We start from the raw sequence: 63,956 nt of genomic DNA on the forward strand, positions 1-63,956 counted from the left end.
CATATTGACAACTGCAGTTCTGTGAGCTGATGATATACAGGAGCAGCTCTACGATGTTTAAGTTACAGGTTTTGGTGAGCGTTCAACGAGACGACGTCACTACCGAGACTGTTGGCTGTGTAGTCTTTATAATGACGTATTTTCACAGTCTGATATTTCATTAGTTTGTCAAACTGAGACTGTATCGACTTGGAAAAATATCTTTTAAATTGACAAACATAAGTGTGATTCAGCAGCATGGTGGTGCAGTGGTTGGTGCTGTTCCCCAACAACAAGAAGGACCTGGGTTTGACACCTGGCTGGGGCAGGGCCTTTCTGTGCAAAGTTTGCATGTTTTCCTGTGTCTGTCTGCGTGGGTTTTCTCCGGGTACTCCAGCTTCCTCCCACAATCCAAAGACATGCTAAAAAAAAGTTAGGTTAATCGGTTACTCTAAATTGTCCGTAGGTGTGAGCGTGAATGGCTTTTTGTCCCTACATGTCAGCCCTGTGATGAACTGGGGACTTATCCACAGTGTACCCCGCCGTCACCCAATGTCAGCTGGGACAGGCTCCAGCCCCCCCGTGACCCTGAAAAGGATAAGTGGTTTCAGATGATGGATGGATGGATGTGGATTCATGACACAATTCAAGCTGGAAAAATGATTTGCGTCTCTCCTTTCAATACCATACAAAGTTTTTCTGAAATAAGTCCCATGGGGTAAACCAGAAGAGGTATGACTTCTGCTCTCTATTTGAGTGTTTTGAAACCCAATACTTAAGATTTAAAAGCTAGTTAGTTTTTTTTTCGGAAAAGCAAATCCAACTGTCACAAGCACACAATGAATCTTGGGATATGGTAAACCAGGGAAAGGAAGGCCGGATTCCTCGGCCGTGTTTGAAGGATACTTCGAAATAGGACTGGCTGGTCGCACGCTGCTGTGATGCATTCGGTCTTCAAATGCAGCTTTTGAAGGATGTGGCCTCCAAACTGAGATTTTGACAGGTGGCCACTTCTTATTCTTACATATTGCACCTTTAAAGCTAACCATTTCAAACATTTGTCAGTTTTCGTACAGTGTTTTAAGAGTAACATTCAAGCATCTTTCAAGGTACCTGAACCAAAAATGTTCAAACTCTCTAATCACATCTAAACTGTTATTATAAATGCAATTGCAAAAATTAAAGCAGCTGTTCATATTAACTTTGATTGTACAATTTCTTCATCGAAAAGTTCATTGACCTTTTGACAGACTGCACTATCACCGCCACGTCAACTCAGATTTTAGTTTCAGAAGCTCTCCATCTGAGTCAGACCATCTGAAAATAGTGCACTCGGGTGAGTGTTTCTCAGAATTCGTCATCACAATTTAAACATTCAGACTGAACAAAGTGAAGACTTTATAAGGTCAGCAACTGCAGGCAGAAGCAGAGAAGTGATAACAGGCAGCCTGTGGGTCACAACTGCCAACACGGATGAACTGTCTATTAATACTGCACTGTGGTCATCAGTCGAAGAATAAAGTTTCAAAAGATAGAGTGACTCAGCCCAGAAAGGAACACGACACATCACCCGCTGGATTAAATGTCATCTGTGATAAGTATCCGCACACAGAGTTCAGACTGAGGCTCTGATGATTGAGAGGCCTTTGACCCATCATCTCTGACTATTTTAAAACTTCTGAAGTGTTGAAAACTGAGGCCAGACCAAATGCACATTTGTTCACCTCATCATCCTCCCAATGTGCCATCAGTGTACAGTATGTGGCATGCACATACTGAGCTTATCAATTCAAAATGGCCACTGACAGAGTCTGCTTGACATCCATAATAGATTAAGCAGGATATGTTGACGACTATTTTTAGATAATAGTAGGAATGAGTGGAAGGTTTGTGTGTTATTCAAAACAGTGTTTGCATGTTTTTTTTTAAACAGAGAATCAAATATGCAAATGTATGTATTTTGCATTAAGTTCTATGAATGTGGCCCTTGTCGACTTGCAGGTGTTTCCAGGGAAAACGCTTCTTGCACCTATGAAATTGTGGTTTTCGATCGCAGAATCAGAGAAAAAGACTATCGAGGAGTTGGTGCAGTAAAATTAAAGTGCGACAATACTTGGCCTTGATGACACAAGTCCACAAAAACCCTGACAGTATGCACTGCACTCAGTGATCTCTGGGAAATGTAGTGCAGAAGCACCACAACAGTGAGTGCATGGTGCAGGGTTTTTACAGGTTTAAGACACTTAAATTATATGCTTTTAAAATTGTTTCAAGATCATTTTCAACCACATTTTAGACAAATCTTTTTTCTAATTCAAGCATTGCAGTTAAAGGTATGCAGTAGATATGTGTGGCTCATGCAGAAGTAGGTTTTATGTAGGAATACGGGTTACTCTTGACTCATTATGACAAAAAGAAACTAAAAGAGATAAATTAAATTAGATAAAAAGTTTTAGGCAATCGCAACCTCACAAATTCAAATACTTTAACAACTTTTAAGGCCTAATAGATGTTATTAGAATTGAATTTAAGGTATTTCAAGGACCTGCTGACACACTGCAAAGAGGGAAACAGTACTGCACTATAAACAGGATTTACATGCATATTTACAGAACACTTTTAGACTTGTTTTGCACAGAGCCACGTTTGCTGACAGAGGACAGAGTTCAGCAGACACCCTCTCTTCTTTTCTGCACATGTATATAGACATGTTCTGTTTATTCAAATAGCAGAGCAAAGCCTGTAGGCCAGGGTTTAATTAAAGACTTTCTGCAGCTCAAAAGGACAACAGGTCTCTAATTCTTTGCCAGTGAAGCAGCCCCAGAAACTTTGAGCACTTGTGCTGTGTTTTGCCGGTGAAGACGTGCAAGCACACACGCAACTTTTTAAATCGAACGAGTTGTTTCCCTTTTACACAGTGCTACCTCAAAACTGCAAAGACTCGGCCTATCTTCTCATCTCAGGGTCTTAATTCTGAGTATTCACAGCCTCTAACGAGTAACACTGCAGCTGAGTACTCCTGTTAAAGATAAACTTGTGCGTCAGCTGACTTCCCAGAAACTGTTGCTTTTTTTAAAATAAAGGGGCGGGCTGTTGCTACGGGGAAGTGCAGAGGCTCACAACCAATGCTTGAACTGTGAGCAGGCCGTTCCTCTGAGCTCAAGTTACAGAGTCAAACTGCAGCAGGCCAGGGAGAGAATCTGGTGCAAAGACTTAACTTTGAGCAATGAAACATGACGAAATGACGTTTTTATCTAATTCTGAAACTAATTTCAAACTTTTGTAAACTCTGTGACAAGACAGACTTCCTTGTTGGAGCAACCAGAAAGCCCACATCCTCAAAAGGTCTACAGTAAACCATGAATGCCTAACACTCAGAAACTCTAAATATGTTACCTAAGCCAAGCTAAGCATAGGTTTGTCCTTAATCACACTTTGTTATTTCTGGGTTGGGCTGAGAACTAAACTGGATCTAATCAATACGCCCTACAGTAATGAAGGTTAAGTATGTACTCAGACAATAATTTCAAAACCGCTCCTTAAAAACTATCCCATGGTAGGAATGTGTTCGCCTCCTGAAGGGTTTCCGAATCTTTCCACTTCACATCTGCACTAAAACTAAAACACTGTTGCATCAGACAAGTTTGTTCGACAAACATGACACAACTGCACTTTAAAGGCAAAACTATTGCAGCTGTAAAAAGTTGCAAATGTGCAATAAACCTGAGAGCAGCAACGTTCAACTGAGCGGTTTTGTTTTCTTGCAACAGCAGTGTTTCTGACAGCTTCCTCACCAAGTCGTTTCAAATGCTGTGAAAGATAACTGACCATCCAACCACAGTGGACATAACCACAATGAGAATGTGAAAAATCTAGTGTGATAAAAGCCTTGTTGATGGTGTCAACTCAAACTCTTTCATTTTCAATTTAATGCACATTAGTCTGGCCTGAGAATGAAGATGATGTTAAGCGGTGTACAAATTGACAGGAGTTTTTTTTTAAAGCATACTTCTGCCACTTAAGGTTTCTGCATGTTTAAATTGTGACATAGATCCACTAAAGAGCTGCAAAATTAATTGAAATATTATCCAAATATGGCAAACTGCAATGTCCTCATCTCAGAAGCGGCAATTTCTGTGAGAAAATTCTAAAATAAGTGACAAAACAGTCCACAAATCTTGTTCTCCAGATGTAATAAAGCATGTTTGGACATTTTTGCAATGAAAATGAGACCTGTGATGAAAAAAATGATCATTATGGTAATTTTCAATCATATCGCAATATGTTTTTACCATGTGGTACAGCCCTACTCCACTATTATTTGAGTATCTTCACATACTGGACCATGAAAAGCCCACCCTGTCATCTAAAAACAAGCCAATATTAAACACACTTCTCCATTCAGATGGATGTAGTCAGTGCAAACATTAAGGCTTTAATACTCTAAAGGATAATAAGGAAAATAATGCACTCACACGCACTTAAATAATATATTGCTCCAATGAGCAAGTTACCAAGATCAAGGTTCTTCAAAGAGCAACTGCGCTTTGCATATTCAGCCCCAAGATATTGCAGCACTGTCTGTTTTCTGCACCACCACCCCCAATCCACTTGTGTATGGTGCAAACCGCTCTGTAAAGTTGCCTCAGCCTCAATTCCCCATTGTGCAGCAAGCCTGTTCTTCACAATGAACTGTGCAGGGGTAACCAGGGTGGAGGCTAACATCATTAGCCGCAGGAGAGGACATGAGGAGGTCTGCTGTGGATCATCACCATGGAGAGGGCCCTACTCCATTTCCTCATAAGACCTGGATGAGTGTTGTGTTTGTCCTGTAACCCGAGACAACGGGAGGATCTGAACAAACAAGGGCGAGCCTCACATCATCACCAAGGATTCCCCCGTTTGAGGCTTGATGTAGTCTACACTAACATTTGAGCTTTTAGATGACAATAAGTGCCAAAATATTGTTGCTCTCGAAACCTCCCTGACTATAACCATATCAGAGGTGTAAGTGGGTGAAAGAGAAATTTGCCTTAATTTCATGTCAACCCCCCCTCCCCCCAAAAAAACTGTCTGATTAGAGACACTGTTAACATTTGAGTACCCAATCAAATATGTCATACTTGCTTATGTATGATGATTTGATGAAGTCACCAGTTTCTAGGCAGCCAAAAGGCCCTCCAACTCAGGAAGTAGACAATGTTATGCAATTTTGAGGATGTTGTGAACTGTTTTTTACCCCAGTTTCACAATCTAGCTTTTGCTGCTGCATTCAGTTGTTGTGCACAAGCTCTTTGCAGATAAGCTACGACTGCAACTTGCTAAACTGCGGATGCAGCTGAGCGCTAAGTGTGATGGAGGCGCTGCCACGGCCTCGCCAAATTTCGAGGAAACGGCAGCCGTAGCCGTCTTGGGTTGTGGTGCGAATAAACATCAAAAGGTCGACAAGTGCGGAGGAGGTAAACTTAGTTTAGAGCGAGGCGATTTATGTCAGCACAACAGAATCAGGAGGAGTGTAGATGTGACCTCTTTCTGCTGCTTTTGCAAAATTCCCTTAACAGAGAGACCATATCAGAAGGTCAAACCATGTGAATTATATCACCTTTTTTATTATTCAGAAGCTTACACTGGAATTTAACCATTTTTCAATGTTTGCTTCCTCTTTCAGTCCAAACATCATTCCTCGGCTACTGTCACCTTTGGTGCAGTCAATCACAACAATCTGCACACACAGTACTCTTTCATTTCTTCCATCACACTCATAACTTTCCAGGCTCTTGCACAGCTACAGTCCAGCATGTGGTTGCTCTTGTCTCCAAGTGCAGATCCAACATTTTCAAATGACAGGAAGTCGAGCTACACTCATGCAAATCCACCCCCTCCTCCTCCTCTGAAGTTGAGGTGTCCATACAAAATATCCATGGATTATGAATGAGCTCCATGGAAATGGGCTTCACGACTGCATGACATGTAAAAAACCAAACAAAAAACAATGCAGTTTTCCCTTCCTGCTTTGACCTGGGGCATGCTTACAAAAAACCACTACCACCAGGGAACTGTGATATTATTATGCAGAAAAAACATTATCAAGGTAAAAATCAGGTCAAAGAGTTTATTTTGCATAGATATTTTACATTTATTAGAAAAATAAATTTATTTGAAAATTAAATAAAACAAAATTTTGACGGTTGATTGCTGTTGGTAATGTTTGTCCATGTAGTCAACAGCAAATTATGACGTATTTGCTGCTGGGGGTGGATGTGAGCCCAGGAAAGAGGGCAGGAGCCAACATGTGTGTCCTTTGTCTTAAGTCCACGAATGAAAAAATAAAGTCCCTTGATGTCCAATAAATTCACCTGATCAACAGGGCAAGCGTTGCTCCAATACCAGCAACTCCAGCAACTGCCATGAGTGTGTTCCTCACTGTGGACTCTGGGTCTGCTACTCTGAAGAACTCGACAAAGCCATCCTGGAAAACAAAAGATATAAAAAGAAAAATCATTAGATGGACATCTGAGGATAAAAGCACAGGGGCAAAGGCGTATGCGCACTGAACACGTAGGCCTGAATTGCACAATGAGGGCAGTTATGCAACCATTTTTTCCCCAACATCCTGTCATTCAATCGTGAGTCACAATAACTCACCCAGGAGTTGTTCTTGACCAGCCAATCCCTCTGGTTCGTCAGCAGGTAGGTAGAGATCTCCTGTCCCACCTGCTCCACACAGTCCACCCTGCCTTTCTCCTTCAGGGTCTGAGACACCACCGCCCCGAAGGCGAGCAGGCTTGCGACTCGGCCCCAGTTTGTGGTCCCGTCTGCAAAAAGGCTCCTGGCTACTGAGCTGACAAAACTTGCATCCCCTCTGTCATCCAGTGACAGTTTGTTGATCATACCTTTAAACAAAAAAAATACATAAATGAAAAGGTTAGAGATTCATCCTGTTTAAGGGCAGATTTCTGTGAGGCTATCAACTCAATTTACAACATACTTTCATTGATATAAGTAATTCATGGATGACCTAGACTTCATTTAAATACAAGTGTTGTTTCCATGTGGAGTAAAAAAAAAGGTTCCTACTGGTCAGAACAGCAAACATTGTATGTTTTATAAGCACTTAAAGGAGTTAAATATATAAAAATACAGCCTGCAGCTGCAGCAGGTAAAGCCTCTGAGCAGCTGTCTTTGTACAGGAGGCACACGCTCGTCACTACCTACCATTGTATGCGTATCTGTGTTTTTCCAAAAGGTCTCCCACGACTCTTTTCATTGTCGATAGTTCTTTGCTTTCCTTCCACCGATGTTTAGCAAGTCCAGTAAAGTCTTTCAGGAACGACATAATCAGTTGCCTTGTGTCGTTGTCCAGCACCTCGTCCCCTGCTGGACAACTGGAGACGTCCGCCTCGCTGTCCGAGTGCAGCTCCGGAGTACACGGTAAAGAGCCTTCTTCGATGTCGTCGTCGCTGCTCTCCCGGATGATTTTCGTTGCGCTGTACACCATCGTCGTGTTCACTCCCAGGTTTTTTGGCCGTTTCGGAGTATCGTTAGACCCGACATTCCCATTTTGAGAGTCTAACGAAGAGCTCACGGCGATCTCCGGGGAGGAATCTCCTGAGCCGTAGTGCATCGGTCCCTCTACGCCTCCATTTTGAAAGAAGCTCATGACTCCCGTCGTCATCGCAGCCCTTTTCACTTGAAACATATTAATTTGGATTCTTGGTTTTTTTTTTTAAAGTACGCTTACTTGTCTCTGCCTTAAAGAAAAAGAAATAATTTGATATCGGATTGATGCTAGCCTATTTAAAACAAAAAGCTAGCCCTGTCCGCCACGTTCACTCAGGCTCCATTGCACGGTTGCAGTGAAACGGAAGTGAAGCTCAGAGGCGGTTTTAATTGTGGGAAGGACCGCCCCCTTTGCCTCTACGCTCCGTACGTATGTTTGCGTAAGACGTCCTACGTCATTGGGACGTAACCCACTTCCCCAAACAAACACACCCATTTCTTTAAAAATGTGTTTGTTTGTTTGTTTAGGTTATTTTTCAGAATAAAAAAAAGAAGAAGTGATGACTCTGAAGCTGAAAACATGAAGGAAGGGGGTCTCAGAGTGGAACTGATTCAGGGGTTGTATTTTTCCATGACATAAAAAAAAAATGGAGCTGTGGAGGTTTTTTATTGAAATACTCCAAACATGAATCATAATTACAACATCAACAAACATAATAATGGCAATAAACATAGGCTATAATAACATCAATGATAAAATAGTTTGACACTTAATCCATATATATATATATATATATATATATATATATATATTTAAACTTTTAAGTACTGTTAAGACTAATAGATTTCACCCTTTTACAGCACTTTTAAATAAAGTGCAGTTCTTTTATGCATAAGTTTGATTCGTCTACATTTGGTTAAATAACTCCCAACTTTAATCTCACTCTGACACTGATCCTAGACTAATAAAGAAAAGACAACCCGGGCTGTATACTGCAGGGACATGCAATTTATTTGCTGCAGTTAATTAAAATGAGGACATATAAGAGACATATACAGCCACCCTGTCTTTTTACATAAGTAAACATAACCTTTATCTTATCAAATGAGGATATATTCACATATTTCCTCAAGTTTAAGAACAACAGGGTTTTTGTCATCACGGTCTGAGAGACATTTTTAACATGTGGTTCCTCAATTCATAAGTAAAATTTTCCATCTTTTATGTTGTGACTGTGGGAAAAAGCCAGAACTTTCTGTTCTCAACAGAGGGCCACACGGTAGAAATGAAAGATGTTGCTTCCCCCTAGTGGTCATTGTGAGGATTACTCCCATTAAGAACCTCTGTTGTTACCTTACACTTAAATTTGGGACATTTTCTTGTGTGTGGGGGGGTCTCAGCATGTTATCACCAATAAATAAATCAGTAGTTAACATGCGACTCAAGTTATTCGGTCGAGTCTCATGCAAGTCCTGAGGCATTGTTCTAGGGCAAGTCAAAACAAGTCCCAGTCACACCTAGAGTATCGTTCTTTAGAGAGAGCAGACAAGGTATTAGTACCTGTTGCATAATGATATTATTGGCCAATTTATCTAACCCATTTAAAAAGAATGATAATGAATTGAATTCGTATTATAATTATGGATATTCAGCGAATCAGCTAAATAAATACAATCAAACAACTTGATAGAAGTTAATTTCTTGATTCCTCCCAATCCTCCCTTTTAAACAGCGAAATACTGACGGCCAGACTAGGACATCAAACTTTTATGAATAGATTTAGACTCTAAAGCCTCGTACGTGAACAGATTTCTTGTTCCTGTCCACTATTTAAACAACCATCCATGGTAACAATTCAGATAATCAAATATAACCTGAATACAGACCAGTTGAGTAATTTGAGTCATCATCTATCTCAAGTAAAGTCATGAGTCTTTAACTTTCCAGTCCAAGTTGATTCTCAAGTCATTTCTTTTCTTAGTATCAGGTCATCAAAACAGTCCAAGTCCACATCTCTGACCAGTGGTACAAGTACACAGAGATCTGACATCAATTAAAAACAACAAGGAAATCTTATTAATGTAAAAGTTTATTTCAAATACTGACAAAAATCCTCTCACCTACTCCCACACAACTGAAACATTCCAAGTACTCCTGTACTTTCTGAAGTCTTAAAATCATTCCTGTGTTCTCCAGTCATCCTCTTTATCATGTAAACCCTTTATTTTTTTCTTGGAAGCAAGGGTGCCTCTGATTTCCCTGCAGTTATCTTGGGCCAGGATGAAATATACTAATTATGCAATCAATAAGAGAACACAAGAAAAAAACAAAAAACAAAAACAAAACAAAAAACAGAAACAATTACTTGCAAAACAACAAGAAAACAGATAAGGTAAAAGCAGCACAAAAGTACTTCAGAGCACACAGCCTGTCGTTTCTTTATACATTCTGGCACGTGTTTATCATAGCTGAACGAGAGACACCCTGTGTGTTGGGTTTGAAACATACCCTGCTATTCCCTCTCGCTGAACCGCTCCGTGCAAAGCCAAACATCAAGTAGCATTCGAGAACTCCTGTCCACTGTTGTTTTTCGTAGAACATGTCGTAGCTTATTCACCCATTTCTTTTTTAGCAATCTTTACTTCTTAAATCAGGAAACTGTCTGCTTTTAAACACAATATGATGCTAAATGGTCAGTTCATGTCAATCAAAGTGACATGAAGCAGTCCGGACTTTTCTTTTCGAGCTCTGGCCGACCAAAAGTTGGATCAAATTTAAAAATGCATCATGAAATTTAGTGGTAGAATTTACCATGAGGCTTACCACAGTCTCGACTGAATGGACTTTGCCACAGGAGCTTTAGGACTCTGAAACAGAGATACTTGGGCAGAAGAGAGTCGGACCGGTAGAATCAAGAGGACAGGTGTTCTTTACAGGGTATCATCTCTTAGATTTGTCTTTGACTGAATCAGCAGCATTTACACATATTTTCATATGATACAGATTCACATAGCCTCTGCAATTCACTAAGATAGAGCAGAAGTAGTGTTAAACAGAAAAGGAGAGAGGAACCATTGAATCAGAAAATAGCTCAGGCTATGAAAGAGTGAAAAGCAGGTGGGAAACAACACAAAAATCCCTTCCTGTTGAAGTCTATTTACAATGGCTGGAACAGAGAAAAGCAGTGCATTCATACAACACCAGAACAAGCACATACGTACAGGTCAGTTCTCTTTCGCCCACTGCAAATTTGACACATTTCGAAGTCTCAATGAGAAACAAGTGAGGTTGAGAATGTGATGCTGCATGCACCCTATCACCTAGCCTACATGGTGGAGTGTGCGCCTGTGATGGTTCCCTGAAGCAGTATTATACAAGGAGGCTGATTCTCAGTGAGCGCTGGCATCCAGTTCAGATTCAGAGTCTGCGGACCTTTCACCTCTTTCAGAACCACATTAACAGGTGGGACTCGAGCGCAGAGCACAGGCTCACCCTTTGCTCGACACACGTTATAAAATCCCTCTCTGCTTTGCCAAGTGTTGGAGTGAGCGTATCCTGCAGGCACGCAGTGTCCCACTTTAGGCCTGCGATGATGATCTTTTGAGCTGGGCTGACACCTGTGGTTATCAGGTTGCCTGCTGTTTACCCTCTGACACCCCTGAGATCAAAGATCAGTCTGTGTAGTGTGTCAGTTTGGGAAGCAAAAAACGTTGTTTTACGGGACGCTGGTAGTAGAAGTAGGACTACACCCCAGCTAAGGTTATAGGGAAGTAATGCAGAAGTACTCTCTTACTAAAGTTAGTGTTTCACAATGTGAAATGCAAGAGGGCGAGATGTGAAGGGAACCACTACATCTGACTGTGATACATATTCTAAAAAGTATTGAGAAAACAATGTCCCACAAAAATGAGAAATCAATATCCTTTCTTGCTTTAACAAGCAGCTAGAACAAGAATAATTGCTTTGGTTGGTGCCAAATCTGAAAACAGTTTTCACTGCACATGTGCCGTTGCGAGACACAACTATGAAGGCTATGACTGTGGTTACTTTTGTCTTTTCAACTGGACTTTTGCAATCAGATATAGAAATTGTGTCAACATACACGTTGTGACGTGTGACAGTGAAATGTACACTCTTATCTATGTCTGGATCTGTGTTTTAAAGATGTCTGGATGGTTGGTGGTCAAATCACTTTTCATACCTGCATGAGATCCAAACAATCTGAGCCAGACCGGCTGGGACTGCCTCATCACATCACAATGTGAGCCGGATGATTAGATGGTAACAGTCACATTTGAAAGACGAGCGTAGCCACGGTCTCTGAGCCTGATAGCTGCAGTGTGAAATTTGGCTCAGTCGGAAAAAGCACAGAATTTCCAAGCCAGAAATCCCAGGATGTAATCCCGAGTGAGTCGATTTAGCACTACCATTTCTCTCAGGCATGTTAGCTGCTCTGCTCCTCAAAGCGCCAAGCTTATCACGAATTACGTGCTTGTTTGAGTATTATTTACAGAAGCATACACTCCATGCAGGGTGCTTCAATCCCCCCACAAATCTTTTAGGCTCATAGTAAACACACGTCTTGATGCAACTCAACAGCAACCAAACTAAGACTGAACTCAGAGATTGGCAGGCTTCCCAGCCATTAAAAATAATACAAGGATATACTCAGCTGGCTGTTGCCCTGTGCCCGTAGCTGGAGCGTGTGTACATGGATTGTCAGGACAGCAAACAGGAAAGGAGGGAGGGAAGTGTGACTGTGGACGTCTCAGGGCTTCGTGTGTTTGTTTTGATACTTCCTATCACTAAGCAGATGCCCCACTCCTGTTAAAAAAACATGTTAAATTTATTTTTCTGTTACATGTTACAATCATGCAGCATATTTAGAGAGAACAGGAGCAAAGGGAGTCAAGAATTAAAGCAACATGAGCAGAGAGAGGGGGAAAAAAGGCGATGCTTCAAATCCCTGTTTGGCTGAGCTGCAGCGGATGACCTCAGGTTTTGTTCGACGAAAAAGAGACCAAAGGATGAGATGAAAGGGAGCCTCCATTCACGTCCCCCATTTCCCAATATGATGTCAGTGAATGCTAAAGAACTCTTAAGCTAGGCAGCTGCGCCTCTCAGATTTGGTATGCAAGCAAAATTATTCACATACATCTTCCTACCCCTCCCGCAGAAGCCGGTCACCATCATAGATAGGGAACATAAAAATCAAAGAACGCGCTGCGATCATGGTTCCTAACTCCCTCACACACATTATTTTGGTGTCATTTAGGATGCAAAAAAAGAACAAAGCATACTATACAGACTACAAAGTGCATTAACTCACCCCATCCAACCCCTGCCCGATGACACACACCTACTGTGATGCATCTTGGAACACCGAAAACCAAGACATAAAGGAGGCGGTAGAGCAGAGTGCGCAGAGGGGGCAGAGCTGTGCGTGGTGGGAAGGCAGAGAAGGCTGCGACCTCGCGGGGCCGCCTAAACCTCGACCCCTCCCACCCCGCCCCACCCACATACAAGCAAATGGAGATTTAACTTATACAACTCTGCCCGACATGTTAAAGCCAGTGGTGCCTGGGGATGAAAAGGGAAGAGAGGGGAGGGGGGGGTGGACATATTGGGGACACGGGCGAGGAGGAGGGTCGTTTGCCGGGAGCCCCAGGGGGGTGAGGGCGTTTCCAGGATGGTGGAGGCTAGCCAGCTAGCTTGCTCGTCACCAAGGAGGACTTCCTCTGGGGCAGGTCCTGCGGCGTGGGAATGTGGTCGCCAGTCACCAGGTTCTTGTCGGGCCCCGCCACAGGAAGCTGCTTGTTCTTCATCTTGGCCTTGGCCATGTTGTAGTCGCCCGAGTCAAAGTACTTTTGCTGTGTGAGAAAAGAGATAAGAGATGTAAATGACATCTTTAGAAATCAATTTGGGATGTCGGGGGCTCGGGAGACTTGGATTAAACTGGATGAGCTGTATGGAGCCATTTTGTTTTATGTTGTTTTTTGCTTACTGCAATGCTCTTTTGCTGTGAAGCTCCAGAAATGTTTTGAGGACATCACCAGACTATCCATAGGCATGAGGTGTGAACTGAAACTTCATTATCAGGTGAAGTTATCCTTTAAAACAATACTCACATGCCCATCTATACATTGAAAGAGTTATTTGTCCCTGCAACTGTTCCTCCTGTCCACACTGGAGAACCTTTCCTCATGCAACCCCAGTAGGCCTGTCACGATAATCAATAAATCAATTAATCATACGATAAATTAAAATGAGCTCGATAATTTTGCCGGCATCGATAATTTATATTATATGTATGTTGTTCTTTTCTGATTTTTCTTGTAAAGCACTTGTAATCTTTAGCTGTATAACTGCTGTATAAATAAATAAAATAAATGAATATATAAATGAGAAGACAAGAAATGTGTATGTGTATGTGTATATGTATATATATATATACATATACATATATCTTGGCCTTTTTATGAACCGACTCTTTTAACACCTAAAGATGAAACACTGAAATTATTTAACTTTTGAACGAAATGATCAAGCAGAGCAATGTGCAGCTTCAATTGCCTAAATAAATAAATAAATGAATAAAAGGAAAACTCAGATCTCAGATGCTCTAACTTTTTGATATCATCAGTCTCTGATGATGTTCATTCTGGGAGTTATCTTATGATTAAGCATCGCAATTCACTTTTTAGCTTTCCTCTCCGCTGGCCTCAGCTACTCCTACTCCTCGTCAGTGATTTCCCAGAATGACTTTCAACGGTCTCCAGAGGTGGAGGTTCTCTGTAACATATACATTACGTGTAGGTGGAGAGAGTTTTTCCAGACGAGCAGAAGTGAGCGAGAGAACGATGCCTTTGTGTGCTCTGCTCTGCTGTTCAAATTACAAATAAAAATAATCTGTCGAACAGGCTGTTGTATTTCACAAGCCACCGATGTGGCTGCTGCTTTCTCGTCTCCTTCAGAGGGTTCAGTTGGTGGAGAAATCATTTTTATCCCTACTTCAATGGATTTAACCCAGTAGGATTGTTGAATGGACGACAAAATGGCAGCTCTAGATAGGAACCCTTGCTCTTTAGTTGTGAAGGACATAAAGTGTTTACTAGTCATGTTAAAGAAGACAAACATTTTGTACAAGAAAACTCCATCTCAGCCAAGTTACAAGCATCTCAATATAATGTCTCACTGAGGTCAGTTATCTGCAAGATTAAGAAAATATGGAACAAATTACAATAAAATAAGAAAACTTGTAATAGTGCTTTAGGTTTTTCAAAGTCATTTTTCAGTGACTGCGATGTGTTGAAGCTTCACTGTACAAAAACCAGCAGGCCCAGATCAAAACGGGGGTTAGGAGAAAACTCAATGCATTATGGTCCTTATCTTTATATCACGCATGAGTTGCCAATGTTAGCTTATAAAGCACTGCTAGTAGTCAGGGAGTGAAGCAGTGTTCCTTTTTTATTCAATGACTTGATTGATAGCGTGAAGTTGTGAATAAATTGCAAGCGTAAATGCTTTTTTCTATCTCCATCGGATAAATGGCAAAAAGCATTGTGATAATACCAGGGTTGCCAGAGTAACGTAAGACAAATCGCTACAGATGAAGATGGCATATTGGAAATGTCCGGTTGCATCTGTTCACGCCATCGACGACCAGTGATGACTTTTGATGGTCTTGAAAGATTGTCTCATTTCATAGGGGGAGATTTCAATCTCAACCCCTTGTAACTGAGCGGCAAGGGGGCACTCAAAAACATAAAAATAGAAATTGGAAATGGGATTGAGCAACTAAATGCAGCATGTTAAACAGGATTCTCCTCACTGTTCTCATTTCTGACCATGTCGTGGTCAAACCGCAGTCACCTACCCCTTTCTGTAGTCTCTTCATCAGGAAGTCTGAGCCGCCGGGCTTCTGGGCCAGGCCTGGGTATTTGGCCTTCAGCTTGGCCTCCTCTGCTTTCACCGGGTTCGCATTCTTCTCCTGGGAGTCCTGTGGAGACAAGAACAAACGCACATAAACACTCCACCTTCGCAGAAAACAGGGCCTCTTCAAAAAGGTCATCTGATACATCTTCAGGAAAGTCGAAGCTCAACTTGAACAGCTGCTTCTGTGACAGGCACTCATTTATGGGCATCATACACTTTCAAAAATGCTGCTGCGACTACAATCACACCTACATTCCTGCAGTAAAGTCTCCTGTGGTAAACAGGGCCACTTCACCCTTCAGAAATACTAGAACTGCACTTGACAATCTCTGCCGTGAATAGGGCTAGACACTCTGACAATGACTAGTGGGAACTGGGGATACTTTATGATGGGGATGAGTCACGGCATGAATGTTCTTCTATTACAGCCTCTCATATCACCATCATGCCAGAGAGGAAATAACTTAAGAAGAGGACAAAGCTTGTTACAAACAGAGAGCTAAAAAAGATGCCTGAAATCATTTTTTAGAGGCTTATATTGATGACAACTGAAGGCGTCTTTGGGACTCATCTGTTAAAGCTAAAACTAGTCGATAAAGAATGAACTCTGACCATCACAAGTCCATATAAGTCCTCTTACGCATATCTACTTATGTTAAACTATTACTATAAGGTAATAAAGCAATCCACATTAGAGAACTTTGAGCACAATATATGCTCAGTTAAATTCTGAAACCTCCTTTTAAGCATGATAAGCTACATCGCCTTACATGTCGTCTTTTCCAGTTAATGTGGACATAATAAACCTTGTTTGCTGCTTCTTGTTTGGGTCATGCTTCTGCTTCTATAAATAACAATGTTTACAGTAAATATCGTGATTCTCTGCTTTCTGTTAATGTGAATTCATTGGTTATGCATTTATGTAGGTTGAGGTCAAGAAACAATAACGTAACAACACTTTCTGGCTCTTACATCACTGGGAGGGGACCACAGGAGCTTTAGGTTGCAACTTGTGTAGACAATGCAAGTGTTTGTGCTGCTGTCACTGACTAACACCAGCCAAACTGGTCAGATACCAGTCGTTCAAGTCCCTGACATTAAGGCCGGTAATTTGGGTCACAAAGGCACACCTTGTTTGTGTACATAGAGGGAATCCAGTGTTCTGACTGCATGTTCACTATTTCAGGAAACAATAGGAGCGAAGTGCACATAGGACTTAAAGCGGACAAACTCCAAAAGGCAATTTAAGCTCTCCCTGCACATACACTACCTGGTGCAGACCTACTTCCACAATGCAGACAAGATAGGGCACTCAGCCTTGCAAGCTTGCTGGGGCAGGGATAAAATGTGACTCAGGACACAGAAGCCGATGAACAGATTCCCTCAGGAGGGGAGGGAGGGGAGGGGGGGTAGCGTGTCGCACCAAGTGTGCTGATTCACTTGGGTCCATGACGAGAAATTTATGAGCTACTATATTCGGCACCAATGCAGGAAAACTGCAGAACCCAACAGCACATTCGTTGTGCACCCTCTGGATTAGTTTTGTAGTGTTCTGCGCAGGACTGTAAAAATTCCCCTTGGGTCGCTTCAAAGTTTGTCTGAACATTTCGTCAACACTATTTGACCTTTGATATACTGTATCTGCCTGTTCTGGTGTCTTGTTGAAGCTGTATCAGACTTCAATGGATGAAAGATTATTCCATTGGACCATCATATCAGATTGAAAACTCATGCATACTTTTATACACAAATCTCATGATACAGTTGGTATCTTTACAGACGTTGTTACATTGAGGAAAAATAAAAGTAGAGTTATATGTGTTTTGGCAGTGCTTCGATTTTGGGTCAGTAAGTTTGAGGAGACTAATGTGTTCCTTATTTTATACAGTTTGAGTGATTTAAATGTGGCAGTAACTACATTAGTAATGTCTTTCTGTCTAAACCACTGAATGTCAACTGAATGTCTTAAAGAAAGAGCTCACCCAAAAAATGAATTATCTACTCAGCACCATGTCAGTGGAAAGTTGGGTGAAGTTTCATAGTCCACAAAACATTTCTGGAGCTTCACAGCAAAACAATGCACAGCATTTGCCTGAATAACTGAAATAGTTGGGGACGTGTTATAAAACATTAAAAAAACAACCACAAATAAGACAACATGGTGCCAATACAGCTCTAGATCCAATAATTGATTTGAAAAGACACTATGTTACATCCTCGACGTGCGGTCAAGCTTGTGTACCCACTTCAGACGGGGTGCGAGCTAAGGCTTGTAGCTTGGCAGCTGCAAATAACGTCTGGACGTCCAGAAGTGTTTTATGGGCTACAAAACTTCACCCGATTTTCCATTGGCATGTGAGTGAGTGGGTAATGATTGGGTATTCATTGTTTTGGGGTGAATTTGTCCTTTTAGTTATGTGCACACATCAAAATGTCAGCATAAAAACCAACAGGTTTAAGAAGAACATTAAGTTCTTATTTGTTCTGCAGCCAATCAGGTGCATGTAAGTGCTGTACATTATGTCAGTAACTATCCTTTATCAGCAATCATTACATTGCTTGTATTGTGGATGTATTTCTATAGAAACCAATTATAATTTAGATGTCTGAATTATCAAAACAACCTAACTGCCAAATCTCCCCAAGCTCCATTTTGCCTTTGACTCCCTGTGCACCCCAGCATGATGGCAATCAAACATCATGGCATGTTTTGTGCATAAATGATAGATTTTGTAGTTTATATTCTATCAAACATCAACAAAGTGAACAGCAGAAAACACACCGCAGGCCTTTAGAGTTGAGAGAAACAAACCACACTGGATGCATATTCTGACCCATACTGATGTCAGCAGATGTGAGATACAGCAGTGATCCAAGTGTTGAGCTACGTGCACATCACTGCCGTTGTTGTGGCAATGTGTGGAAATGCGGAAGCACTGTCACACTGCAGTTGTTGTCACTGTCAGGCAGAAGACCATCAGGAATATCTCAAACGGTGTCCCAAACATGTGTCCCAGTCAATGCATGTCGTTTGACCGGTTCACAGTCTGATGAGTGAAATCGTAAAGTTACGTCTGTATTTGGGGACTGTCAGTCCTCCACTGCATGTTTTTTTGGGACCCTCCAGGACAGACCAATGAGGCCCGAGCTGCTGTGGACTCACCAGCCAATGACACAAGGCAAAGGGACAAAACAAAGTGACACACTGGCAAGGTGCTCTGTAAGGTGGGGACAGCTACGTTAACGCTTTTCTCAGCCCACTGCAGGGCTTATCCATAACTCTACATGTCTTCCAGGAGTCCTCCCCTGCCTTGGTGCAGCGCTGAGCGTACACACTTCACTTGTGCTAGCTGAGGTTAGCCACTTCTAGCTAGCAGTGCTCCGTGGTTAGCCAACAACATCAACACAGCAGTGAGAAACCCACCTGTTTTTCGTCCTCGTAGTCCACCTGAGTGTCCGAGTCCAGGTTTTCTGACGACATCGTGTGAGTGTGATGGACAGGCGAGTGTCACTTTTACCGGACAGTTCAGAGAGATGAATATACGAGGTACCGTTTGATGTACCTGTACTGAATCCAATCCTCCTTTTCTGGACACGACTGCTCCCCAACAAAAATGGCGTAACGAGATGTGACATCACCAGCGGGAGGGTTTGCCTACTTGTGATGGACATATACAGTAACCAATAGACGAGCAGTACAGCTCCGCATGCAGCCAATGGGATGACAGCAACGACGCCGCTCCGTGTGATTGACAGCCCGTCGTCCAATCATTTTACAAAATGGAGACTGGGGGCGATGCGGGGGCCGCACTGCATCAACACAAAGCACCTGAACAGCACAAAAGATATATTGTGGATGCAACATGTTGGTGTTTAATTTAATACAGTCTGTGTCAAACTAATGAATGAATACGCCAGAATTAACTCACAGAGAGGATCGGCAGCCATCTTTGTCTTCATTACTTTCCTTAGCAGGAGAAGCTCCCTGCTCTGTGATTGGCTACTTGTTGACATTGCCCGTCAATCTAACAATTAGCGGGAACGGTGGTTTTACGTTAGCGCCTAGCTTGCGTCCAGATCTTAAAAAAACTAATTGTACTGTATTGTCGTTGTCGGTCAAATATAATTTTACTGTTCCCATGTAAGTACAAGCTTATTATCAAGACTAGGTTAGTAACAATACACAGAGACAGCTCAGTTTTAGCAGGTGGCTGCCAAAATGTAACATGCTAATCGTTTAGCTAACATGTCAGCATGCTAGTTGCAGTGTATGTTAATGTGTTTGGTGCTAAGCTAGCTAAAGCAACCTTGTAGGCCACTTCACATAATTTCTCTCTTTTCTTTGCAGCCTTTATTTTGTGATTGTTCACCATGGCATGTGTACAACAAGTGAGAACTTCACAGGTAATGCAGCATACACAGTTAACTTTAGCGTATAGCTGGTTAGCTTCAAGGCAAGTGCAGAGTCATACATGTTTTATTCAATCTATGCTGTGTCACGTTTTCTCCCTATTTGTAGCAGTAATGTTACTTATTGTGTACATTCACTTATGTACCAAAACCCTGCACTTTTAACCATTTCAAATGTAATCTACTTTTACACATCTACTTCACTTAGCTACATTCATTTTGAGTACTTGAATTAGTTACTGTGCAGATACAGATTACATACAAATTCAGGTAGGATACAAAAACTACAATGATCATATATTCATCATGAAATAAAGTTGAGACTCCTTGGTTTAAAGTGAATGGGCAGCTTGTCCAGCTAGCGTGTTTAACAGGTGATTAACGCTAACTAACACTGACATATTTAATTTCTTCCAAATACTATTTTATAAATCTATAGACAACCCAGATTTTGTGAATGAATGATACATACTAATATTTAGACCATTGAACATCAACATCTCATTATTAATATCATGCTTACATGTTTAATTCATTTTAGACATCATACAGACAGTATTACATCGCTAGGCAGATTATCACTGAAAATCTTTTTTGTTATAAAATATGTTGAAGGCTCACGTGTTCAGATGCAGCTGTTGGCTGATTTGTAGTGTCTGTGTTGACTGTGAGCAGTAGGCAGTAATCAGCCTGTGATTAATTTGTTTCACTCGTGTAGGATGTTCAGATATTGCCTAACCAGGTTCAGACAGAACAGCAGTCGCTGGTTGTTATAAAGAAGCTTCTTGCCATCGCCGTGTCGGGCATCACATACCTCCGGGGCCTTTTCCCAGAGAAAGCCTACGGAGACAAATATGTCGAAGGTTAGATGACACATGGAAAATCACCTGGCTGCACGCTGCGGTGGCGATCAAGGTCTGTTTACCATTTGGAAATATTTACTAAGAAGTTTCTTCCTCCCTCGTTTTCTTCCCACAGATCAGAAAGTGATGATCCTTAGAGAAGAGCGCAGCTGTCCCGGTGCAAGTCAGATTGTTCAGTGGTAAATAATAATAACACTCGGGCAGTTATCAGAACAGTTGGCGATGTACTGTGTGTGAGAACACATTGGAGGATGTGTGTCAGTGATATAACATGTGTTCCAGGTTGCAGGGCTGCTTTGATGCCGTCCAGAAGAAATATGTAAGTCATATTCAACCTTTTCCATCACTCTGAAGATTTTTTCATACATGTCTTTATGACGTGGGTTAGACAACATACATTTACATAACCAGCAAATTTCACATTTTCTCCTGATATCCAAAGTAACTAACGCGGTCAAAATTATTTTTTTCCCCACCAGCTGCGGACAGTTATTCTGTCTGTGAGTATTTTGTGATTTCTTTGACTTCTTTTGCCTGGTCCTTTTTTTGTTTAGTTGTAATAAACAAATTGGGGTGAGGAGCCTGCCTGGGAAAGCAAGCAAATACTAGGCAATGTAATCAAACTCACCTTTTGAGCTCATGTTGTGCACAATTTAGTCTTTTCTATAAAACCTAAAAGAAATATTCCCTGGTGCTGTTTTTCAGATCTACACTGACCCAGAGAACCCCCAGGTAGTGCGCAGTTTGTCTTCTTGCCAGTGTTGATGTTTTAAAAAGCTACTGTACAGATAACTAGCTGTTTATATGTGGATTGCATATCTTATACAGCACCTGTCTTGTCTTTCTTTCAGAAAGTGACTGAGTTTTACCAGTTTAGGATCCAGTACTCTGCAGCAGGAGCGCAGATGGACTTTGAAAGGTGGGAAGTTTTTTTAACGCAACAGTCATGATAAGACATTAAATAAACCTCACATCAATAAAGAAAACAAAAGGAAAATACATGCACAGTATGAGCAATCTTTGAGTTGGCTTTATACCCACACACCAGGAAGTAACTTGATTTTCTTTCTCATTGTGACTATGTCGGAGCATGAATAAACACCTTTGATGCTTTTAATTCCTAAAATTCGTGAGAAGCTTCACAGTTGAAGCATGGCATGTTTGACTGAGTATGTTTGGAAACTTCACTGTAACTTTAATTTAAAATAAAGTTTCTTTTGAATGATACTTTGCCATAAACTTTATATTTGAATGACAGTAGAGTTATATTTCGAATATTTCATTCAGCAACTGCAAAACTGTGCTACAACAGCATTTCACAAGTGGAGTGTTAAAAGTCAGAGTAGTTTTCAGTCTCTACAGTCATAAACAGGCCTCTCTACCTGAACACCTGTAAAGTGTCTTCACATTGTAATCCACCGTGGTTGGTTCACCTCAGGAATACCAAAAACCTTAAGTGACTGAACGATTTACAGTACATTTAAGCTCCTTTGGGCTGATGTTTTGTGTTCATTTCTCATCAGCATCAACAACAACAAGTTGTCGATGGCTTGTGGCAACACCAAGAAGGCCAGCATTTTGTTGGTGAGGAAGCTCTACACTCTGATGCAGAACCTGGGTCCTCTGCCTGACAGCGTCTGCCTCAACATGAAGCTGGCTTACTATGACGATGGTAACACAACACAACACAACAACATGATTATAATTTTCTACAAATGCAACATAAATTAAATTGAGCAAAAGCTTTTAAAGCTTTGTATAACATTCCAGTGACTACACTTCAACTGAATTTCATGAGCTGGCATGCCTGAATTCTCTTCCATGTGCTGCAGCTTTGTTCAAAGCATTTTAAATATTCAGCTGACGCTCCAACGTGACTCGAGTGTGTAACAAAATGTTCAGCGTCTTGCTCAAGGGCAGTTAGTCAGAGCAGGTGGCGAAACCAGTTTCAAAGAGGCAAAAACATTGCACAATACAGACACAAACATCAGACACAAACTTTTAAAACATTTGTATTTGCATAAAGTGCAAATAAATTATTTGCAACCGTATGACAATTCTGAAAGTGTAAGAAAGAGAGACCATCACATGCAGATTACGAGAAAGTAATTGTGAGATAGTGTATGTGTGCAAAGTGAATAGTGCATGGATGAAATAAATCAGGCATATTGAGGCGACTGACATTTATGAGTCAGTACAAAAGACGACTGTCGGGCCTTGGCGGAGGTATGCACTCTACTGAATGCCATTCTGGTTACAGTGTGTTTTCAACTGTGGTTACAAATATTTGCTCGAATAAGAGATTGTGTGTATAGGTTGGGATTTTTCCACCTTTAGAATTTGTAGACATGCTCTCTTTTTTGTTTGTCTCTGTCTCACTGTTTGTTTCACGGTCCGTCTGTCTGTTTGTCTGTTTTCCAGCCACTCCTCAGGGCTACCAGCCGCCAGGCTTCAAGGAGTCTGACACCGACACCATGGTGTTTGAGAAGGAGCCGGTCAAACTCACCATGGGCGAAGTGGTTACTCCCTTCCACACTCTGAAGTTGGACATGGCCACCGAGAGACAGAGACTGGAGCAGGTGAAGGAAAAGAAGCATGAGACAGACGGACAGAAATAAAATGTTAAAAACCTCACTTGAAATTGTAAAACCTATTATGTGAGCTCTTATAAACAAGCTATACATGTTGCTAAATGTCTGCAGGTGGAGGAAAAAGTTCATGTGACGGACAAGTGGTTTCTGCATATGAAGGAGGAGGGCGTCCTCTCACAGGTCAGCACTAGGACTGCAACTAACTGTTATTATGTTATCAATTAATTTGCTGATTACCTTCATGATTAATCATTTAGTCTATAAAATGTAAAATAAATGTGAAAAATGCTCATCGCAATTTCCCAGAGCCCAAAGTGACGACTGTAATTAATTAAATAATTATGAAAAAAACCCAAAAAAAAACGATGACCAAAATAGGTTTGGTAACTGAAGATGTAATCCCTCTAAACACCCAAATAAGAAAATATTATCTTGTGCATTTAATAGAAAATAAATGTATTAAACATTTTTCCACCAGGTTATTTTTGCTTTTAGGAAACTGCTCTAAATGAACATCTTTGACGTCAGAGCTACATGTTCATGTAGAGGTGTGATGTAAGTCTGTGTGCAATGTGCTGAACAGCTTTCATTATTGACAACTGAATTGTGAAATGCCTAAATATTGCACACGCAAGCAAAGCTACAGGTCAGACGTGCACGTCAGTGTGTGTTATCAGAAGCAGTCATTGTTGTGGTCAGTATGTTGACCCTGTGTGATCAGATAACATGTCTTAATCTTTAGAGTCATGTGATTGAAGACGTGGAGAAGTCTGACAATGAGAACACAGACTTGGATAACACTGGTAAAATCCTCCTCCCATTTCACTTCAGCTGTGTACATAATAACTTTATCAGGGATGAGTTTAACTTTGTTTGTGTTCTGTAATGTCTCCAGAAGAACTGCAGGTGTTTAAAAAACATTTTTAACTTTTTCCCTTCATAAACATGTTAAACATCACTATAAACTGGAAGAATAATCTTAGAGTGAAAAAAGTATAAGGGTTTCATTATGACTGTTCACTGAAGGCTTCGCTTTGGGTTAAATACTTAAATTGAGCTTTGATGAACTTACGAAGATCTTCATTATCCATAGAGAATAATTCAGATTATTGAACTAGACATAAATAAGACTATATGAACTTCACCATCTTTTTTAATTTATGAACTAAAGAGATCCAGCTGAGCTGCAATGAGAAGCTTGAGAGTTGTGAGGAAGCCACAGAGGTAAGTGTGACATTTACTACACCGACCTCGACTCACTGTGAGTTCATATGACACTGAACACTGAAGTTCAAGCTTCTGCTGCAGAAATTTAAACACTAAAATATACAGATCCTATTTGCTTGATTCACCATCGTTTGCCTGTCATGTGGAAATACATGATGAGGAATCAAAACATTAATGAAAGAGAAAAAACCTTTTCTTAATCAGCAACACGTAAATGTGTAAGTGAAATAATATCAAGGTATAAAAAGAGGGGGAAGGAAGGAAAGATAATACTTTTGTTAAGCCGGTTTCTGGCTCTCATTTTGCATCTCGGGGATTAATCCATTCATTTCATGAGCATTTTGAGGAAAGTGTTTACCAATTAATTTACTGGGTTTAAGGTTTTCATAGCTGGTTTAACTATTAATGTAAAGAGAAATGTCTTTAACACAAGACGTGTTAAAAGTCATTTTGAGAATTCAAAACATTTATCATCCGTCTGAAAAAGCAGAAAGACTCTTTCTGTGTAAACACGAAGCAAAGGACCTCTTTGAGTGCACTTAATGGTCGGTGGCGTTACGGACCATCTGTCTCCTCTCAGATGGACACTCTTGTGAAGAAGACCTCCGACATGGAGGTGGGCCTGAAGAGGACCAGGAGTGGACGGATCATTAAATCCACTACAGTCAGTCAGCCACTCATAACTCAACAGCCCCCAGCTCTGTTCTTACACTGTTATAGCTAGACGACCTGAGACACTGACACAGAACGTATCTCTGTGACTGAGATTAGACAGAATTTTCACATAATGCAAGTAAGAAAAGTTAAATGTTTATGAGGCAGCCAGCCTGACATCTTAACTATTTTTTTACTGAGGTTATTTTAAATCATTTGTGATGTTTATATTGACCTACAGCTGGTCTATTTGAGTATTGTGTGTGTTAATGTAGCCACTCTGGTCAACGTTAGAACAGATAAGTAAATATCATACATTATATATCATTAAATATATTTTGCTTCATAAAACAATCCACTTATGAATGTGATATTTGTTGTCGAAAACTGTTACAGAAGTTTTTCCACTTTAAGTAGGAAATTATTTATTTGATTTGATGAAAAATTAGGATAAAATGTTATGAAATCATCGAATAGATAAACATTATCAAAGATCTAATACGACTGCTTTGGTGTGTGTGTGTGTGTGTGGATAGGAGACAAACCTGATTGTGAACAACAAGAAGCCGACAGCTATGAAGGACAAAACGGTGAGAAATTTGGGTGTTTATGAACTCTGATCTGAATTTAATTTAATCAAAACAATTTAATATAAAGCTGTAAAGGCTGCTAGCAAATAATAAAGCACTTCTAACTCTCTGAAGTGAGACGTACAAGCTGCAGCCCAAAGAGCCGGTTCTCTTCATTTAGCTCAACGTGTAGCGTTTTTAGTTTTTGAAGAAGAAAAAAAAAAGACATCAGTTTTGATAAAGGCTCATAAAACAGCTGTACTTTCACATGAAAAGCTTTTCTACAGACGGTTTTGGGATGATGATTTAGATGGAAACTGCGTAGGAAGCCTGTTTGTTTCACAGATGAGTCAGCACTGATCACTTCGTGGTTTTCTCGGTGTGGGATGTTATCTGTCAGCGGACGCATGATATTCTGTGGTTGTGAACTGCATTGCTTCTTCTGCTGTTTTTTAAGGTTTCTCAGTATGACATCCCCAACAGCCAGGAAACGCCGTCCACCTCCGCGCCCAAGAAGAAGCGCAAATTCAGCGAGCCCAAAGAGCGCTTCTGACTGCACCCCCCCCACTGCTATCACAGCAGCACGGCTGTATTGATTTCCACTGATGTTTTTAAAGATCCGATTTTGATTACAGCATGTTACGTAACTGTTTTTTAAGGAAATTCACCTATTATAGGTATTATTGTTTGCTGTACAGTTTTGAACAGTATTTGACAGTGTTTGAACAGTATTTCGCTCCACAGTGTTTGAATGCAACACATCTGAATGTGGACATCTTAGAAGACTGAGGAGCAAATGTATTAATTGACACAGTATTGAAGTTGAATGATTATGTTCGTTTTACTGTTGCCATTCTGAGTTATTTGTTAACAACTTAAATAAAATGCAAAATTGAATCCAGTGTCACCTGGTGTTGCAGTTTATGTCGCTCTTATGTTTAAGAACAACACACGGTTTGTTTGCTGAGTTAGTGCCGTCTCTGACGTAAAAGGTAGAAGGAAAGGATTACCTCATTTCTTTTTTAATTTGTATTTGCACTTTTTATGGCAGATCAGTACTTGTAAAACTGGCTGTGTTGCTACCAGTATCATTGTATGTATGCAGAGGGTTTGGTTTTATTTTCCTCGTGACAAGCTGCTTCCAGGTGACGTATTGACAAGTGACGTAACTCAATCAGCACTGAGGTCAAACAACCCCGTCGTCAATTCACTGATGTCCTAACGGATGAGAGAGAAGAAGAAATTTCACTTGTGTTAATTGTGTGTCTGTCAGGGTCTGACTGTGTGCCCCTGTACACACCTACCAATGGCGTAGGTATAAAAAGAGCAGTATGCAGAGACTGCAGTCATGTGTGAGGATACTGCGGTGCATGCCAGGATTTTATGAGTCATATTTTTTATTAGCTGTAAGAACCTTGTATAAATGCACCGCACTGTAAGTGCAGAAGAGAAGAGACGTTAAAAGAACAACACAGTTGAAACTCCTACCAGCATCTGCACACAGTAGGTGTTACACTGCTGCAGGAGTGTGTCAAGCTGTTTTAACATTTAATAGCTACACTGGATTTATACATATTTACATATTGAATATATCTGTAATTTGATTCTTACTAGTCAAAAAGAACATTTCAGATATTTTTTTAATATCCATAATGAGCATCCTGGATATCTTGACTACAATTCTCATCAGGAAAAAGTCTCATTTCAGATATCTACAATTGTTCTATTCATAATTTTAATTTCACATAATTCACACAATTTCACACAAAATGAAAACAATTCCAGATATCCATAATTTGATTTTCAATATCCAAAAGTACATTGTGACCAGTAAAAAATGTCACTACAGACATCCTAAACTGGCATGATGACCAGTAAAAATGCAGTTTCAGATATGTACATAAAGAATAATGACCAGAAAGAATGCAATCGCAGATATCCACAAATGTATTGTGGAAATCTGTCAATGGATACCCCAAAAAGATAGTTCTAACTTGTAATAATTGGATTATAGATATCTGAAATTGAACTTTTTCATTATAAAAATGTTACTGAAGCTAAAAAAATCTACTTGTGGAGATCTGAAATTACAAGGTGACATGATTTCTCAGAGGAAGAATAGATCCCAACATGTTCTTTTTGACGATGGGAGAATCGAATTACAGATAAATTCAATATACCAGCACCAGAAATACTACTCGGTTAAAGTTATTATTAGTTTTATAAATGTGCACATTTAAATTACATATTGAAGCAACTTGTCATGTCTTCCAAGTCAAATGTTGCATTTTGAAAAACAAGCAACCGCTACTGATGTTAACAGCAGCGGTTTTCCATCCAATATGCAATATTTTTCAAACAGTGTTTTCTTAATGTTTTCTTACTTTTAGACCAGTCGACTCGTCAAAGTTTAAACTCCTGTTTAAATGTCAGGAACATAAGTCTTTTGGAGCATCCTTCGTCTTCATATGCAGTAATTGTATTGTGACATGTGTTATGTTATGTTACAGTTACATGCTGTGTACAGCATATGTGTGATTCAGATTTATGAAATTTCATCTTTTTTTAAATATGGTCTCGCGGTCGTGTGCAAAAATGCATCTCTGGAGGCTCTGTAGTCGTAACACTCAGCAGCTGCTTCTATCAGCAGTGAGACGCTCAGACGTGGAGCTTTCTTTTCGGTTTGTTGAAAGGAAATACAGTCGTCTTCTACAGCTGAAAGATTTAACAGTTTCAGCTTCCTGTCAGTAACTTCTTTCCTCACCTCTGGTAGAGACAATTCAACTTCCCCTGCCTCACGAAAAACAAACCTCAGTCTTTGAATAGACCCAGAAAATGCCACCATTTGCATGTGAGGTGCCTTAAATGAAGCTGTTAAGTGAAAGTGGATTATATCTGTACACAGTGACCTTTGGGCCCAGATAAGGGCCCATCAGCAGCCTCCCGCCCGGCAAGCTGTGTGTTTTTAATCTCCTATTGTTTTTCCCAGAGAGAGGGACATTTGCTGATAGACTGCCTTAACCCACTGCGGATCAATACTGCAGGAAGCCTTTGTGATGCATATCCAAGCAGCCCCCACCTCTCTGTGTCTGCAGCAGGCCAGAGGGGGCAGAGAAAGAGAGACTCCATCAAATCAGCCTTCACTTCCTAACACAGGCATTGTCTTAGCCACTACATTTATTTCATTGTCTGTGCGTTTTTTATGGGTATTTTCTGATAACAGAGAAGCGTAAAGCAGAATGGACTGGGAAATCCGTGGTGGACAATACCCACACACCAGCACATCGACGCGCTTTATGAGCTGTGAAATGAATCAGGGTTACCTAACCTCACAGCCCGACTCCAGTGGCATTTTTCAACACTTTTTATTATTTTGACAGCAGGGGGTTCTCTGGGTATTGATAAGTGATGAAATGCAATGAGGGTAACGGCACCTTTGCAGGTCTAGTCATGTCCTGTAGATAACCAGTATCTGTGCTATAGTCATTACAACAGCACTATATCACAGAAATGAACCGATAAATAGCACCCAAAAGGCAAAATGCATCCAGTGGCATGGAAAATATAAAAGAAACGTACACTGGAATATATTGAGAGAAATTGTTTCTTCTTGCACCCAAAGTGGTCTCTGTCTCGGAGATTCAGCCCTTTAAGGCATGAAGACTTGGATATGGACCCCTTTCAATCATATTTGAGTTGAAAATGAAAATGTTTTAGACCAGTATTCCCGTCAAGCACGTTCCAAATATCCAACGATGGAGAGGGGGGAAAGGAATCTAAATTGCAATTTTATTTCGCGTCCACCCTCAATCCTTCACTCGGATCCTGGGACTCTACATCATTTCTGTACACACACGTCTCCCAGAAATGAATTCTGAAATTAAATTCAGGGACACACGTCCAGCGGCCAGTGTTAACAGATCAATCAGCTGGCCAAACAGCAGGAGGGGCCCGCCGGACGCCTCTGCGGACCAATCAGAAATCTGGGTTCGGCCTGTCTGAGTCGATAGCTTAGGTCCAGGGCCGCCTGGGTACGGTCAAGGCAAGACACACTGACAGACTGATGGACAGACAGCCGCAGTCCATCCCAGGGCTCCGTATAGATTAAAGCCAGCTTCTGTGAGCCTATAGTCGCTGTGCGGTGATTGTGCCTGCAGGGCCTATAGGCCCCAAGGGGGGGCTGGGCTTTACACCAGGAGGGGGAGGAGCGAGGGATGAAGTGGACATCCAGCCCAGGGACCGTGACCCCTTTGACCTTGCCAGAAGGGCAGCAAATGTTTCCGAGCTGATTAGCGCTTCCCCAGCAGAGTACCCCGCTCACTGTTAACCCTTTGGAATCAGTTAGTGGGCAGAGGTGTTGGAGGAAATCCAGAAAAAGATGTCATTCAAATGTTCTCTGGGAAGAAAATACAGCAAAAATAAGCATTGATTGAATTCAGATTTTTAATAAATGCCCCATAGGATCAAACATTCTTATACTGTCCATACACCTACATAACATAACATAACATAACATAACATAACATAACATAACATAACATAGTAACACACAGTATGCTACCAGAGGTCAACAAAGCACTTACTGTATTTAAGTTTGAGGTTACTTTTTCCGAGGGGGGAAATATTGTTCATTTTATTCCACTACTATTGGCTACTTATCGGTATCAGCTTCATATTATCGGCTCTATTTATCAGTCAGAATTTCACTAATAGAAACAGAGACTAGACGTTTTTACAGTTTCAGAGAAAGACGACATGATTGCAGTTTTCGATGCACAAGAGTTCAGAGAGAAGGAAAAAAAGTCAACAAGTTTGAACACAACAAATCATATTAAAGCTATAGAATACTAAATCATCAACACTTAGCCGAACAAAAACGTGAACTTATTGGTTATCTTCTTAGTATCAGACTTGAGAAGTAGGTAATTATTGGTTATCGGTACCGGCCAAAAGGAATCCATATATTGTCCATAATATATTGTCTTATCAGTTCATAACATATGTCTTAGATTAAACTACCCAAATGTATAAAATTAGTTTTGTCTCAGCATCAAAATGCTACTTTACCATTAAGGCATCAATATACTATAATAATATGAAACTCATAAATGTCCATTCTGCATGAGTACTACTTTAACTTTTGATGCTGATTTACATTTTGCTTATAAGGTAAGGCAGGTTTATTTGTACGCCACTTTTCGACCACCAGAAAATCAAAATGCTGCTCATAAGACATTTAAAACAAGATATAAAAGAAAAAACAGACCAAAAAAACACATGATACGTTTAGATTCAAATGACCTTAGAGCCGGAGCAAACTTCATAATATTTTTTTTGCTTTTACCTGCAGTGAAGTATTTACAAACTGTGGTATTGTGATTACTTCTTCCTCCAATGTATGTTTACATGGAAATTTAGACCCCGACTCTGACAGCAGTGGATGAATTTAACAAGCAGGAATGAAATATCCCAAACAACCACAAGGGGGCGATAAGTAGCCATGGAAGGAGCAGCAGGAGCGAGGCCCTCACAGATAACTCCTGCTGCCTTGTGTCATGACAGAATAGCATCTCCTTGCTCATGCATGCCTTAATCAGCTCGTACAGTTGGCCTCCACACTGTACACAATTTAAAAAGCATGCGATCCTACTAAACAGCCAACACGAGGCTATTCAACTTGTCTTTTGAGAGACACTGCAGTGGAGTCAACAGTATTGATCCGAATAAGGAATGATAAAAAAGGAGGGGAGGCTGAGAGCAGGTGTTAGTGGGGCAGCAGATTCAGGGATTTAGTCGCTCACCGGGTATGTATGGTCAGCGCTGGCGAGTGGCGAAGGGGACCAATACCTACTCGAAACAGATGCTCAAAGCAATGGGATGTGCCCCCATTGTGATCAGAGTGGACAGCTGAATTGTTTACCACCAAAGGGCCCTTTTCTTCAGCGGCAGGCCCGCGCACAATGGGGCCCCCACCGCACTGACACACTGAGGATTTCTGCGGGGGGGAGAGCAGCGGAGGGTGGGAGGGGAGTGCGTGTGCATCGAGGGACAGGGGGTTTATAGGGTGAGCCTCTGTCCGTACCCCCTTTTTTCTTTCTCTGTGCTCAGATGGACCTCCCTGCGCCCCCCCATCTCCTCCACAAAGCCCCCCTAAAGCTACCGGAGGGCAGGGGTTTAAATGTCACGCTTGGCCATCAGAGCGCCCAGCCCCCGGCTCGTGTCTCCTGGGGGAAGCACGCCAAGAGACAGGGAGAGGGAGAGAGCAAAGCTAAGGGGAGGGAGACACTTGCCCTTGCCCCATTGTCCATTACGATAGGCATGAGCTGCTAACTGACTCCAAATCAAGTGTATCCTCTCGCCACGCGCCCTAGCCTTGTCCTGCTCTTGCTCAAACACAAAGGCCCTCTGTGTTTTTGTTTTTTCAAGCATCCATAGGTGAATAGCAGCTTTGGTCATGGTATGTTTGAGAGAACAGCTTAAAGGAGGCTGCAGAGTCTAAATTCAGCTGGCCACCGGGCTGAATGATAAACACAGTTTGTCATCCTGAGACGCTTGAGATCCGTCCACATTGCACTCGGGTGAGCTCTTACATGACAAAAATCAATGCTAACTTTTCGCGTTCAGTCACATAAGAGGGACTTCAAAACGTTAAAGCGGATAGAGGAGGGGGATGAGGTGTGGGGTGACAAAGTGTCAAGCTGAAATACAAGTACAGGACGAAATATACGAGCTGCCGGCCAACTTTATCCCAGCCCAAGGTCCTGGCCCGTACTTAACCCACCTACAAGATTGAGTGTTTTATGTATCTATTTGTTCTAAATAGTGGCACACTTGACCTTGAGTCGAGATGTGTGTGCTTGCAGCCTGGCCCGGGAATCATCCCTCCTGTCAGGGACGGGAGGGAGTGACCTTGAACCGCCGAGGCGCAGGCGTAGCTGAGTGCACAAACTCATTTAACTCCTGGGTTTGTTATCGACATGCTGTAATCGTTAACATTATGGATGATGAATAACTACTGACTGCCATATACCTGCGCAATACGTCGCCGTGCCATGCAGACTCGGGCAAGCTGGGGGCCAGCGATGGCAGACACGGCGTGCTGATGGTCAGGTGACTGGAGGGCCACATCACTTAGACTTGTTTTTCCACCCAATCATAGCAACAACTCATCAAGAGTGCCAGCAAAGCACACTGAGGTGCTTAAGGACATAGATCACTCCTGTGCTTTACGCTTTTTTTTTTTTTTTTAGCACACATACCTCTAGGTGTACTCAGGAACACTTAACCTCCAGCATCAGCTGTTCAGATATCTGCAGCGTTTTTTTTTTTTCCCTCTCACTCTGTATTGATCGTTGTAAATGGGTGAATTTACTGTAGTTTCTAAAAAACACAGAAAATGGACAAAGAAATTATTATGGTCAACACTGCCAGAGCTTGAGGCATGAATTCTAAATTTTTAGGTTTTTAACAGTAAAGCAAGAGAATTAGTGGTTAAGTATTCATGAGGTAATTTGTGAGAGAGGCACAGAATAAGGACTAAAATGTGAGGATATTTCTCCAGTGCTCCGATTCTCTGTTCAAGTACAGTGAGGGCTACGTTAGGAATAATTTATCTCATCAGTTCCCTTTATTTGACTTGTTTCTTTATGAGCTGGAGTAATAACATAACGGCTTTGAGAGCAAAAAGTCCCAGTAACCAAACTCCCAAACTACATCAGGGACTGTAAGAAAGTCTCGTTGTTCATTCTTGTTTGGCATTCCCACTGCATCTGAGGAACCATGACGATTAGGTAAATGAGTCCCATACCATATTGAGATACAATTCTTGAGATAGGTCTGAACTAGGGCTGCGCAATTAAATCGAAATATAATCAAACTATCGCTGCAATTCTTTTAATAAAGGTAAAATGAGGAACAAACCAGGATTATAATGAAAATGAAAATTGGGATGCAAAAATGATCATTCCTGCTAGTTGCAAAGCATTCACAACATCTTTCAAAATAATCGCAATATGATTTATTTATTTTTTTACCATATCTTGCAGCCCTAGGGGACTTATCAATAAGTAAGCAGTTGAACTAGAAGACTTTGCTCCTACCACTGTCTCAACAACAAACAATACTACATCCTGATGCTTCACATTCCAGTTACAAAAGTTTGAATTAAACTTGAAAAAAAAAAAATATTTTCAGTATGCCAGAAAAGGAATGAGCAAATGATCAATTTTTACTTTAGGGTCTTTAACCTTAATTACTAAAGGGATGTGACAAATAATCAATTATGCCATATGTCATGATGTGCTCTCCTGTGATATGGTATCGATACTCAGGCATGGGCGTTGTTAAATGTTCTCCTGCGATTCTAAGACGGAGGTTTTTCCTTCTTTTACTAACTTACGATGGCAACTTTGTTGTTGTTTTACACTGATGTACCTTAAACTTGCCTTTAAATCCTTAAGATACAACCTAGACATGTAATAATAATTGTTTTCATTACCTGGTTTAAAAACCACATCTACTCCTTCTACCTCAATGGAAAACCCAGAATTTCTTAATATATGCAAATATTTGAATGATCTAGAAGTTTAACTGCAGGATCATGCATCATATTTCTGTAAGTTTGATGCTAGAGTTTAGCTTTTGAACTAGTTGTGATGTCAGAAACTCCTCTTGCACACATACATCTTAAACTCAGACTCAAGGTCAGCACAGAGACACTTTCTCCCTTCAGCAGATGAATATGGGAATAACCTTGTAGTGTCAAACTCTGCACATACATCAATCTGTTCAACGAAGGTCAAATGTCCAAGTGAAACAATACGCAAAGACATTTTTGAGCAGATGGGGACTTAAAGTACTTCTCTGTCACATTAACTATCAAGCAATAAAGGTAAAGTTAGAGAAAAGCATTGTCAGTTATAAATTAATAATCATTTAAAATTCCAAATCTGTGTGGATGTGGCTTCATTTGACATCAGATATTGTGAAATTCCCATTGCTGCATGTAGACACTTAACTGTACCTTTTCGTAACTGAACTCCGTCCACTTTAAACCGATGAGAAGAGCGCAAAAAAAATGAAAAAATACTGACATTTCTTATGTCAAATAACCGATATTGCTCTAACTTCACAATGTTAAGTTGTGTCATTGAAGAAGCACATCTTTTAGAATGAGAAGCAGATATTGAAAATACATTATTAGTTTTATCACCAAAACTTTGGGCACCACTTAATCAGAATGAATGTAAAAGAAAAAAGAAAACATCAAAACTCACTAAATTACTTTTCACATGTTTAATGGTTGTAGCTACTCCTCAGTGGACTTATTTAGAAAGTTCTGTCATTTTAGTTTTTGGGTGTATTTATAATCAGCTTTTTCAACTTTTGCTACACAGATATGGTAAAAATATTTGTCTAAAATTATATGAAATTTTGGGGGGAGAACCGCCAAATTCCTGCAACTAAGTCTTCCACAAACCTTGGGAAAATGCTGCTTTAAACGTATTGTTTATCTTACAATGTGTCCTATTATTGCTCAAGTCATTGCCATTAAGTTCACGCTTTTTTAAAGAAATGTCTCAATAATAATCAATAAAAACAGTGCAACTGAAAGCTTTTTATCAGGCGGTAATAAATATGATAGACGATGATAGATTTGTGTGTTTTTGAGGCACAAACTTTCCTCTTTATTTATTCGATAGTTGATGAGTTGTTGATGATAGTCTTGCAATTTATTATATACGACAGAATGACCTGTGTGAAAATTGGCAAAATCTTAATACATTATCATATTGTGTGAATAATGCGCTTTCTAGCCATAAGAATTACTGCTGGTGCTTTTTTTGGCGCACATAGGATACAAGAGATGCATCACGTACATAAAATACAGTAACATTTTATAATCAACTTTACCAATATTAAATTAAAAAAGTACTACATGATGCAATACCTTAGGCGAATGAATAAAACTGTATTGAAATCTGAAAAAAGACTCGAAAAATACTAGAAATACGAAACACAAAACCAGGTCACTGCAGTCTGGAAGCCTTTCACAAGTTGGCCAGAAGTTTGCAACCCATTGAATGTACATTTCATATACAGTAACTCAGAGTTTCCACACCAGGTCTTCAGTTTGACCACATACACAATCTGCCGGAGGGGAGAAAAAGTTTGGTAGATTTTCCTCTCTCTCTCAGACGGCCTTGGGAGTTTGACTTCTGCCCTGCCAGTGTTTTCCTCCTCTCCGGGCTTTGAGGGCTTTTCATCTCACCAAGGTGCAAGGGCAGCCACTTCTCTCCTCTCCCAGCCCCTTCTTCCTATCCAGCATGCACATACACATGCCGGATTTCCATTTTAGCTATAGCGTGAGATTAGCAGCTCCACCACCCCAAGGCTGGCTTAAGACAGAAGGGCAGACATCCAGCAGTGTTGGTGGGATGCATGCGGGGGAGACGATCCCCAAAGACTTGTTTGAGGCCGCTGCGGATTCTGTGGATGAATCCTCAAAACGCTCATGTGGTTGTTTAGGATGAGCTGTGTTGTGAAGTGTCAATTTGTTGTCAACTTGATGGCCCCACAAAGGGCGAGCTCTGCACTATATGGAAGACAGACATATTTAAAAGCGTCTATTCTACCTACAGATTTTTGTTGGAGAAAGCCAGCGACATCTTTGGTGTGATAAAGTGAAACATCTTAAACCCATGGCTGTTTTCTGCTCCGCACTACATAATATATATTTCTATTTTCAGAAAAGATTAGATTACATGTCTGTAAACGTCCTTCTTGTATTTGTCCTTCCAAGAATAGAAATCTATTATTGCGGCCCCCAACATCTTTAACCTCTCCTCATTCTTGATCAACTGGAGCAGAACTTGCATCACATCCTCCTCATCAGAAATCAAATCCTGCTTACAACCGAAAAAAAAAAAAAAAAAATCCATGACCTGCTTTCAGTGATTTCTAGTGTTGGTTTTATTTGGCCATATTTTGACCTATCGGATACTATTTAGGTGAATTCAGTATTATTTGTCATGCTTAAAGTGCTGAAATTAGATTAAAAAAATCATCAGCAGCATATTTTTTTAGAATCTGTGTCCACTTTACTCTGGTTAATCCACAGAACATGCTGTCAAAAGCCTTAAAACAGACCATTTCTTCTGTGGCATTTGCTTTAAGCAACCAAACACAATTTATTTTGCGTGTACTGATCCGTTGATCAGAATCTTCAAAGGCAATATCTCAGAACTTAAGCAAATAAAGCCGAAACCAAATGTGTATAAACTGACACTTAAAGTCACTTTTGGGTTATAGCTATGTCTCTGAAAATTAATGCGCATTTCTACTTCAATTACCAACCAAAACATCATATTATTTTGAAAAGGCTCTTGGCAGAGTTAAGCAGGATTACATGTAGGCCTGCATTAGCCAAACCACAATGGTAGGACAGCAGGCTATTTGACCACAAACATCCAACAAGCCCGTCAGCCAGATCCGGCATCCTGTGGCGTTAGCGCCCGTTACAACTGACCCGTAACATGTGGCCCAACTACAACTAAATTGTGGCTGAATTATTGATACAGTGGCGTTGGCCGCTTTGCAAGTGGGGGCATGAAAGGGAGCCAACATGGGAATGGTCTGCTAATTTTATATGGAAGCCTCAGGGCACATTCCTCCCAGTGAAGACCAAACATATTGACATATGTGTGTAGGGGGAGAGACTGTATATAATATCAGCCTGGTGTTGAAGGAGAAAAATGGACAATTTGACTCCACATATAGACTAGACCTCAGTCAACATGTGTTGTGTGTTTCCCATTTTTCTGTAAATATGGTCATACAATCTGAGGTTGTGGACGTTGAGATGATGCATGTATGGAGAGCTTGGCAGGTTGGAGTAAATATGTATGCAATATCCTTCTCACTTTTTGCCCTCCTGCTTTTAAGATTGCTCCCCTAGAATCATTACAGCTAAACTGTCTGTTTCACATTCATTTGTCAGTGTAATATCAATACTGTTCGGAGAAATGGTGAGATGAATTGTGATGTATGGGATCAAGTCGTTTAGAAGGGTATACCAGGGGGGGGTGGGGGCTGTTTGTAGCTAAGCCAAGGTTGTTGACCATCAGTGAGCTGGCTGGCTAATTTCTCCAGAAGTGTCCAAAAGCCTTTGTGTCCTCAGTGCACTTTTATTTCCACCTCTCTTGGAATTGTGATGACCGTGCCTCGGGGCGACAGAGACACCTTGAGGAGCGCCCACCTTTAAATCCGCTGCTCCATGACTTCAACCATGACCCCTCGCTGGAGGGATCCCTCAGGCGAGATTTAAACGAGCTCCCCCAGGTCCGCTGCGGCTCCTCTATTCACCGTCACGTTTTTAAAGACATGAATTGGCCCTCTCTGATGGTTGATTGTAAAATTTATTTGAATTAAAGAGAGAAGATTTGGATAAATTGATATAAAAAAACATACATATGTGGGTAAATGTGCCGTGACATGTATAAGTAAACACCGTGCCCGAGAGAGAAGAAAAGGGCTGGTTTTATAGTGACTGTGACAGAAAGACAGAAGGAATGCTGTGGGCCCTTGCGACATCCCTTTTCAGTTTCTTTCTTTCTTTACCCTGCTCTCTCTTTTTTTCCTTTTTTTCTTTTGAGGCTTATCCATAAAATAGAAGGAAATCCCAATGCTCAAAATACTAAAACACCTTTGCTGTATTTACATTCATCAGACTCCTGCCGTTTTTTCTTTTAATTTAATCTTTTTTCAAATCTTCTTCTTTCACGTTTAATACTATCGCTTACATTTTTACAATTCTTTTCTCTCTCCCTCTCTTTTGCTATTATGGAGGACGAATGGCGAGAAAAGCATACAATATACAGGCTATTGATCCACGCCCATCACTGCAGAAAAAAAGTCAGTTCAGGGGGTGGGGGAACGGAGGGGGACTGGACACAGCGATCGATAACCTACTCTATCAGCCGTTTCCATGGCAACCGGCCGAGCAAGGACAGAGGGCTGCCATGCATTTTGCACCTGTCTATTTCATATACCTATTGTGATAATGAAAGTGTCAGGGAAACGAATGCAAAGGTGACGTGGGGCTCCAGCCCAGCGTCAACTTCCACAATTAAAGGAATTACATAAAGGTTAATAGCTCGGTGGAAAAGAGAGGTGAAAAATGGGAGCGAGGGCGGGGGTTTCTGAGGGGATTTCGGTGACCTCCTATTCTCCCTGATGTGGATTGAAGGACGCTCGGAGGCAAACTAGGTTGCAGCAAGTCGGGTGTAAATCCGGATGTGTGGGTTCCGGGTTATTTTCAGAAAAACATGCACAGATGACAGTTTGAAATCGGCAGTTGTTTCCTGACGGTGGAGACGGGGCCTCTTTTGTGGTTGACCCCAATTTGGAGGTCGAGCAAGCATGATCAATGTGCTGGCCATTAGCTCACCATGAGCAACTGTAGGCACAAAAGCAGAGAAATATAGCAGGGTAGATACAGAAAAGGGGCGAGGAACGGAGAAAGGGAAGCGGCGCCGTTAGTCGAGGTTAGCCGAAGCTTCCTTCAGATCAAAACCCAGCAGGCTGTGCCAGACAGACTGTCAGGAGAACTTGACACCCAGACAATCACAGAGTCTCCGTCTGTCTGACCGAGGTGGGCATTGAACTTCCAACACTCTTTGAACCGGAGGCTCATTGGCTCCAGAGCCTTGGCGCTGAGCTGGGTCGCCCCTAAGTGAAGGGGATGGATATCATGATCTGGGGCCCGTGTTGATCATGTGCCGTATTGATCGCCAATCGAAACTACTGCTGAAAACGCAGGATTGAGAGGGAGAGAGGCAGAGAGAGAGTGGGAGGGAAGGCAATCAGCTGTGGCTTCTCGCTACGGTCAGTGGCCCTGTATCAGGCTGCTGTGGTCGCCAACACTGCTGCAGAGGAGGAAATGGCGGTTTCAGAAAGTGTTGTTCACTACGAGCACAAGGTATCTAGCTTACATGCATTTCTTTGAGGGTTCCCATTCTGTACTGGTCTATTCTGGTCTACTCTCATTGATGCAGCAGTCATGAATGACAAATCACAAACCGCAATGGATTTGCTTGAATGACAGCAGAGTGAAACTCGAGCTTGAACGCAGCATGTCGGCAAGTGGCAAACTGCACCACTGTGCACAACACAGCGGTTCGCCTCCAGCACCAGAGGCACTCTGTGTTTTGTGAGCTGTGACAGCGAGCTATTGACGGGCACGTGGCTCTGCAGTGTTGTTCAGGGGCCACTGGCCACTGCACTGACCTTTGACACCACATCCATGCACTGGCCTTCATTGTTAGGGGAGAAGGAGGAAGAAAGAGGAGCAGGAGGATGAGGGAGTTGAGGGGGGAGTGATGACCCTTGGGTTCCTTGCGTTTGGATTTCTCCCTCCCCCACAGCCTCACCCCTCCCATCACAACACCTCCATCCATCCCTCCCCCCTTCCCTTACCCCTCTCCCCCCACACACACTCCACCTTATGCCGATCAATGACAGTTTCATGTGGCTTCTCTGGGCCTGCAGTGACGTGTGTCCTATTGATTTATCGACATTACTCCAGGCAAGCGAACCCAGAAGCCCCCTCTCTCAGTAGGCAGCCAGGCTCCAGCCCAGCAAAGGCGTACCTCCCCCTGTGCCGGGTGGGCCCATGCCAAGTCATCCAACTGTACCAGGCTCTCTGGAAGCAGCAGCGCATTAGCTGCACACAACCGAACAGTATTTTCATGTGGATGCATGTCTGCGTATGTCACTGAGAATGCTTTTAAGCATCACCCCCTCCCTCTGCCCATCTAGTTTCTGCCTGTCCCCCCTCTTCTCCCCTGCACTCCATGGGACATGTAATGGGGACAATGAGTGAGACACCCTGGCACTCACAAACACATTTACTGTCGCCTCCGATTTCCAGAGGCGACTATTCCACTTTTATGGTTAAAAGGTTCTTTTCTTTTGTCCGTGTCAATGTCATGCCTCTGTGGCCATGGTTCATCCTTGTGGCTATTGCTCTCATCTGCCCCTTTTCCTATCTTTTACTGGGGTGGGGGTGCAGATCAGACAAGCCCATCCTTTTACACTCTGCCCCCACCCCCCCAGGCTCTCCTGTGTCCAGTGAAAGGCCAGTGGATTCAGGGAGGGGAGGGGTAGAGGGCAGCTGGACACTCCCCGTGGCCTGACTAGCCGCTGATGTGGGGGTCGTAGAGGGGGGGGGGGATACAACACCATTAGGATAGGACTGCTGCAATGGCAGCTGGCCTTAAAAAAGGAGAAGGAGGAGGGGGGTCAGCAGAGACTCAGAGATCAGTGACCTGGCCACAGTGTCCAGCTGGGGGGTCATTTCATGGCCCACCTCCGGCCACGTGCTGGATGACCATCTGGGGATCTGGCAAACCCCAAAACAGAGGTAGCATCATCTTCTTAGTTGCAGGGACGACAACAACAAAAGTCAAGAAATCTGTCAGCCTAATCTGGAGAGAGGTGGGAGGGGGCACTGCAGCTGCCTGTTGTTGTTTGGCATCAAGTGTGGTGTGCATCTGCTGTTTAATGCAATGCAGTGCAGTGTTTGCCCCTCACTTGTGCTCTGATCTTGTTGATTAATTGCAGATGTACTCAATCCTTTCCATACTTTTAGTTTGGGATAATTATTTTCAACATCATTTTTTTTCTCCAAATAGTTGTTGAGTCTACAGTGCATCAGAAAATAACGAAAAATTCCCATCATAATTCCCCAGATCTTAACGTGATATCTTCAGATTGTTTGTTTTGTCCAATCATCAGTTGAACTCTGAACAATATTTAAGTTACAATTATTTTAAAACAGAAAAAGCAGCAAAAACTCACATTTGAGAATTGTGTTTGCCATTTTTGCTTTGTTAATGATTAAAATAGTTGTTTTATCTCATAGTAATTTGACGGCTTGGTTAACCAATGAATCGTTGCCGCAGTACATCTGATTCTGCCCTCCATCGGTCTATATACTGAAAATGAATAAATGAGATGCCTATAGTTTGAATATCTGCTGGACTGTACTGCTGAAGTGGGATCCCTCAGAGGTGAAAGGTGTTTCTAAATGGGATTTCTCCTCTAAAGTGCAAAGGAGCACAGGGGGTCACTCAGCAGCCCAGATGGACCGCCAGATTCTCTTTTAGCTGAGACGTTCAGTTTGATGGCCCTGATCGGCGAACAGATTAGCACTGGTTTGTTGTCAGTGCTAACCTCACCCTCCTCCTCCTCCCTTTTCTCCTCCCCTTCTTTCTTCTTCCTCCACCTTCTATCCTCCCCCATCCTTTCATCATCCTCTCCTTCTCCCCGAGCCTTCTGTCTTAAACTGTTTAAGGTGATCGAATTTTGCCCATCCTCCCAATGTGGTCGGAGGGGATCAAGGGTTGCTGACCCCAGCCTGATTGTAAAGGTTGCGGAGGGGAACCTCCATAATAAATAGAGGTCCCGCTAAACAGATCTGACCTTCTAGATGTTTCTATGAGCTTAAAAAAATCTCTGTCTTTATTTTTGGGGATTCTCTAATCCCTTTAACATTTATCATTGTTCTGCTAATGAAAGTGATCTTTGCGTTCATGTCTGATAGGTTTCTAATTAGATTCACATAGACCCATGTGGAAATGATCCAAAGGATGAGCCAAGGGAGGATTGAAGCGGTGGAGTTATTGCTCTCAGAAACACCAGAGTGCTCCCAATGTGCTGAAAGAAATTCATAAATGTGGTAGAGGGATGGGGTGGGCTGCAATTGTGCATCAGTGTAATCTTTGGTCAGCACTTCTTCATGGCCGATACTGTGAAAGGAAAGAAATCCTCTTCTGAAATTTGATTAATTGCTGTCTCTCCGCCTCTCAATCCAAACATTGGTGGAAATGGAGGCCAGTTGACAGGACAGATACATCAGCCTCGCGAGCTGCAAGCCCCTGGCAAGCAGAGGCATTTCTTATCCTGTAACAGGATATCCACATACAGCGAGGTGTGGAAAAGTGAGAACTGCATCGTCTTCATTTGGCCATAACAAGGGAGAGGGGGAGGAGGAGGGGAGGAGAGACGGGGAGGGGAGTCAGCCAGCCAGCCAGGCAGGCAGCTCGCTAGGTTGGGCCGAGGCGTATCGATTGATTTCCCAATAGCCTCTGGTCCATGAGCGGCGAACCCTGGCCCCGGTTGCTAGGTGACCACACCATCCAAGATGGAGAGTGGGGTGATGAAGGGTGACAGCAGCTCTGAGGGTCAGCGGGGCCAGTGGTCATTCTGCAGCCCCTTTGGGACGCTCCGGACATGCAGATAATGCAATGAAACTGGACCTCAGCACGCAGGGAGAGACGAGCGAAGCAGGAATATAGAAAGACAATACCAGGAGAGGAGAGTGTTGTCCACCATCTTTGTTCTACTCGCCTGTGATCAATGCAGAGTCTGCGAATCGCTTTGTCGCTGCATGTATGTTTATGACGTACATTACAGCAAAATAAAATTGGAAAGCAGCTGTTAGATTGGTTTTATGGAGATTGTGTTTGCTTTCAGGTTTCACGTTGTGGAGATTTCCGCAAAAAATAGATTCCTTGAAAAATATTTATGACACCCGTGTGATTTCGAAGGGGCTGTTGTCCATATATGAAAATATTGATTTGACAAACAAAGGGCTATTCAAATAGTCATTGGCCAAAACATATTGCCTAAATTTGAGGATGAAGGATATCGTCTTTTCACAACCACAGTAAAAAACACACGGCTGTTCTCATCACCGGACTAAAGCAATTTGCTCAAATGTGCAATTTACTAAATCGTAAAAGAAGCTGAGAAATTTATTGTCATAGTTCTGTCAAAACAAATACGCAGCCCTGAGTTGTTAGGGTCCACAGCAAAGGGTGAAATTGAAAATGTATGCAGAGTATGAAATAAAGCTCTTTATAATGACATATCTTTACATTTATAAAAAATAGGCTACAGGCATGTGAGTAAAACATTTTACAGCTTTTTTATTAAAGTATGACTCATGACAAGACCTCTCCTCATAAAAAATATATGGTGTTACTTATATAATCTTCTGTTTTAAATTTTAAAGCCGATGAAATGGTTGCAGGATAAATGCTCAGTGAATGTACGCTCCTCAAAAAAACATCCGTGATCCGAACAGTACAAAAGAAAAATACTGTAAACATGAACTGGCCATAATCTATACCACATATTCCACAATGATACATGATACCGTAGCGCTTTTCTACATATCGATTGTTCCACTGTGCGAGTGAAAAATGATACGGAGGGCAAAAGAGAAGAAGAAGAAGCAGGAGGAGGAGGTGGTGGTGGTGGTGGTGGAGGAGGAGGAAAAGAAGAAGAGGGGAGGGGGGTGGATATAAACTGGGAGACAAATGTAAAAGGATCTACATCACACTGTAAGCTCTGCACTGAGAGAGAAGTTACCAGAAGGCAAAAAAAGCAGCACAGAAGGGGGTGGGAGGTTTTGTGTGTGTGTCGGTGTGTGTGTCGGGTTGAGGGTCACGGGGAGAAACCCATCCAGTCGGCCCTGAAAGGCCACCTTGCATTCTGGCTGTTGCCTGTGTTCTTCCTGTATGAAGGATTTCCCTTCATCCTGTGCCATGCCTCTCATGTCCTCCTCAGAAGGAGCCTGAGCGTTTTCATGTCTGTTGGAGTTCCATATCCCGAGGAGGGAGGACTTATGTGTCTCTGTGTGTGCGCTTGTGTATTTTCCTCCATCCTATCTATTAATAATATTGGGGAGAGAGAGAGACAGGGAGATAGAAGTGGATGTTTGCTTTGGTACAAGGCAAGATGTTTCTCTGTTGCAGCCCTAAGCTGTGAGCATTCAGCTCTTAAATATTCCCTTCCCTTGTGACTCAAAACTATCTCTTGCCCTAAAGGGCTGCATGGACCTCCCTGGCCAAATATCCACATACCTTTAACAGCAACTGGCAACCGAAATTTTCAAATGGGAGGATTTAGGGCCTGGATGGCTGGAGTAAGAGTGAATGAGGAGGAAAAAGGAAAAAGAGCAAAAGTACAAACTCATCTCATCTCATTTTCTTAACCGCTTTATCCGTGAGGGTCGTGGGGATGTTACCATCCACCTTGACAGGTGTGCTGACTGTGTTTGATTCTGATCTCAGCTTTGAGAAGCCTCAATTTTTAGGACTCGATCCACTTTTCAGCTGTGAGCAATTTCCAGAATTACGCCTTTCCTATCATCCCATGATCCAGAGAAAGTTTCGACACCTTTGTTTCTTATAAACAAGAATACTACGTTACATTACATATGGTGTTGTACTGGATTCACTTCGTCTTTCTTGTCGCCGCTGCTTGTTCATAATGCTATTGCTTGAATTCTCCAGCACCCAAGAGAAAGACCGCATTAACCGTGTGCTGGCCTCTCTTCATGTGCTTCCAGTGCGGTATACAATTGATTTTTTCCAAACCCTCTTCTCACTTCTCTGATCTTTAAACCTTCAAATATCTTTGAGGTTCTCGTCTTTGGATCTCAAACTGCTGCATGTTCCATGTTCAAGACTGAAACCAAAAAGTCCTCAAAACTTAACGAACAAAATCGTTGCCTCTTCATCATCATTGACTTCTAAAACTAAAATGTATTTCTGTGACCGTTGTCTGATCTGCGGGTTCAAAAACTACTTGGTTAAGCATCTGTAAAGATCACGGTCAAGGTTAAATGAAACCAGCGTTAAATATTATACGAAACAGAGTTGCACTTTTTTGACCTATCCGTCCAACCGAATTCCCCCACGACAAGGTTTTACTTACTTCCACTTTTGCCTCTGCCATAATTTGCATGGCCACAAGATGTCCTTGAGTCTTTTTAGGCATTTGAACCAGCGATCAATGCTGTTGTTTTCACTCTTGAGGACAGTCTCGCTGCAAATGGAAACTCAAAGGGGAATCGAGCCTTTGCTGTCTCTTAGACTGCGGAAATCTTTTAGGAAAGGTTTAGGAGTGACCCCATAATTTAAATTTCTATTCCTCTGTATTTGTTCCTGCGATTGCTATTTGTACGCCACAATATGTCGACTGTGTCGGTGCTGCTTGTTCTCTTGTTGATTTCTAACCTTGCCTTGAAAAGTGTTTTTTTTACATCTCCCTTGTTAACATTTGCTCTTTTAAAATGTGCCTTTTAAATAAAGTGACCTGACTAAATTACCACTGAGGGCCTCGGCGCCCAAGACAATCCTCCAGCTGTGTATTTGTGTGTGAGTGTGTCACTCTTGTGTGTGTGTTTAGCAGCGGAGAGCAAGGGGGAGGTGGATGGAGATGGTATCAATCGCCAAGCCAGGCCATTGAATGTATTGATTAGTTACCTTTCTTATTAACATGCTGATTAAAGAGAGAAGGGAGAGAGAGAGAGAGAGAGGGAGAGGGAGTGAAAGAGAGGCGGACAAGGCTGCACACACACACACACTCCTCGCCTCGCCTCGGACGGACGGACGGAGGGGAAGCAGCAGCCGCCGCGGCCGTGAAGCAGGAAAAGGATGCAGAGTGGATTTAACAGCCGAGCGGTGGAAGGAAAATCAGGGAATAATTGGGAAGAGGAGGAGAGAGGGAAGCAAGACGTGCAAGAGAAGAGGAGGAGGAGGATGAGGAAGAGGAGGAGGAAGAGGAGGGGGTGTGGGGGGGTAGATGCAAAAGGGGGGTGGCGGTGGGGGGGGGGGCAACCTGACTGGAAAACCAAGGAAGGAAAAAGAGAGAAACCCTGCTGCCTTTGATCCCCCACCGAGTTACACTGGCTGACTGGCTGGAGAGACTGACACACACTTTTCGGCTGTGAGACACACACATTTACACCCACACACACTCATGAGCTCACACACACACACACACACACACACACCTGCACCCTCACTTAAGCACACACACATACGCACGCTGTGAGGCTGACAGGCCGAGGCGAAAGCATGCATTATCGTGGCAGAAAATAGCTCAGTGTTTGTGTGATCAATATGGAGGCTTTTTAAACTGTATTTTTATCAGCAAGTGACCATGTTAAGCAGCGCGCGGTGAGGGATTTCTTAAGATGCACGCCAAGGTTTTCCGAGAAAGGCGTTTTTGTTTTTTTTTATTCCGAGAGGGACCGGAAGGTGCGGAGGGCACGGTGGAAGAGAGGGAGGGAGGGAGGGAGGGAGGGGAGGCAGAGGATGCAGGGAAGATGCAGACTTGTTTATTTGTATGTTGGTGTCGAAGCGTTTTGAGTGGGTGTGTCTGCATGTTTGTTTTTGCATGGGAGAGGAGGAGGAGGAGGAGGAATGATGGAGGATTTCACTAGACAGCAGAATCAGACCAGAAACTGACACGGTGTCTTCTCTGAGAGCAGTCACAGGCAGATTATTTTAGAGTTTTGCTGTGTAACTTGGTGGCAGTTTCAGTGATTCCTGCTGTGTTTGATGCGGTTATGATGAAGGCGAGTGAAGCCTGCAGTGTTAATGCTGCAGGCCTGGGAGTGCATGTGTGTCGTAGAGGCCTTGTGTTGTCCATGTGCCTGTTTCTCTTGTATGTACGATGTGTGTGTGTTTTTAATGTCAACTCTCTTTCTTTAAAAATTGGCTCGAGAGATGTCTCACTCTGCTCATTTTTTTCCAGTCTTTAATTTAAAAAACAGGATGAAAACAACAACAATTTCTGTAGATGTTAACTATCTACAGAAATTGGCCGAAGAGACGTCTCACTCTGCTCATGTTTAACAGTGTTTAATTTAAAAACAAACACAGGGTACCAACAAAAAACTGTTATAATTATGATTGGAAGTCTGTTATTTCTGCTGCTTTTTTCTCTGTTTATCTGCTTATTTACTTCCTGACTTTAATTGTTTTATTTGAAATGAATAATCTTTTCAAAAATTACCTTGAAAAATGACCAAAATGTTCATTATGTGTATTAGAAATCTGTGTTGAGGAATGAAACAGAAAAACAATTATGCAAATAATATTCATTGCCTATCATGTGGCAGCATGTTGGTCATCACTTAACACCCAATCCACCCCAAAAAAATACAGCAGATGATTTATAATTAACCTCTGTGGTTCCAGTAACTGGATTTAATGAGTTGTTGGAGCGTTAACAACTAATGTTACACTTAAAATCAAATGCAAAATATAACAAACATGTAACGAAACCTCCTCGATGGGAGCTCAGGACAATAAAAGCAGAATTCCTGCTGCTTTAACAGACTGTAAACTTTGCAGGAAATATGTCACAGAGGAAGAGCCATCTGGATTTTTCACATTTAAAAAAAAAAAATTCTCCACCTGTGGCAAAACATAAGTGGAGGGCTTGACTCCTTCCTCCTGCTGTAGGCTTGTATGACTAATGATGGAGATCCACTAATTGTTCAACTTTTTACAAAAACTTCTAATGAGCACTGACTCCCGAGCTGAGAGAGAAAAGAAAAGAAATAAAACTCAAGACAAGTTGGAACTTATCGACCTTTGCGCCCCCTTGAGCTCCATTTTGCATAAATTAAACACTTTTTCCTTTTCCCCGCGCGGCTCGGGCCACCAGATAATTTCATTTGCATAAGGAATGCGGGGCCCAATTACAGAGGGAGGTATTTTACATTTTATATGAAAAATAGTTGTAGGGCAAATAGGAGGCTGATTAAAAATGCACGGATCGATACTGGCTGGCGCGTGCTCGTGTGGGACGCGCGCTCACACAGAAACACACACACACATTTCTAAATGAAGAACTTCATAAGAATTAAATGTTTTATTTTTTTTACTAAAGCAAAAAAAAAAAAAAGTCCCTGCAGCGATATTTTAGACAATTTAATGCATTCAGAAGATCATTAAACTAATGTAGCAAACAAACACTCATCAATTAAATATTCAGAAATATCCCCCCCTCATGTAAAGGTTGGATTCTTGCAGGTGAAACTAGTTTTTATTTTTTCCCCCTCTCTCCCCTCCAGTTCTCGCCGCCCTAGCGCATTATTGGCTCATCTGCACAGGAGGCGAAAATCCAGTGAATTAAACGAGTGGAATTTGCATTAATCCAGATATGATCGATAATAACATTATTCACGCTGCGAAGTCAAAGTTCCACATCATGGCGTACACGATCATTACTGCAACTAAAACCTGCAAATAATAGAGGGGAGGAAAAAAAATAATGTGATTATCATTCATTCACTGTTACAGAGCTCCAAGTCTGTCCTGCAAGCAGCTACAGTGTTTTTTTTTTTTTACTTAATCTTATAATTGTACTTTTTTTAAAGGGAGTTTTGAATTGGAGCTCATCTTAGAGGAAAAATCGATTGTCAGGCAAATATGGAATCATTCAGATATTATAGTATACAATGATTTATGTATTTATTTTTGCTTTAACTTAAATGTAAAATACACTTAATGAGCAGGTAGAGGTGTGTGTGTGTGTGTGTGTGTGTGTGTGTGTGTGTGTGCAGCAGGCCACACGCTGCCCATGCAGATACACAGCAGGCCTTGCATGGAGACGTTTGGCTGCAGGTTACGTGTGTGTGTTTACTAAGAGGGTTCACGATCCATTTGCCTCATGTTAATCATTATTATTTTTATGTTGCATAACAGATCAGATCAGACTGATTAAAGCCCCGTTAAACCTCCCAATCATCAATATTTATGTCGCACAGTCAGTCCTGCAGGTTCAGAGTCAATATGCTGCTTTTTAAACATTTTTTTTTTACATCGATGCTAATTTCTCACATTATTGTTATCATCATCATCATCATCGTCATTATTATTAATTTGGTTCGTTTATTTCTTTCTTTTTTCTTTCAGATGTAATCCGGTCAAATTAATTCAGTTATGGATTATTCACATTGTGATCTGTGTAACGCCAGGTCTCGTGGTAATAATTGATTTTATCGATTGGTTAGAGGTGGGAGAGAAATAAAAAAAAAAAAAAAAAAAAAAGGGAGTTGACAACGAGAGAAAAAACAGAAGTGTCAAAGTAGCACAGTTTCATTAGGCGACGTGATGCTGGGATGTAGTTTAACTGTTTAAATGTCTAACAGGCTGCTTTCGATTCATAATAAAAAATAAAAGCATTAAAACATTTTATTTTTTAATATCAGAATATAATTCTCTAATTTATCTTGTTCACATAGTTTTATTTATATTGTCACTTTAGTCTTTTCTGCAGTTAAACATACAAACAACCGTTTATATATGTTCAAATAATTAATATTGACAGATACATTGTAGCCCAGCTGGTTTCCTGCTTCTATTAAAAATATATATTATATTTCAAAGTTCATAGCGTTAAAATAAAGACTCAATAATGATCCACTTTCAACATCGTGTCCTACAGAAAGCTAGAAATAAAATAATAATAATAAAAATAATAATAGTAATCACAGATATTTTGCAGATGTTTATAACAATGTAAGAGTTTAAAATCATATCTGTAGAGTTTCACTTCACACCTGCAGCTCCTCCAATAAAAGTTTCCCTCCATCTTTATATCTCTGCTGCACATTTTTCATTTTCAAATGAGATAAAAAGCAAATAAATGATCACACATTAAAACACCAAAGCGCTTCTACAGGCTGTGAAGTCAGTATTGTGAAATATTATTCAATTAAAAATACAAATCAACCTCAAAGACGCTGCGAGAACAAATTCAGCTGGTGAATAAAGTTCATTTTCTAAATTATTATTTTATCAGTTGAAGCAACCAAAACTTACACTGTTGTATTTGTGTTAAACACCTGGACGTGAGGGACGTGCGTGTGTGGTGAACGCTGATGGGTCGATGACACTGTGTTTGTTGTGTGTCACTGTTACTGACACCTGAAGTTTGACTACAGTTATTTTAGTTGTCACACGATGGCACACATGGTAATTAAGTACTTTTACGCAACAACATATCGAGGCTGTGAGCTACAGCAGGAGTTCACAGTAACGGAGGTGAAGGTCCTAAAATTATATATAAACATATAAAAAGTTATGAATTATACAGTGAAAGAATATGATGAGAACAACTGTTGAAAACTATTCATTTAGCCCATCTTTAACTTCCTGTTAGGAAGTTTTCCCACCTGGAGTTTTTATTTCAGCACTGAATTTATTTTTATTTATTTATTTATTTATTTATTACTCCTCTTGAAGTTTGTCTTCATTGTGTGTGTTTGTGTGTTGAGCTGATTTTTGTCACAAAAGTAAAAAAAAAGATTCAAACTTCTAATGATGTTTTTTTTTTAACTGCGCCAACTTTGCTTTTCAAAATAAGAGTTTAAAATACTGACTGTCCGACACGTGCTGTATTCTGTGTTATAATATGTGATGTAGACAATAAATAACGTGGGAAATTAACGTGTGTTCTGTGTTTTGTGTGTATTATATAATGTACGGTATCTACATCTGTGTCTGTGTGAGAGAGAGAGAGAGTGTGTGTGTATATATAAATGTACTGCACACACACACACACACACACACACACACACACACACACACACACTGCAGAGGCAGAAAAAGGCAGAGTGAACCTGCGTGATTTGGGTTTCAGATGACATGTTAACCACTCATTACAGTGTGTGTGTGTGTGTGTGTGTGTGATTAAATAATGCAGAGGATATTATCCACATTAGATGAAAACAAAACGACCCATTTAGAGTCAGAATCAAAAATCCTGCAGCACCAACAACATCATTATCTGTCTGTTATATAAAAAATGACGATCATTATTATTATTATTGTATTTTGGTAATAAAAAAATAATCACATTGATGTCTGGAAGCTTTTTTTTCCACCTTAGTGAAGAAATCAGAAACAGAAGGAAGCTGTTTTTAATCCTCCAGATCAGATTCTTCTTCCCTGATGGACGCCGCAGAAAACCCGTCATTTAGGTTCTGTTTATTTTTTATTTATTTATTTATTTATTTTTGGCTGCTGTAAACAGGAAGTCAATATCTCATGCAACCCCGCGCGTGCGCCCCATCCATTATCATTTCCCAATAAGTGATCACGTTTGCTCGGTGATTAAACAGCAGATTTGGGGGGCGTAAAGTGGTCTGAAAGTACAGTGGATGAATAATGTTGCATTTCTCTCCTCCGTCCTGCTGCTGCTGCTGCTGCTGCTGCAGCTGCTGCAGCTCGGGGATGCTTGCAGGCCTTTGGGGGGGCCAGCATGCACTGCGCGTCCAAAAACACCACGCTCCTGCTTATCTTTTATTTTCTACTAATAAAATATGAATGTATGAATCTTGACGAGTCACCATCCTCATCCCTTATTCTCATTTTTCACCATAAAAATAAAAAAATATGCTGCCTCTCCTTCTCCTGATTTTTATTCATTTCCCAGCACGTGAATGGTCATTTTAAGGTCACACCGATGTCCCCTGACCCCTGACCTCCTCGCTATTGGCCCGCTTGTAATATTGTGCTGCGGGATTTGACGCGGCCGTACACGTCCCTCAGGATGAGAGCATCAGCTAAATGCTTCAAATCTAAACACGCTCAATATTGGCTTTAGATTAAAAGCTTATTCTGCGCTCACCATATTGAAAGTCACTTTGGATGAGAGCTCCGGCTAAATGGCTCAAATGCGAAGTATTCCTCGGTTTGTTTATGGCCTGTGTTGGTAATGTGAGGTTTTGAAGCTTTCTGCTGTCTCTCACTGTAACGTCCCTCTGAGAGCATCAGCAGTAAATGTCTGTAAATGTAAATGTTGTGCTGTAATGTTGCTGATCCTGCTGTGAGGACAGTGAGTCTGGATGAGAGCAGCTAAATGGCCTCACTACACAACATCCTGAGCTTCTTGTGCGGTTAATTTCATCTTTTAACTGGGAGGAATGTGAATATGTTTCCCCTCATTACGCATGAGTAGATGCCTTTTTCCAGTATTAGATTATAAGTGGCTCTATGTTGACAAACCCAGACCCCGCACACCCCGCCGGGTGTCAGTTTCTCTGCAGGCCCGCAGTGTAAAAAAGTTGGGGGGGCTCTCAGCTCGGGTGTCAGCCTTGCTTCTCGGATTTTTCAGCCACAGAAGGTGAACTTTCACCCCTACTTCCAAAAGGACCTTTTATTTTCGCTCTGTAGCCGTTGACCATTTTTTACCTCCAGCTACTCGCCATCCATACACGCATCCCTCCGTGCAGGCTGCGCGCGGGGCGGATCGATAGGGCAGCATCTGCTCCGGGAAGCCGGCGGTCCCACACCGCGCACCGCTCCGCTGTTTCCAAACGCCAGAACTGCTCATCTCTGAAAATTAAACTGACAGACAGATATGATTAGTATGCGCTCTGCCTCCCTGCTTCTGTCTGTCTGCGCGCTTCCTCTCTGAGGCGCGCGAACGTGCACGCACGGGCCCTGACCACGTAGACTAGATGTATATTTACGCTTCTTATAGGCGCCGGTGCACATAAATGGACACCGATACCACGTAAAGCAAACGTGCACACAAAGCACAGGGTATGTGTGCGCGCTCTCACGCACAAAATCATTATAAAGTCACGCACATACTCAAAAATTAGACACTAATTCAGCCATATTTATTGCGCGTTAAATGTACCCCAAAATGGCATTAATTGGACACTCTTGCACACGCACGCGCCTCCAGTAGACTGGGCCTGCAGTGTGTGTGTGTGTGTGCTCGGTGCTGCAGCAGCAGGTCGAGGGTCTTCTGGAAAAAAAAAATGGGTCGCATTGATCTCGTTGAGGGACTTTCCGGGCTGAAGTGTTGTCTGTGTGAGTGAATGGAGCCACGAGCTGAGCGCTGATTAAGAGCTGGTCTTAAACACGAGCGTCACTTGACGGCGTTTTACTCCTAAAAGGTTAAACAGGAGCAACCAAGAAATAAATAAATAAATAAAAATGAATGCAGAATGATTCTGGACTGTTTGGCACTAAAAGGGGAAGAAACAACAGGATGTGGCCTGGTGAGAGGATGGCGCACAGCAGAGTGGAGATGGATAGATTTTTTTCTCTCCCCCCTCTGGAGTCAATAAGTTACTAAGGCGATCTACATAATTGCATATTCATCCTTAATTCGTTCTTTAAAATCATCTCAGGGCCTCCTGATCCAGTCCTGTGGTGAGACCAGAAATTGGAAATTAAAGTAAAATTATAATAATAAAAAAAACATCATAACAAAAACAAAGAACCCTGAATTTCTTGTGTATTATCCAGCTATAACTCATTGCATCTCCACCTCAGAGATGATTGTTGACAGTGACAAACAGCAGCAACAGCATCACTTGTTACATAAAGAAGAACTGAGCGACATTAGTTGCAGCTTGTGAAAATCCATTGATCAGATCCAATAAACAGCCGAGCGCAGCAGAATGACCGGGATGCGCGCACATAATTCATAAGTTGTTTTTTTTGCATGCAATCAGCTGAAGAAGACTTAACCTGTGGGGTTATGAGAAAAGGGAGCATCTCCACCTCCGCACCTCCCCCGCCCCGTCACCCCCCTCCACTCCCTCCCTCCCTCCCTCCCCCCGGAGAGAAAGGGTTAATTGGAGTAGGAATTTCATCGCACATCTGTCAGATTTTTAAGGCCGTGACGCACTGAAAGCAGAGAGTCAATGTGAGCAAGGGGGAGGAGGAGGAGGAGGAGGAGAAGGAGAAAGAGTTGGTGGTGAGATCGATGAAGTGGCAGGCAGAGGGAGGAGGAAAATCTCACGAGATAATGAAAGAAAAAGAGGAGAGCTGCTAGTGTAGAGCGAAAAAACGAGGCTAGACCCGGAGATTTTTTTGGGGGGAGAGTGGGAAAACAAAGACCGAGAAACGGGAGCTGAGAGAACCGAGAGAGATCCGTCTTTTCACCGCAGATGGTTATTTTTTTTTGCACTCTGGTTTTTTGGTGAATGTAGCACCCCGGGGCGCAGCGGACCAATTGTGTGAATCTGCAGGGCTGCTCGGCGACACAATCGGAGACATGCACAGGACGGACAACAGCCGCGGACGCGCTCTGAGAAGTGGATAATAAAAAAGGTAGGATTTTGGAGCCTCTTTTTAAAAACGCACACACGTCGATATATTTAATGTCTGTGTGTCGCCATCATGTTTGGTAGTTTCGCTCAGATTCATTGCATGTGATGTAAATATGCAAAAAAACCAAAAAAACGCACCGGTAATGTCCAGCTGCCCTCGCATGCGCGCTGCTGCTTGTATTCTTAACTTTGCATAAGAAGATAAAATGTTCCCAAAAAAATGAGGTTTGGTTGAAGTGATTAAAACACGGTTATCGGTGTTTTTTAGTCTGTTCCGCGGGATGTGAGAGGTAAAAAAAATGACTAAAATGCTTCTATTATTGTTTCTGTTTGAAATACAGAGAGTGAATTAGTGTTGGAGAAACGTTTTTCGGCTGTTTTTGCTTCTCTGTGACGATGAAAGTTTAAATACAGCGGAGTAACAGCGCCTGTCTTGTCTCACGCAGGCACAAAAGCGAGGCTTCTGCCGAGGAACACAGCTGAGCAACCAAAGAGACAAGCGAGCAGAGTGCTGATGCACAAGTGCGAATAAAAATCACAGTTAAAGCTCCCGATGCTGTTGCAAACTCGTTTTTCTGGGAGTTTGAGGGAGTTTGAAGACAGTACTTAACGTTATCAGATAATTAATTAGACACCCCATAAGCCCGGAAATCAATTAATTCACAAATCAATAAATCCATAGTCTGGTGTAACAAGAGACCTTCCAGACTGTTAGCCCCGGCCGCTGAACAACAATAACAAGAGGAGAGCAACAACACGCAGGGGCCAGAAACACACATTTATTTGTTGAAACTGAAGATGGATGGGAGTCTAGAGGAGATGTCCCTCCACAGCCACGCTGATCTGGTTCACAGCCAGGACGGCCGGGCCATGCTGCACTCGCGGGACCTTTCAGCTGCTTTCCCCAGGCCTTCCCTCGGGGGCCCCTCCATGTCTCTGGAGCCCGAGACACGTCCCCCGGGCTTCGACCACTCCATGTCGGCACTGGGCTACAGCGGCGACTCCCCGTCCAGCACTGGCAGCACCTACACCACCCTGACACCCCTGCAGCCCTTTGACGACAAGTTCCACCACCACCACCATCACCACCCCTGCCTCCCAGTCAGCAACGTCATCGGCAGCTTTACCCTCATGCGTGAGGACCGAGCACACCTCAGCACCAACTTCTACAACCCATACGGCAAGGACCTGGCCATGACCCAAACCCTGTCGCCCCCCACCACGGGTGCAGGTCTGGGCTCCTCCATGCACGGCTACGGCAGCTTGGGCAACAGCCCCAATGGCAATGGCGGCCAGATGCTCCACGGTGGGTATGACGTCCATGGGGGGAGCATCTTCTGCAGGACATCGGATTTTGGACGCGAGATGTCACCACCAGGCCTTGGAGGAGGCGATGTGTCAGTGGGGCATCAGCTGAACAAAATGGAGGCTCACCAGCACGCCCCCAGCCACCACCCTCACATCTACAGCCAGCACTACCAGCCCCACCATCACCCAAGCCAGCAGGCCTCCAAGATGGCCGAGCACCTGCACTCATCGTCTGCCTCGTCCTCGCCCGGCGATGGCAAGCTGCCGGGCGGCGGAGGCGGCGGCGGGGAGGAGATCAACACCAGGGATGTGGCCCAGAGGATCATCACCGAGCTGAAGAGGTACAGCATCCCCCAGGCCATCTTCGCCGAGAGGGTTCTGTGTAGGTCACAGGGCACCCTGTCTGACCTCCTGAGGAACCCCAAGCCCTGGGGCAAGCTCAAGTCCGGCCGCGAGACCTTTAAGAGGATGTCCCGCTGGCTCCAGGAGCCCGAGTTTCAAAGAATGGCCTCGCTCCGGCTGGAGGGTAAGATCTGGCTTTACTCTCTATCTGCCTTACACACACACACACACACACACACACACACACATGTACGTACACACACTCACGCTCATACAGAAACCACAACAACAAACAGACCCACTCTCTCCCCTTGTTTTCCCCAAACACCTTCCTTCTCCATGTCTTCCAAAAAAATTCTCCTCTCCAGCAAATCAGTATGCAGCTCAGGTTGAGACATGAGGAAAAGGAAAAGCATCATACTGATGTTTCCCTTCTTCACACCGCTGTGAATGTGTTACTGGTTCGTCTATTGTCTCAACAGCCTGGATAATCAGAACTTAGCAGCATATTGAGGACAGTTTGAGTAAGAAAGGGCCATATGTGCCGTTCCTTTGTTTACTTTGCTCCCAAACAGCTCCTATTGATTTGTACAGTAGCTACAATAAAAAAGCCACAGACATTTGCCCTCCTCTCAAATGAACCATGAAGATCAGTGTGAGCATCGGTTGGCAATTTAATCGCTTTTGAGCCCACAAAATAATTTGTGCAGATATGCCATTCTGGAGCGATTGATTAATTCGAGCAGTGATTTATATCTGCTCAGCGCGCGGCTGAAGTTGAGTTGGCAAGGTAGCTGATGCAAATTAGACTTGAGCCTTTGCCAGACGTCTTTTATCAACGTCGTCACCGAGGCAATTACTGCGAGTCTAAATACAAATGTTGTTCCTGCTCGGAGGCCCAGCACCTCGCAGGTTTTGTGAGATTCTTCATATCTGGATAAACAAGAGGATGTTGCTTAACTGGAGGCGCATGTGATCCTTAGTGCTGAATCGATTAGTCGAGGGACAGATAATAAGTTGACATCTGTTTTATTGTCAGTTAATACGATTCACTCATGAAGCAACAAAAAAAATGCTAAACATTTGCTTCCTTTTTGTGTTTTATATAATTGTAAATTCAATAAATTTGGGGTGTTGGACTCAAAATAAGCAATTTGAAGATGTCACTACTGGCTCGAAGAACTTGTGATTTTTTTCATTTTTCACTGTTTTATAAACCTTACTAGTACGATTATTTGTGGGGAAAAAAATAAAGAAATGAATGTAAAGGCACAAAAATCATTTATTGTAGGCGCAGTCGCATTTATACGGATTTAACAGGGTAAAGATTTCTTTTTTTTTTTTTTTTGAAAGGCACATTGTAATCTGCTGCTTGACATTTAATATTCTTTGGGGATGTGGATTGAAGACACGACAGCACGCTGTACAGTGCCGTGTTACAGTGTTGTCCCTCCACAGGGACCGAGGGCCCATCTGATACACGGAGCACAGAAAGAGATCCAAGTGAACACAGTAATATGAGACGAGCATAGACGAGTGTGTGTGTGTGTGTGTGTGTGTGTGTGTGTGTGTGTGTGTATGCAAGTGGTCTGCTCACTGCGGGGGTCTGTGAGCAGTACGTGTGTGTGAGCCTGCCCAGTTGATCACTGCTTCTCGCTCTCTGTCAGCACCTCGACTGATTAAGCCCAACAACACAATAGGGTTCATAGGTAATGATTGTGCACTCTTGCAATCCCTTCACAATTATTGATCTTTGATTGTTCGGCTCTGAGAGCACATGTGTACATCCTCCATTCAGCAAAACGTTACAACAATCACACCCCAAACCTCTTATCTAAAGATGACTTATCTCCTGGTTTTGTTCTGTAATTTGACAGAAAATGTGGGTTTGATGAATCCAATCCCGCGACGTGTGAGTGCTTTGTATGCAAAAAATGGCCTCTTCCTGTCACACAAAAACCCTAATCTGCCTCATGATAAAAACAGCCCTTTGTTCGTGTGAGCAGAATTCTAATCATCAATCATTCCTTCTTTTTATTTCCAGCATCCTTGTTTCTTCATCTTTTACAAACACAAACATTATTTTAACGAGCCAGCCCTTCCAAGTCAGAGCAGCGGATCAATCAGACTCATAAAAAATTAAAGTCCCTACACAGAGAAGTGTGCTAATGTTTGACAATGCTCCTCTCTCGCTGCTCCCACACACTCTGAAATTGCATATTTAGTTCTTGGCAAAGCCACAGTTTGGACAGCTCGGCACTTTTCTACATAACCTACTTTCCGAAGGGGGGTTGTTGTTTTTTTCCCCCCCTGGCCAACCCCCTTTTGTTTAATTACAAGCCTCTATTGATTTCCATGGGAAAGAGCAGCACGCCTTGCCCACACACACCTCGGCCGCATCGGCAAATCGAGACTGGAATTAGAATGCGCGGTGCCCTGTGCTCCCCAGTCTGAAGATAGCTCAAGTGCTCTCTGCTTCACGCCTCAAGTTTTAAGATGATCCTCCTTAATGCAGCACTCGCTTAAATACATAGAAGGCCCCTTCAGTGTCAGCCAGCAGCCCCGTATTATTTCCATAACTGTGTCTCTTCTATGCGGAGGGCTGCAGAGCTCTCAGCCAGATGCACGGTAATTATGGAATGAAGTTGCTGCCATTTTGTCTTTTCCAATAATTGTCTTTCTGCAGAGACATTTTGCTAAACACGGAGGAGGTGATCCCTGGGATTTATCCGCAGTATCTTGTGTTTTTGTGTGTGTGTTTGTGTGTGTGTGTGCGTATACTCTATGGATTACTGTGCTGTATATGAGATGCATCTCTAGCCCAACCTCAGGCTGTGGAGGAGGCAATCAGGATTTAGTCAGAGAAGAAGGCAGGATAAAGACTACACAGCCATGCTCCGACACTTAAAGTCGAGGAGGTGGTGGTGGTGGTGGTGGGGGGGGATCAGAGACTATAACTTTAAAGATGATGGCCGAAGCCCTTGACTAAAGGTCTAAATGAATAAGAAAGGTCAATGCGGTTTACGTGTCGGCTCCAGTGCCTGCACCACCCCCACAGTAATGAAAGCCACAAAGCCTCGTCCACCTCTCGCTGCGTACAGTTCGCATTCTGCTAGCGAGGCTCAAAGGTCAAAGCCGATTCCATTTGCATATCAGGAATCGTAAACAGGTCGACGTGGCCCGAGCTGCGCAACACCTTACAAACAGGGTTGTTGTTTTTTTTTTTTGTTTTGTGTTGTTTTTATCTGGCTCATGCAGCTCCCCCCACTCCGGCGCTGAAGGGGTTAACCAGCCTCTGTGGGTCGAGGAGTCTGAGCTGCACAGATTTAATCAATAATTTCTATCAGCCCCTGGCCCAAGAAATCAGCAGGGGGTGGGCTGGGGGGGGTTGGGGGGTGGGAGGGGTTGGGGGGGTGTGTTCTGGCTGGGAGGGGGGGTGTAGGCTGAGACGCCGGGGGGTAGGGAAAGGGCTTTCGATCACGTTTCAGCAACACGAGACAGGGGCATACATCATGATTAGAGGCTGTTCCCACGATCATAAGAAGCCTATAGGGGAATATTTATGTCTGCAGGAGTAGCCCCAGCGTTGGGGATTTATAGCATGGTAATTGTGAGCCTTTTACACATGATTACAGCATAAGGAAGCATTTACTTAATGGTCGGCGTTATGATCGTCAGTAAGGGAGAGAGCCGAGGATGGGATGGAGGCGAAGGGAGGAGGAGGAGGAGGAGAGCGGCAGGACACCCTGACTCCTCCAACAAGCCATAAATCCACACTACAAGCAAGCTAGCCAGCACTATCATGTCATTCCTTTCATTACTACATGAGCTGAGAGTGCACCACTGTATATACCCCTCTATAGCTGCAGCCCACCTCCCAACCCCCAGCCCAGAAATATTGATGGCGGGGATGGTGTAACGCCCGTGAAAAATGTAGCATTTTTGAAAAAAAGAGAGAAAAAAAATTATTTCACTTGTAGTGATATTGACATGCTGCTGACATCTCGGCCTGTTCAGATTTTAATGAGACGTGGTTCGATAACTCTCAGAAATGCAAACGAGCTCTGGATGCCTAAAAGCTAACAGGCACCTGTAATCTCAAGTTGACAAGAGTGCATCCCCGAGTCAAAACATTTCCTTCTGATAATGATTCGAGAGGAGAACGTACAGAGGGAAATCACGGCCAGATTTATTCATGTCCAGTTGAGTACTTAAGTTTCAGAAACTCAGCTGGATGTCAGAGCAATCAAAGTCTGGCGGCGCCGCGCACACACACAACCGGCTCTTGATGCTGCTGTTGTGATGGCACTCGTGTGGAAAAGACAGCAGTAAGGTCACACTTATTTCTCAAGCGCTCTGCTAATGAGGGAAAATTTGCTGCTGTGAGTTTGAGGAGTGAAGAGCCGGTCATACAGTAAACATCAGCAGCAGCCCTCGCTGTGTGAGATGTTTCTCAATGGGAACATGTAAGCCAATCAATTGATCTTGTCAGTGCTGTTTTGAGAGCAAACGGCAGCATCTGTGGTTTATATAATGTATGTTTGTAGCATGTGTGGTTTTGATTGAGTCTCTCTGTGTGTTAGGCTTTAAAGTATGGGATTTTAAGGTTATTGCGAGATATCTCCCTCTAATCAAGTCATTTTTGTCGATAATGGAGTTCCATTAACCCTGTTTTCTTAAAACAAGTGAAGAAATCTTCCAGTGCAGTGATATTACTTCAGCCTGTTTAATTTTTTCTAAAAAATTATGTGTTATATTTCTCGGTTCTTGTGCCGCTTTCTGCTTTTTTGTGTGTTATTTCAAAATAGAAACATTAATTTCTGGATCATTTCCTGTGGAAAAGTTCATTTGAGTTGGAAACAGGTTTAAAAAAACTTACCGTTTGGCACATTTCCTCACTTTTTGTAAGAAAAGATGAAATTTAAGACTTTCCCAGTGAAAAAATGTTGAAGGATTCAGTGTTACTGAAGTGTTTCTATTCTTCTGAAGGTGTGAAGTCCTAATTTAAAGATGCATTAAATAAAAAAATAGTGTTGATATTGAAAATATTGTTTCATATTATTAGCAAAAAGGAAAAAGAAAAGTACACCTCTGGTTTGTAGCTTCCAGACCTCCAGGCCAGCATTCAGTAAAAAGTCTAGCATCGGCAACACTGGTCCTCCCTTAGTGTGTGTGTGTGTGTGTTTTTATTTGTGTGTTGGCGTGCACGCCCTGTTGTGTCGTGTGCTTACACTTAGAAACGCATTTGATACCATCAGCAAAACAGTCGCTCAACCGCACAGTGCTGATTGAAACCTCTTAAAAGTGTGCATTTAGGTAATTGCACGACTCTCCCAAATATGTTTTAGTCCACTTAAGGCTTCTAAACACCCCGGGCAATGCCGACTCTGCTTGTTTCACTCACCCCTGACGTAACCCGCCTTAAATAGAAAATAAATTAGTTCCCCCTAAAGTGATTATTACTCACTCACTACCGCCACATGTAAATGACTTTTATGAGAAACTAATGATGTTGAAGTGTCCACTAAGGGAAAGGGAAGAGATGAAGTGCACGGAGATGGACAGAGAAAGAGAGAGAGAGCGAGGGGGGGTGGGGAGGAGGAAGGGGATGGGAAGTTGGCTCGGTACACAAAGGCAGAGGTTGGTGTTGTGTTTCCTGTAAATACAGAATTACAGCGTGTTAGGGGTGAAAGGTTCAGCGATGGATATGCAGAGGAACATGCAGCCTGAATTCAAAATGCTCGTCTGATTCTCAAAATGGATCTGAGCTCAGCCCACACACATCAGGCTATTTTTCCTCCTCACTGAACAAAACTGGCTTTTTTTCTTCTTTTGCACGGTAATTTATTTTTTTTTTAAATTTCAGACTTTTTGTGAGGAAATATTGATTATATAATTGGGCTGGCTGCCGCAGTTACAGTGGTGTTTAACCCAGACCCTGAGTTTATATTCCGTGGTTGGTGTAAGCAAGACTGACATTAAAAAAACAAAACACCAGAGGACTTCATCACCTCTATCGCTGCTTAAAAAAGTTTGAATATGGCCCTTTTTGACACCGAGCTAATCTAGCAAGAAATAATGACTGTTTTTACCCTCTGTGGACCACAGTTTGAATAACAGATACATATACAGTATGTGAAGTAAAGCAGAGTCTGACTAAGAATGTGGCAACTTGCACTTACAAGATGTTAAAAAAAAGTAATTCATAGTTTGGAGTTGTTAATGTGTGTTACTGGTCTGGAAGTAAATGGTTTAATGTTTCCGGAGTTTGCCTCTTTGCTTTGGCCTCAGTGCTGCTGTCTGTCGTGCCTCTGAATGTAGATTGCAGATTAAAAATGTAAAACAGACATGCATGAATTCAAGCCAGTATCCACTAATACTCTAATAGATTTAACTATCCCCTCTTAGAACAAATAAAGAGCAGAAATTACATCATAGCGAAAGAAAATGAAGGTGAAAGATTTGGGCTGAAAATGATTACAATGAAAAAAAAAAAGAAGAGAACCTGTGCATCTGCGCATGTGTCTGAATGTGATTAATTTTTCTGGAAGACGGCCATTGTCAGTGGATGACGACACCAGATTCTGCACTTTGTCTCCAGGCCAGATACATGTAAAAATATACACTGTTATCCAAAAGGGAATGAGCATAATGAAAACCACAAAGAGCTTTGATGTAGTTATCTGTTTTATCCCAGCAGCCTACAGCAGCTCACTGGCAATAAGATGTGATAGCTTGAACATCTTGATTCCTTTACTGCACAATGAAACAAGTTGCTGATTCATCTCTTTTAACTAATCAAAGTTGCTTAGCTAATCTGTTTTCTTTCAGCAAATCCACTTTCCTTCAGCTTAATCCATTTGTCCTAGTTAGCCAGCCAGTCTGTTAGCTAACCTGTTTCCCCTTTCCTTTTTTTAATTTATCTTTTATCCATCTGCCTGCAGCCTGCAAGCGGAAGGAGCAGGAGCAGAGCAAGCTGGAGCGCAACCAGGGCCCGAAGCGCACCAGGCTGGTGTTCACGGACCTGCAGCGGCGCACGCTCCTGGCCATCTTCAGGGAGAACCACCGCCCGACCAAAGAGCTGCAGGTCACCATCTCCCAGCAGCTCGGCCTGGAGCTCTCCACTGTCAGCAACTTCTTCATGAACGCCCGCCGACGCAACCTCAACAAGTGGGCAGACGAGGGCCGTCCCTCCTCCACGGGTTCCTCGGGCTCCAGCGTTTCCTCCTCCGCAGTGTCCTGCAGCACGGCATGATGACGGACCGCCAAGGAGGTGCGGTGGGGAGGGCACTGAGGGAGCAAGGGGGCACATAGACTGGTCTAGGCAGAGATCAGCCGTAATAAATGTCCTCCTCGTTATCAGAAGGAGCGACGGAGCCAGCTATTATAGATGATTTTATGAAGATGAAGCATTTTCCCAAACCAAAGTTGATCGCTCCCTTGAAATAGAAGGGGGCGATACCCAGAGTGATATGATCGCAGGATGTGAGGTCCTGCTTGTATAGACAAGGGTGCAAAGATGATTTGACTCAAAGAAGAGTCACACCCTTACATAGACACCATCTCATTGCATTATTTTGATTATCTAGATTAGAGATAATGAGGGTATTACAAATCAGGAGAAAGCATATT

General features: G+C 42.4%; 4 protein-coding genes across 4 annotated transcripts; 2 read left to right on the plus strand and 2 right to left on the minus strand.

The window, feature by feature from the left end:
- Positions 1-5,568: 5,568 nt before the first annotated feature.
- mcl1b (MCL1 apoptosis regulator, BCL2 family member b) lies at positions 5,569-7,839 on the minus strand. Its single transcript, XM_073485310.1, has 3 exons — positions 7,195-7,839; positions 6,625-6,872; positions 5,569-6,448 (listed from the first exon to the last, which is right to left on the minus strand). Exons 1-3 carry the CDS (start codon positions 7,676-7,678, stop codon positions 6,332-6,334), a joined length of 849 nt encoding a protein of 282 aa, XP_073341411.1. The 5' UTR covers positions 7,679-7,839; the 3' UTR covers positions 5,569-6,331.
- A 1,712-nt stretch (positions 7,840-9,551) lies between these two features.
- On the minus strand, positions 9,552-19,005 carry ensab (endosulfine alpha b). Its single transcript, XM_073485239.1, has 3 exons — positions 18,840-19,005; positions 15,357-15,479; positions 9,552-13,350 (listed from the first exon to the last, which is right to left on the minus strand). The coding sequence occupies exons 1-3, from the start codon at positions 18,894-18,896 to the stop codon at positions 13,180-13,182; spliced, it is 351 nt and encodes a 116-aa protein (XP_073341340.1). The 5' UTR covers positions 18,897-19,005; the 3' UTR covers positions 9,552-13,179.
- A 459-nt stretch (positions 19,006-19,464) lies between these two features.
- hormad1 (HORMA domain containing 1) lies at positions 19,465-26,550 on the plus strand. The gene is made up of 16 exons (XM_073485778.1): positions 19,465-19,556; positions 19,764-19,819; positions 20,544-20,688; positions 20,804-20,867; positions 20,971-21,007; positions 21,168-21,188; positions 21,394-21,420; positions 21,540-21,607; positions 22,212-22,360; positions 23,110-23,267; positions 23,391-23,459; positions 24,022-24,082; positions 24,451-24,503; positions 25,087-25,170; positions 25,697-25,750; positions 26,187-26,550. Exons 2-16 carry the CDS (start codon positions 19,787-19,789, stop codon positions 26,280-26,282), a joined length of 1,119 nt encoding a protein of 372 aa, XP_073341879.1. The 5' UTR covers positions 19,465-19,556; positions 19,764-19,786; the 3' UTR covers positions 26,283-26,550.
- Positions 26,551-55,472: 28,922 nt separating this feature from the next.
- onecutl (one cut domain, family member, like) lies at positions 55,473-63,579 on the plus strand. Its single transcript, XM_073484532.1, has 2 exons — positions 55,473-56,508; positions 63,269-63,579. Exons 1-2 carry the CDS (start codon positions 55,473-55,475, stop codon positions 63,577-63,579), a joined length of 1,347 nt encoding a protein of 448 aa, XP_073340633.1.
- The last annotated feature ends 377 nt before the right edge of the window (positions 63,580-63,956 follow it).

The sequence above is a fragment of the Pagrus major genome, chromosome 17, assembly GCF_040436345.1.
Source record: "Pagrus major chromosome 17, Pma_NU_1.0".
Classification (NCBI taxonomy): Eukaryota; Metazoa; Chordata; class Actinopteri; order Spariformes; family Sparidae; genus Pagrus; species Pagrus major.

Bases quoted from the DNA above. Each gene is read 5' to 3' on its own strand.
- hormad1 (XM_073485778.1), top strand. From the start codon at position 19,787: ATGGCATGTGTACAACAAGTGAGAACTTCACAG. The intron at 21,189-21,393 runs GTGAGTATTTTG...GCTGTTTTTCAG, and splicing joins TGCGGACAGTTATTCTGTCT to ATCTACACTGACCCAGAGAA. The intron at 23,268-23,390 runs GTGAAGGAAAAG...AAATGTCTGCAG, and splicing joins AGAGACAGAGACTGGAGCAG to GTGGAGGAAAAAGTTCATGT.
- onecutl (XM_073484532.1), top strand. From the start codon at position 55,473: ATGGATGGGAGTCTAGAGGAGATGTCCCTCCACAGCCACGCTGATCTG. The intron at 56,509-63,268 runs GTAAGATCTGGC...ATCTGCCTGCAG, and splicing joins GGCCTCGCTCCGGCTGGAGG to CCTGCAAGCGGAAGGAGCAG.
- mcl1b (XM_073485310.1), bottom strand. From the start codon at position 7,678: ATGTTTCAAGTGAAAAGGGCTGCGATGACGACGGGAGTCATGAGCTTC. The intron at 6,873-7,194 runs GTAGGTAGTGAC...TTTTGTTTAAAG, and splicing joins ACACAGATACGCATACAATG to GTATGATCAACAAACTGTCA. The intron at 6,449-6,624 runs GTGAGTTATTGT...TTTGTTTTCCAG, and splicing joins TGGTCAAGAACAACTCCTGG to GATGGCTTTGTCGAGTTCTT.
- ensab (XM_073485239.1), bottom strand. From the start codon at position 18,896: ATGTCGTCAGAAAACCTGGACTCGGACACTCAGGTGGACTACGAGGAC. The intron at 15,480-18,839 runs GTGGGTTTCTCA...TTGTCTCCACAG, and splicing joins ACTACGAGGACGAAAAACAG to GACTCCCAGGAGAAGAATGC. The intron at 13,351-15,356 runs GTAGGTGACTGC...TTTCTCACACAG, and splicing joins TGAAGAGACTACAGAAAGGG to CAAAAGTACTTTGACTCGGG.